This window comes from Desarmillaria tabescens (genome assembly GCF_030435595.1).
Source record: "Desarmillaria tabescens strain CCBAS 213 chromosome Unknown EV420scaffold_93, whole genome shotgun sequence".
NCBI classification, from domain to species: Eukaryota; Fungi; Basidiomycota; class Agaricomycetes; order Agaricales; family Physalacriaceae; genus Desarmillaria; species Desarmillaria tabescens.
Genome location: NW_026848392.1, coordinates 80,301 through 150,592, shown reverse-complemented (window position 1 = coordinate 150,592; position 70,292 = coordinate 80,301). Strand labels below are relative to the sequence as shown.

Here is a 70,292-nt window from a genome sequence, read left to right as displayed (position 1 = left end):
GCAGATAAAGCATGCAATTCAAAAGCGCATGTGCAACTCGTGCGCTTGGGTGAAGCTAATTTTTTTGCGCCTTCGTGGGATGTTCCATGCACAGGATCGAGTTTTGCCTCCAGCTCTTCAGTGCCGTACGGGTTCAAGATCATGCCTGCCATGATGACCGATTGGCAGTCAGAGATTAAACATCAAGAAGCACAGGTGATGGCATCCAGGCTCAACGCAGGTGATGTAAAAGAGCAGACGGATGGTAGCTCGAATTTGCCCATTCGATCTACTACAAATAATTTATCATCCGATGATCTTGACCATGATGAAGGTTCATTGTCTGTGTTTATACCACCTCCTGTCATTGGTGTAAAGGCCACTTTGTCCCATGCTGCTCAGAAGAGGCAAACTGTGCTGGAACTGATGAATGCCATGGTCACAAAATGGAAGTTGAACCCTGAACAGGAGTACGCTTTTCGTTTAATGGCTACCACATATGTGAAGCGAAAGTTTTCGCAGCCCTCTTCGACTCCTTCCGCTGTAGAGCCTTTTCCCTTGAGATTGTTCTTGATGGGTCCAGGCGGGTACGGGGAAAACCTATGTTGTTCAGGCTCTTACTGAAGTTATGGCTGCTTTCGAATCTGCTCACACTATCCGTTTCATGGCTCCCACCGGTTCAGCCGCTTCCAACAATGATGGGATGACCTTGCATAAGGCTTTTGATTTGCGCATATCTAATAAAGCATTCAAACACACCAATAAATCCCTTGGCAGGAAAGACACTTTGTATGTGACAATGACCGTGAAGGGGTGGAATCAGCTCAGAGATCAGCTAAAAGATGTCAATGTTATTGTCATAGATGAAGTCTCTATGCTGCAGCAGGAGCTTTTACCGGAGATCGATGCCGCCTGCCATTATGGCAAGAACCAGCTGAATTGGTGGTTTGGTGGTATGATGGTTATCTTTAGCGGTGATCTGTATCAATATCCTCCCATTGGAGGTTCTCCTGTTTATGCGTGTGCTACTCATAATCAGAAGGTGGACCATGAGAATCTTAACAAACGACTTGGTCGTATGGCATGGAACTTGATCACAGATGCCATATTCTTGCACCGTCAGAAAAGAATGGAAGCGGATGAAGAATATAGTCAGGCCATTTCTCATTTATGTGAAAGAGTATGCACACAAAAGGATGTTGACCTATTCAATGAACGCGTTATATGTTCTAGCTCACATCCACATGGCATAGATATGGGTGCACCTGCACATAGTAAAGCTGTGGCTATCGTTACTACAAACTTCCTTCGTCATGCGATTAATTGTTACAAGGCTATTAGCAAAGTGCCTGAAACTCATCTATTCAATTGCACTGCTTTGGACAAGGTGAACGGTCATATTGTTCCCGAGCAATACCGACGGGCTCTGCTGAACCAAGATGTATCTGCCTTGATGAATCAGGGGGGTTTGCCCAGTATAATACCATTCTATGTTGGTATGCCAGTAATTCTACAGTATCGCAACCTTTCGATGGATCTGAAGATAACAAATGGGGCTCAAGGTTATGTCTGTCATCTTGAATTAGCCAATGACCCATACAATTTCACATATCTTATCGCTATCGTTGTAGAGTTCCCTTCTTCGAAAATCAAACTCTCCAGTCTCCCCACGGGATACTTTCCCATAAAGCCCGTGTCTTGGACATTCAAACACAAGATGGTCAGAGAGTCTGGGAAAGCCGAGTTCGTTATGGTTACACGTGAACAAGTGCCCATACAACCAGGTTTTGCTTGCACTGGTCATGTAGCACAAGGACAAACCATGCCTGATGGCCTTTTGATGTATCCCAGTGAAGGAGGGTATCAAGCTTATGTTGCTATGTCACATGCTACCAACAGAAATGGTCTTTTTATAGCAGATAAGGTGACATTATCCGACTTGAATAAACCATTGCCACTTGACCTCAAACTGGAAATGCACAAGTTTGAGAACATTGCTCACAATACCCTCATCAGAAACGGGTTCAAAGAAGGTCAGATAATAGAAATTGAAGATTTGGCTTCTGTACCCTACGATGTTGAATATGATGAAAAAGCCATGAAGCGTGCTAGAGAAGATGGTGAAAGCCATGGCAGTACTAAAAAACAAAAGAAACACGACATGATGCAGTCATATTCCTTATATGGATGTAAGTGGGATCACGATAACTGGTCCTGCACATACGATTCTCTGTTAACACCTCTGTTCTACTTGTATTGGTCTCAGAGCACCATTTGGCAAGATGCATGGGTAGCTTCCACCGAGGTGACCGGTCTGATTGGTATGATATTCCGATCTATGGGTGTTAATGGAGGGAAAACCACTTCTGCTCTTCTTGACTCTGGTCAGGATCGTATACGTGATCTTTTGTTCACTCGTTATCCTCAAAGTTTCCGCTGATTTGGTAAATCTATGGCAGGTGTCGCTGATTTAGCTGATACGATGCGGGGAGATACTGAGCATAACATACTTCCCTATGTCCACTGTGACAGAGGATGTTACATTATCTATCAGATGCAAAGACGTCTTTTGTCAGCATATGTGGTCCATTGGCATGGATGCAAATGGGACAACCAATGACTGCCGCGGCTGTGGCTTCTATACAGGATTGGTTGACAGTCTTATTACTATTTCATTCATGGAATGGCAGTGGGTTCCAGTCCGCCTTCGAGCATGTTATATCTGCACATAGATGCAGTGGGTATATGCAATACAGTGCAATGTTCGAGTCTCCACCTCCTTTAATGTCTTTTCAGCTCTGGCCTGAGTATGCCGCCCGGACTTCGATTAACCTTCAACTTACAGTTCCTGTACAAGGTGGGACGTGCGCTTATGTATTGGCATTCATTATTTACTTTGGAGCAGAGCATTTTTGTTCCCGTATATTTCTACCGAACACAGCTTACGAGTATGATGGCATGAAGGATAACGGCTTGCTTTGTAGTATATCGTTGAACAAGCTTAATCTGAACAGACTTGGCTCTAAAACCGCACATCTTGTAGTATACATTCTGGTTTAGATCAAAGCAATGTGTTACATTAATTCAGAGGACACCTATTCTTTTGTACCGTTACAATTATGGAATTCTTCAGTTTTGTATTCAATTTTGTCGCCTCCTTTGCTTCTGCCATCTTCATCATGTTCTTCGATTCTACGTCCAGCTCTTCTCCTGTCAGACTATCCAGCATTCCTTTGTTCTGTATCACAACAGCCACACGAAACTTGTGACCCATCACATGTTTGTCAAACCAGTGAGGTCGAACTGTTTTGCTGGCATGTTCCCTGTGTACAATCACGAAGACGTTGGTATCCCGAGGTGTTGGGTGTGAAGGAACTAAAGTTCTTGGCTTTAGCGTCTTTGTCGCACGTCCGATCTTATATAGCAGGATAACCTGGTCACCATCATTTTCCGCCCATATGGTTTTTTCTACCCCATCTGCTTTGACCACGAGTTGCTGGTTCCTGAAGGCTTCTTGGTATATCCAATGGTCCTTCGGTAGTCCTTCCTCGTCACTTGCTCTCGGATTCCATGCCACATCTTCCATAGTAATAATCATCGATGGTGGTGGGTGTTCACCCTCAAGCGGTGGTGTGCATCTGTGGATTGGAGATGCGCTTCTTTCCCTTTGGGGAGGGTTGATTATTGTGCTCGGTAGCATATAACCTTCGAACATATATCGCTCTTGCTTGAGGAATTCAGCTTGTGGGTGATATAACATTTCATTTGGCCAGAGTGGACAGTATGAATATAAAGGCCACCTTGATCTTGAAGTCTGTTAGTGTCAGTGTATCGTAATGTATGTTCAACTGCTGACCTGCGTTCCGTGACTTGCTCATAAGCCACGGTCTCCATTGAGAATGGTCTGTTTGGATCATATGTTGCGTCGTATCGGACCAGAACTTTGACACCGCTGGGGATTTTCAGATCCAAGACGACATCTTCTATGGTTCCATGTGCTTTTCTACACCCTGGTATGGAAACATTTACTTGTATGCCTATCCATGGTACTTTGCATGTCTGCATGTTCAGTTCTTGTTTGCGTGTGTTGTTTTGTTGGAGGAAAGCATATATCTTGTCAGATGGCTCACCTTGTCGCAAGGAATTTGCATGAGTAGTGAAGAACTACCAATGGATCAGTTTTTGCTGCCTTTCTCTCCTTTTTTTTTGGTGACTTTGACCACTTACCTCGACGGATGTTTGTTTCCCATCAGTGTTTCTTTCCAAAACCACCACTTCGATATCAAGATCTGATTCCTGCAATTCAATTACCCATCCCTGGTGTCCTTCAAGCACATCTGTAGTTGCCACCATGAAATCTCCTGGTTGAAAGTCCTTGCGCAGATCCCAGTATGTTGTCTCGACTGTTGTCGATGTCTCTTCGTGCCATACTTGTACACAATCTCGTGTGGATCCAGTTACAATGCCATTTGAGCCCAGCGACTTGATTGATACCCGTTCATCGACGTTGAACAACCACCCATGTGGTGGAGGCATTTTTTGTGACCACTCATGCAAGACCGGTAAATTGCTGGTCAAATATATGCCTGCGACATGCGGTTCGATTCGCTTGGCCTCCTCGACTCCGTAAGAAGATATCTTCTTGAGCATGAGTCCTCCTATAAATTTATGTCCACAAAAAATTGTGACAGTGTCATTGAACGTCCTTTCATGCTTAGTTGCATTTGCACCATCTCGAAACCGTAAAGGATCAAATAGGTGGGATGGAGCTGGGTGTTCCGGTCAGTATCGGCGTTTTCCTTGGATGATAGGCAGTTTGAGGCTCAACCGAGGAATGAGCAATACTATAACGTTTCCCGGTGTAGTCTCGTATATAACACCAATGTCGTCTCAATACAGTCCACATTTAATGCAGACCCATGAGCCAGCTTGAAGATGCTGCTTGTCATCTTTGTGGAGGATAGTTCCCCATTCCGCAATATCTATTGACTCGACTCTGAAATACCATGGCGGAGCATAACCCATCTTCCGTACTCTGGGTGTCATGAGAAGGAATTTTTTTACAACTTCATTGTAAGGTGCTTCCATATATATCCATCCACATCGATTATTGCGGTAGAAAGCAGAGCATATATCATGTCCTTTTGTGTTGGACATTATATGTTGTATAGCCTCATATTCTTGAAAACACTGGATGTACTCAATATGACGCATCAAACATACAAATTGTACTCACCTCACATCATACCCTCCATAACAGATAATCCTGCTTTTCAAATCAACGAATATTACTGGGGTTGCTCCCCAACCGATAGTCCATGTTCGATCGGCACTCATTGGTTTTTTGCGCCTTGGATCTGGTTGATATCCAGCAATTCGCAATATCCTCCATCATCGCGTCAAATTCATCTCCACCTCCTTTGTGTGCAGGTTTAGCGGTGGTCAGCGTTTCGTCGGGAAAATCGGAATCATCGATAAAGTCTAGATTGCATTGGTGTATATCTAGGACATGTCAGAGGTTACGTACCTTCTATGTCCTCGTCACTTTCATTGTCTTCCTGGTCTTCATCATTGACTATAGCTTCAAGGTCAAGGAATGTGTGTTCCATGTTGCGTTGCCATTCTCGGTGTTCATTTTTACTATCTTGCATCATATATTCCTTTTATTATCTACATATAACATTTACAATTGGTATGGGTGCGATAGACATGCTGGGACCACTTACAGTTAGATCGTGATGAAGGGTGGAGGTAAAAAAAGGAGACCATGGGAAATGCGATCTCCAACAGGAAATGGTGTGTTTTGCATTATCTCCAAACGTCCGAATTTTTTTGGGGACTCATCCTGTTCCTGATCATTGGCACCATCATACCTTGCTGCTGCTGGTCCTTGCATCAAATCCTTGATAGGTCAGTGTCATGCTGTACTCAGTCAGACATATGATATATTTACGATTAAATTTGTAGACATCCTGTCCTATTTTCCAGGATGCCATCTATTCCATGCACGATGCCCAAGCGGAATGCGCTATTGGGGCATATGACTGTCCATGCCCATCACTCAACATGGCACAACATGCACATGCCCTCTCTTTAACCTATCATTGGTCAGGGACAGTGAAAGCCTTTGTAAGCATCTATGACACGCATGAAGTTCATGTCTGACTTGCATGATATAGAGACAGTGTATGATAACCACGAATATAGAGACAAAATATAACAACATGGTTGCATCCTGCAACAAGCCGCTGGTGTGCTGATGCTCTCAGCTTTCGCTTGAAGACATGCAGTAAGTGATACTCTCAAGCATCAGGGCAGCGACTCATGTGTCTGATGGAATCAGGTCATCTTGACAACTATTGGCAGCTTTGGGTCTCTGGATGTGAATGTCTGAGAGCGCCGAGGGTCTCTGCATATACTGAATAGAAAACCTTGTAATAATGTGGTGCATGCATGCTTCCAGAAATTTGATTACATTTTGTCATGCACAACTTTGTAGCGCTTTGGTCCCTTCGTTATCGTCAAGGCTTCTCTCAGCGTCCATCAACATGAATGCAACAGACTCATATGCTCCACTCCTGAGCCTAAACAACGAGCACTACCTGCAGAAATGTTGTGGTGCCATTACATGCATATGGTGAGCATTCTTCAAACACAATGGCTATCTTTTGTATTCATGGGCAATGGGTTATAGTGATGTACAAGGCAACAAGGGCGAAGACAGCACGTGCACCCAAAATCCTTCACCATCCGACACCGAGTCGGAGTCTGATGGGTGGTCAGATGCATCCAGTTTAGACCCACTCTTGGACACTACACCTCCCACTATCCCCGCTTATTCTTCCAGTGTACCTGGACCAATCGACTTCATGGTGCTTGACAGCAGCCTTGATGACACTGTGGGTAACATGTCAGCAATTTTCCTCAAGTACATACAAGCTTTCCCCCCATCGACCTCGGCTCATGAGCTGCATGATGCTCTCCAAAACTTATATGACATCTTGCAACAGGTGGAGGAGTTGGCATGATGGATTGACGAGGCAGAGGTGTCAGACTGGAACAAGGCCCAATATGTACATGCCTTGCAGACCGTTTTCTTCAATCAGCATGTAGAGTGGAATTCCGATTCGGAGCTGTCTGAGTAGGGGTTAAAACGGGTACAAGTGTTCAGTCCATGATGTTCTTTCTGTACCCATTGATATGTTATTTCTTTTTTTGGCTACAATGTAAATACTGAGATTACTGCTCTACAATACTATCATCTCATATGAGGCTGAGAGATTTCAGATGCTACAAGCAGAAGGTATGACCTTTGATCTACACAATCTTCATGACATCTTGTCTGCGCTTGCGAGGTAAGGGACGCTGCACTTCATGGTTTCTGCTCGCCATTTCCATGGCTTGCACCAACTGAATTGTTCATGTAAGCTCTTAGTCAATTCAATAGTCAGGGATAAGATTCTTACAGGGGCTCCCACAGTTGACATTAAGGCTATACTGTCCAGGCACTGAACAAATGATAGGCTGGGTCCGCGTTTACATAAACAGAACGATACTCCTACATTTACAACCTGTCCGGGGAGGAAAACACGTGGATCTATGTTGGAGGTATGAATGTATCAGGTTATCTTCCATCAACAGACGACCGAAGATTGTACATATGATGAATGCTTACTGTCCATCAGCTGTCCGGCTGTACTTCTCGAGTGACACGTTAGAGTCTTCAGTGAATGAGAATTTGTTAGGCTGAAGCTCCTTCGATAGCAAGTTATGAGGGTCAACCGCAGCTGGCAAAGCTACAACATCGTCCTTGTTCACCGCATGCAAAGGAGTTAACAGCCGGTTGCGAAAGGTGACCTGGGCGCCGTTACCCGTTCGCGTCTGCGGCAATGCACGAACGTGGTTCATCTCTGACTGGCTCAACAGATCGAGCATGCAGCTGATTGCCGCTAATGCTTCAACGAACTGGCGATCACCTTCCAATCCAATGATAGTTATGGATTGTTGGAGATGATTAACGGAAACCCTGCATACGATCTCAGTACATTACAAACAAACTAAGAATAGCAGAACATCTAGCCTTTGATTGTTTGCATTGCCGTGTACCGGAGGCAGGGCGACTTCGAGAACGATCCCTTGCATTTGAAAGACCATTTCTTCTCTTGTCTCTTGATTCACAATGAATGAGGCATCCGGTCGAGATTCAGAGTCTACCATGGTTTCTGCCAAAAGATGTTGGATATCCCCATACCCAGCAAGTTGAGATGGGTTGTTGTTACAGAACATGATCGCATCTTGATATTCCATCCCTATATCATGCAGTTCAGATGTGGTCTTCACGTGCATCATAAAGACTTACTGAGAGTTTCGTTGCCCATTATCGATGTTAGATTAGAGAGAGTTGCGCTGTATCGAGTGAATGACATGGTACTGCAAGACCAGATGTTATTCTTGAAATCCGGCCTTATATTTATACCTCTACAACAAGTGGTAATATTTCATATAAGTTCATAACATGTGCCGAATTATTTGCCGCCCTTTCCTCTCTCATAGTCCTGCAGTGTTCCGTACATGCATAAAGGGTCTCCTGTCCTCTTTGAGACACCGATACAACCCGTCTCTTTGTCTAGCCTGTTGTGCGCCCCGCAAACTGTTTTCTAGACAGAGTATAGTCCCTTACGCCCTATGGATATTATCGACAAATCCGCGGAGTCTTGTTGTAATACTCGCCTGTTTCATTCCTGTACTATCTTCCACTTTTAGTTTTGAATTTTTTAAAAATTTCCCCTCAATGCGAGGCCGAGTGTATCAGATCTCACTATAAAGAAAGATGACGACGCGGTGGCTTTACATTCGCGATATACGCGTGTTACGCCCATCTTCTATGGAAAATCCTGCTTCAAATTGTGTAGAACATCTATATTCACAAATACCGCGGATAATGCGTACTCCACTACATACTGCTTTCGTGCATGAAATTGAAACTGAATTTACGTTCGATGTGGCTGGTACTATACATTAGCATCACTGTGATATGTGTAATACGACAGACTTACACCTTCAAGGTCTGACTCGTCTTAGCTTCATCTGCTAGAGTCATGTCGACGTATCGGCCCGAACTCATTCTTCACTTTCAAAGTGAGCACATTGCCTCTGAGACCACTTCTTTTTCTGATCATGCCATCGAATAGCCTGTTATGAGGCACAAAGTCATGATCTACCAGGTGTAACACTACCTGATGTTCAGCATCAAGCAGCGCCCATACTTGATACACAGAACCCATATCACTGGGCATCAGCCATAAGTCAACATCAAATGACACCGTGCAATGGGAATAGATTACTTTTCAAACAGATACCATGATAGGCTCCCAGCAATGTGTACCATACAAGATTCCGTTGCACCAGCTGGAAGGATCCTAGAGGGTAGATAAATACGATTAGGGATAGGATAAATATGTAGTATCACTCACGGTTGTGTGAACAACTTCTTCAGTAAGACTAAAAACTGTTCTTTCTGTGGTACATGTGGCAGGCCACATTGCTTCAGTCGTTCTTGAACCTCAGTCACGAATTTATATATTAGATGAAGTCTGCGACCTGATCTTGATATCATGTGATAGATCATCACTAAGCATATGCCGTTTGTCTACCCTGTTCTTGTTGGTTCCTCGGCATTCCCAGCTATCCCGCTCATGCTCGGAGAAGCTAAATCACGGTGGCTTATATCGCACACAATTCTCAGTGTCCTTAACATAATATTATATTCGTTTCGCACACATACAGCATCTCCACTCTGATATGCATTCCACTCCCATAAATCTTTTTTCTCCTGAGATACTGCTGAAAATATTTCAGCACGTCCTTTCGTCCATTGATGATGGGAAACGTCTCTCGCTAGTACAGAAACAGTGGTTGCCCTTTGCTCATGGTTATATGTTCGAAGCACTGAAAGTCCAAGAGGGGGAATGTGACCTACCTGCGTGTTGGTCTCTCCTTGAAAAAAACCAGTCCATTGAGCATTATGCGAAGCATATCACCTTCACCGGCGACATATTCGTCCTCGACAATCACGTCACCTCATCCATGATCCTTCATCATCTCCCATATCTCACGACCATTGTCTGTAACACATTTGAACTCGACTGGACAGTATTAACCACCAGTCCTGTCTCCATGCTCCACCTCCTTCAGCTGCGCTGCTGCCATTTGCCGGATACCATATGGTCCGATGTATCCACAGCATTTCCATCCTTATCTTACCTCCAAATAATTGACTTCGTTGCAACTGTTGGGGCATCAGATATATGCGACATTGACACAACCACTGTCCTTCGATCCTCCCACCAGATGCACTGGCTGGTTATCAAGTCGGCAACACAGGCCACTATGGACTCGTTCCTTCATTTTTGTTCTACATCTTCATTCTTCGCCACGGTCACAGATATTTCGCTGCGAATAAGGAGTGACATTTCAGATGTATTCCATCACGCTTTACCAGACGTGGCTCCAAACATGAAAACATTTTCTATTGTAAGACTTGGTACGTGAGCTCAAAACCGTTCATGGCCAATGTTCATTGCTTCATTAGATCATCTCGGACCTGTTCCCTGTGTTTTCAACATCCACAAGCTATGCGTTCTATCATCGCTATCTGTGGAAAGTTGCACTTGTCTCCACCAAGATCTGTTGCTCTTGGTCAGATCCCTGAAGGATATCAGCACGCTATCATACCTCCATGTCTTGTATGGGGTCGAGGAGAACAGCAGCTTGCTAGATTTTAGATTGCATGCAGCAGCATGGGAATTGATGGTGATAGCATTGTTGGGTAACACCACCTTATCTCATATAAGCATCATTCTTTACGATAAAGATCCGGTTTTACTATACGACTTACAGATCACACTGGATGCGCTTCGTTCCACCTTGAACGGTACTTCCATGATACCAGATACCGAGGTCTCCCTTACCCATCATAGTCACTTCCCCTATTTACCCCTTATGAATTGGTAATTAAGAACACAGTATTCTTATAAACCGAGCGTTGTGCTTTCTTACACTCTACCAATGTACACCCATCATGATACGAATTGACTTCGAAGGTCTAGATCTTACCAGGCTCAATCATCGGTGTGTAGAGCACTATGCACCACTCCCTCCTGGACCAGTCATCAGCTGACACCTCGCCACACTTCTAAGAATATTTGTTGGCATCAATGTCACCTCGACTGATGCTAACGCGCTGCTGTCGGGTCCAGATGATGGGACATCGCAAGCTTCCCACCTCAACATACTGGGTCCCACATGGGTGTTTACCGACAATGCATCCCTGGCCGCCATATTGGCCCAGTTGCCCTTTTTACAATCCGTGCTCATAGACAGAAGCACCATAGATTTGGCAAGGACCATTACCATGTCATCCATGAGGTGCCTCATACTCTGGAATTGCCACCTCACATCTTCCGCATTGCACTATCTATTGACCGGGATGCCGACGCTATCATTGTGTTGCATCGGTGGTCTGTCTATCTCCATGAGATACTTGCATTGCACTGACACCCGTCCACTATCCCTTCCCGTTACCCTCTCTATGTTGCACCTAAACCTCACTTGTTTACTCTGCTGTGACTCTGTCTCCGATGAAGACTTGGAGGGTCCACTCGCTGCGAAGCTACACAGCTATTTCTCAGACTGGATCCTTTGGTGTACAACACCCATCCTACTATCCACTCTGCAGCTCAGTTTGTCTGTGCAGGATGTCCGTCTTGCCCGACACATCATCGGACTAGCAAGCACAACACTACAACATTTAACTCTCAAGTACCTAGGTGATTGGTTTCGCTTGCCTGACTCTCATGATTGGCTCACAGTATCCACTTTACAGACAATGAGAGCGGAGATGCATATCTTGATCTCAGTGCCATGTTTCATCTAGAAACATTTACCGCTGAAGTGCCATACAGGCACCTGGAGAGCTGTGTCAGAAGCTTGATATCCCTGTCATCATCTAAAGCAACTGTCATGGAACTCAGTATCCCAGTTACGGACATGCTCCATTCGTACGAGGCGCTGTGTGCGCTGGATGAACATTTCTATTATCACGGCATGATTCTCTTTCAAAGCTGAACATAGCCTTGCCTGTACTCGATGAAGATTACATCGAGCACGCGGATACCCTTCACTCGCGCATGGAGAGTCAACTCCCCCACCTATCCGCAGGAGTGAAAGTCAGCTTTCGTTGGGGAAGCGACTGGGTAATAGATAGGATGTTTGAAAACTGCCCTCGTACATCACTGCCCTGTGCCCCATCAAACATAAGGCTGATTCAACATGAAGTGTTTAATTGTATGGGCTAATTAGACTGTCTGTTTATGATAGTGAGCAACAAATTCCTTCATATTGATATCATTCCTATAGCAAATGTTATATTCAGTGTAAGCTATGAATATTAGAGTACTGCACCTACCAATTACCCATGTGTGGCATAACTTTTTCCAGCATACCATCTGACAAACAATAAGATTTGAACATCATCTTCCCTTTCATGATGGCAAAATTTATAACGACACCCTTCCGTCGCGGCTCCATATACTTAAGTGTCCATGTGTCCATGTCAACCTCAGCATCATCATCTTCTAAGAACGGTCGTCCCAATGCTTCTACAGATCTCTCTTTTCCCAACACCCATCACAGCGTGTACTGATCGCCGACAAAACGGTCAACATCAGGGAAATCCAATGTACTGTCATGTATTACATCGCTGTCAACGATGAAATGTGGAATGGGCACCCATCCTCTCTGTCTATATTTGACCTGGGCTTCTAGTTCACGCTCGTCAGTGGTAAAGCGTGAAGCGGATGCATGATAGTCCAGTGTCGCCCTCGGATATAAAGAGTATGCACGTGCATGTGTGATAAAGTTCATTGTGCAAGCTACGACATTCAAACTAAATCAATGCAAAAGTTTTTAATGAGTTTATTATAAACACACTGGAATGAAGCCCCAAGATCACTTCGATTTCCTCTCGAACACACATTACGAGTCTCACGACTCTGTCCAATGATGTTGATCGGTATGTTTCTATGCTTTCAATAGATTTAACTGATTTTCCCAATGTCGGAAACCTGAGATTGATAGGCGCATCATCGTGTGCCACCTCCAACAAGGTGCATACAACCATCCTATTATCCAATGCATACCCCATTGAAATCAAGAACCCTCTCATATGGACTGCATTTGCTCGATTAACAAGTAAATCCAAGTCACTGTTGATGTAAGCATCCCGAGTGAAATAGGACAGAGCAATGGATCCAATGATCATGGTACCAGACTTGCACTGCGCCACAACAAACTGAGGAACATCGTTCTCTGAAAAGAAAGGGCATAGCAGTTTTGAGACCGAGTATGTCCTCCTCATAAAATCTCCCACTGCATTGTAATTCCTCGTGTTAGTGTGAGCAACTCACAGTAGGTTTCCTGTTGTCATATCCCAGAAGATGAAGTCGTTCGTCAATCTTGGTCTGCTCACTAAATTCAGCCTACAGCAATAACACATATATGAAGACATACAAGCCAAACCCATTTTCGCCAGTCAGCTCTATCTTTCTGAACGGTGGCATAATGATAACGATGGTGATGCTGGTATATCGAGCGTCTGAAAACCCCATTTCAGACATTGAGAATATGTAAGTATATACATCATGGTCACTCCTGATTATTCTACTTTCCATGTCATTTTTGTGTCTCCATCAGCAGGACATACGTATTCAAACCTAATGACGTTACGGCTCTTTGACCCCTAGGTACATGTGATACAACAGAACATCGTGCCTTCGATGGTTTCGGTATGCAGGGCTATTGTGACCACGGATTAATAATACGAATAGTGAAGTAGACGGATATTTTATCGGCATACTTTAGACCCTTGTCCATCAGTTAGAATTCCCCCTTGACTTTACAAGGCAAAACTATAGCTTCTCGACCAACATTCATATTTTCTAACAAGCTACATAGACCCTTTCTCCTCACTACTGAAATTATGAGCAAGGGTCATACCTGTACAGCATACAGATTTTCTTGCATCCGGCTACAGGAACAGCGAGGAGTAACTGATCTGCCACATCAGGTATGTGATGTAATCTGCGCTCGGCTTCAAATACATGTACATCTGTTTTAGCTTCATGGACCCTTTTAAAATTGAAATCATACATATTGAGACAGAGGACCCTTTATGGCGTACCCAGTCTACTCACATGTAGAATCTCTTCTGACTCCGGTCATCCATAGCGGAACTTCCATCGCATAAATGACATTTTCTTGGATGGATTGAAGAATATGTCCGAGCAGGCTCCTCGGACTACAGTCTGCGATGACAAGATACCAGGTAAACCCATACAGTGAATCGACCCCACATATTTGTGTATGAACAACGTCATAGAGCTATATTTTCTGGTTATAACTGACCAGTGCTTGAGTGCTATTTACTACTGTTCGTTGCTTCAACGCTACCTGATCTCCTCTGCCACAACTGTACTTGCTATGATATCTCCCACCAAGCATAACACTTCCATTAACCCCCTTCCCATGACGAAACCATCTGGCAAGAAAAGAGTAAGATTGACCGTGCCAAAGTAGGCTCTTCTTTTCTGTTCATAATTCATTTCCTTTGATCATCATGGACAGTGCCCTGATCGAACAACGTTCCAATAGTGCTAGTGATGGCATGTCAGTACCTTCATGTGTCTCATGGAATCAAAACAACTGACCTTTTTAATTGTTTAGTACGGTCAACAGTAACTCTTCACCACTTGATGATATTGAAATGGGCATAAACAGCCCTCTGTAAGCTCATACCTGTTGTTCTTATACTGACACCGACTCTGTCTTGATAGGGCAACATCATCGCCTACCCCTGGCGAAGATGAGATGATGCAATACAACACGAACAGGTTCGCGTCCTTTACCATGATTTTTTTCACATTTTGCCTGATACTTCCAAGCATTCCCCTGGTTATGCTGAGTGGGTCTCAAGATACAATGATTATGGCCAACCCGTCCAGTTCTGATCACCATGAAGTCACCACTAAAGAGTGCATGTTATTACTTTTGGTAACATCAGCTTATATTCATGTACACCATTGCAAGCTTGTGCGTGGGGTACAATCCTTGGCTCGGTATCATAGATGCCATCCCCAAATTGCGACATATCAAGACTATTGACACCAACATGGAGTACGGAGAGGACTGGATCCAAATATACGACTGGGTTGATGGTTTTCAAAACAATCTCCCTTTCTTGTTGTGCGTATTTGCTATGATCTGTCGTCGCGTTACTGAGAAGAGATCATAAGGCACCTGATGATGCTGGCTTTCATCCCTTCCATGCCTCGTCTGACCAACTTGACTCTGGGAAAACCATCTGACTTCAAATATGCCAACAAGAGGATCACAGGCACATATACTTACCCTCAAAGTTTTTTTATGATAGGTTCGGTAACATTCTCTAGTCTGTTCAAAGGCGAATTCAATCATGCAATCGTGATTAAACCTTTGAAAAACTTCTGGCCTCGTCAAGCATCTGTTCTGGCTGAAATAATGGAAGTAGACTTTGATCGCAACCTCTTCAGTTTTAAGACAGTTCGAGACGGACTTGTATTCATGACATATCCCAAGCCAAAAGGTATGTCAACCTAACACCTAGAACAGCTTGAGCTAATACCATCACAGATCCATCAGCACCCCCTACACCTAGTAAGGCATGCCTTAACAGCAAAACATTCGGTCCACGTTAGTCTCACTTCCATTGTGTGTCAGCTGACTTACTAAAACACTCCTTAGCCGTCTGACACTGGAATGAAGATGGTAAATATACTACCTACATCATGCCACACACATACACTGATATATTCTGTTCAACAGTACCCTTGTTCAATGTGACGAGGGAGTTCGATCCCACGAAATTTCACAAATGCCCTCCAATCAAATCCGAGCTGGAGGAAGGAACCATTGCGTTGCTGATATTCACCACTATGAAGTACGGTGACGACGTGGGTTCTTTCAACATTCAAATTGTGGCCAAGATACACGATCCACCTGCCGTTACAAGTGGCACTATTCCGGCCAAACCGCTGCCTAAATATCTCACCAACCTTGGAGATATTGGTGTACTCGGCGAGGACTTTCCTGAGCTGACTTCCGAAGACAAAGAGGATCCTCATGACACCACCAGGGTGTATCTTTATGAGCTAACGAAATACAAATATGCATAGCATGTCACTTGTATCTTCCTAAACAATACATAGTATACTGTAATAAATGAACAGCAACTCTCAGTGGCGTTCAGAGGAACTTCACCCTGAAGGGGTATGTCCATCGGCGGAGAAGCTGAGTATGAGGTGACAGATACATATCACCTATATGTGCTGTCACGCTGTCCTTGCCAGCTTCTTCATAATCTAATGAATACATTCTGTCTGCAGCTCGCCAGTACATGGCAGAATCATTTTCCCATTCATATCACTTGAGCCGATAGTCTGACAAAATGTCCGAGACATCGTGAACATTTTCCATCGCAAATTGTAGGAATAATTGTATAGACAAAGACAGTCCTAATGCGCCACACAATGCATGAAGCTGTTGTCAACCTGGAGATAATTTCTGTTCTACATCAATACATTCCTGAGTACCGGGTCGAGACATATATTATCTGTGCTAGAAGCACTACTGCTGAACTAACTGCTAGCCCCCATCACCACATGGAAACTCATGATCTCAGACAGTACGCATATGCCGATACCCTCACATCGTATGCAACACCAGACCTCTTGCACGTAACATCGTCCAACCATTTGGGCTTGTCTACCAATCCTCACAAACCTTATCCCCCCTGTCCCGCTGATGCGTTACCTTACAGAAGGCTAGACATATGAGCAAGCTCGATTTATTTCTCGCCTGACCTTACCCTTCCGCAGATCTTCCTGGAGTCACTGCAACCTGACAACACCTTTAACAACATGGCCGTTAACTTCTCGGTAAGTGTATCTTATTCAAGAGAATCATGCTCACCATCCAACGTTCATCCAGAACATGCATACAAACCGAAATTCTCTACCACCTCCTTCACCTCCCTCAATTGCTCTAGCGTTAGGTGACGCTGAACACAAGAAAGTGCGCTTTATAATCCTTCTGATACCAAGGTCAAATACTGACACCGAGTAGGATATAAGCCAACTTACAAACACACCGAAAGAAATTGTCTGGTCACTGGGACGACCCAAACATTCCAACCAGGCAATTACCTCGACTTTCCGAGTCGCCAATACATCCACATCTCTTGCTGAAGTCCTGTGGCTTTTGGATCACAATGATCTGGAGCCGACTGACATCCGCAAAGCGATTTTCATGCTACAAGCAATCCTCAATAAGATGATAGAAAAGCAAGATGACAAAAAGGCAGATTAATTAGAAAATACATATTCACATATCCCACTATATAGTCTGCATACTGGATGGAACATCCACGACAAAGAGGACATGATGGTATGTGGTAGAAAAGAGAAACGTGAGAAAGTGCCTGAGCGTTATTTCGTACTGCATTTCAACCTTCGACCGATAAAACCAATATTTGAAATAAGGAAAGTATCGGGGACCCGGCTTCCGCCACTACTGGATTGTTTCCCCATCCAATGCTGAGTGCTGACGTGTCATCCTCTCCCTTTACCCAGCACCACCGGATGACAGTGCACATCTGCCATCATCAATTGGACCTGTGAGGACACGACGTCGAGGTTCAAAAGAAGGAGACTTGTGAGTATTTCAGGTACCAGAGAGGCTTGTGCAGTGCTCACTCTCAGCAACAGGGTTGTTACAAGGGCAAAACCTCTCTGTACGGTCCAGCAGCTGAAGGAAGAATGCAAATCTCGGGGGTTAAAGTGTACAGATTTGAAAAAGGAGTTGATAGACCGGCTTGCGCAACATGGCTTTGCTTTGCTGAGGTGTGTAGGCTTTATATCCCCTAGTAGGGTCGCTTTTCTAACACTGCTGTTGTGCAGTAACATGCCCCAGTCATCACAGCAAGTCTCTGGCCCATCGGCACCTACTATTTCACTCTGCACAACGTTCACATCCCCACAAGTCCCTGCATTTCAAGAGGTCGATGATGATTCTGATCTGATCCAGGCTGCCAGATCTCTCAATTCAGACCAGGTGGTTAAGGATGCGGCAGAGCTGATGGAGTCTTTTGAAGAAGGGTTCAGTCTTGGGCATGGCCACGGAGATGAGTGCGATGAAGATGAAGCCGGTGATGTAGAGATAGGCGAGGCTGAGACTAGTGAGGAATGTAGTGACAATGTAGCAAGAGCAAGAGCAACCAGTAGCATTGGCACCACGAGTTTTCAGCCCTCAGCAGCAGCCCAAGCCACAGGATGGGCTGATGAGTACATTCTGCAGACACGACGGAAAAGTGGGCAGGTTACTGAGCAGGCAGTCATTGCTCAGTGGAAGGCATGTATCTTGCTCATCATTTTTTTTTCAGAGGAAGAGAAGAATTAACGGAGAGTCCCTGTAGCAATGGATCCCCCAAGCCATCCATGATGGACTTGTACACAATGATATTGTAGATGCAAATTTAATTATTCATTACCTCAAATACACTGCAACATGACAACTTCTCACGAAGCAGGGAGCACCAAAACAGACTAACAAAAGACTCTCAGCAGTATGTGATCTATATCTGTCTGCTTGTGTGATCCTATGCTAATAGCCATTGTTCCAGTCTTCCCTCAAGAAGATCATGACAATGCTTGGTCGAGTTCATGGTCGACAGGAGGATGACAACCCTGACTTGAAGCATAGTCGTCCGGCTGCAAATTCTCGAACTGTTGAATTCTACAAGGCCATAATGATCCAGGCACAACGACACCATCTTCAGTAAGTGATTTGGCTTTTTCACACTTTCTAGAAAGCATTAATGACCTAACTACCTAGGACCGAAGATTTTGACATCGCAAAGAACACGATTCTAGACCAGGAGCTTCAGCCAGACCAGTTCAGTGAGATTACAGCTGCGATTTTTAGCCAGAATCAAGGTATGTTATCCTATTTTAAATATCCCTGAGAGTTTCTTCCTTACTTACTGTTCGTTGTGAAGTCCCAACCATTATCAAGTCGCATTTTGCATGGACTTGGCAAGCAACAACCCTCAACCGTGGAGACGAGGTGATCAACCTGCCCATGTCATGTCTGCAGCCCTACCATGTCAACATCCCAGACTTCCGATTCTCAAACGGACAGGTATCTGGTCAAGGACGACAATTATTTGGGGTCCTGAGTCTTTTTTATCAAACAAAGGTCGCAAAACCAGGGGTTAGTATCAATTCATTCACCCTTTTCCTCTTCTATTCTGACTATGTTTGATCCCAGAAAACGGCGCCCTCTTACAGCTTCGTTTTACCTAATAGAAATATCTTACGGTGTCTGATTGGTGCCCTCTCTATTCAATTACAGTACATGTTTGATCAAGAGCAGCTCTGTTCTAAGGTCAGTGGATGGGACTGGACAAGGCCATCTACATTCCGCAGTGTCAGTTCATTATACTGAGCTCATTTATCATTTACTCACTGCAAAATAAATTTCATAGCAATTGTTGATGTTCGGGAAAACTGTTGACAAATGCTTTACTGGAGATGCCTTCAGAAAGATGTACCAGAACTTTCTGGATCGAACATCGGTCACAACAAAGAAGAAAACGCATCTTGCATGCTGAACAATGCCCACAATCCTGGAAGATATGGGGTAAGTTTCTTTTGGGTCACTCGTCTCACTATTCTGTGCACTTACAATTACTTTCCAAAGTGTTCCTTCAGATCAGGTTGATGCGACAGGCAACTGGCCCGGTAATGAATGGCGAGAGACTTATACAGCAAAAATTCCAAAGCTTGTATGTAATCCATCTTCATCATTCACGCATGGTGTTTTGACCCGATCCATTTCCAGGCCGTCATTGCTCTTGCAGGTTTTGCAGTTGGTGAGACCTACTCAGTTCCATGGGCTAGTGTAGATGTACCTGTAGAACTGCAGAAAAGGGTCTTTCCATTTGTTGAAGGGGCTTTAGCAAGCTTACAGGAGAGTGGGTGCCCAAATGAAGGAACATATAACTTTCTGTGGCTCCTTGTGGAACTGCGATCTTTCTTCTGGAGGGTAAGGCTGCTTTCTCTTTTTCCACTGTGGTTTCTGACGACCCTTGAATCAATTAATTTAGACAATGGCTGCAATCAGTCTGCAGTTTCCAAACTCAGGGCTTCTTCAACACATCAAGATTATTCAAGATGCCAATGCAAAGGCCTTCTTCAGCAAGTGGCCCTCTGCAGTGAAAGCGCAAGAGGACTTAAGCCTCACTGATAGTGATATCAGTACCTTATTCCATGAGACGTGACATGGCATGCAGTTTCAGCCATGTCACTTCGTCTTCATGGTCTTGAGGATACTGCCCAGGCACAAACTCGCCTGATGGAATGTTTGATTTCTCGCACAGATCCTCTATCTCCATCGAAGCAGCCTTCAGGAGGTAAGGGTGCCATCATCCAATTCCCATGTTCAGCGAGTGCCTCTGTGCAGCACCATGCTGAAGAAAGTACTGTTCCATTGAGAGGTGAGTTGCAGCTGTTGGATTTGAAAGCCCTAGCCCTGATTAATTTCCTTTTGCAGCTTTAGAAAATGATCAAGACGTTCACATGTCCTCACCACCAAGCTCTCCAACCCTGTGTCCTTGTCGGCTCTTTGATTCAAATCTCCCATTTGGCAATCTCATTCCAGTATCGCCATTTTGCAGCCCAACAAGATCAGCAAGCAATGAAGTAACAACTTTCCCTACACTCTCATCTTCTAGACCAACCGATATCTTTATACCGTATGTACTTAACATCAATCAGAAGACTTACTATGTACTCCCTATTCTACCATCGCTACCAGACCAGCCCCAGTCTCATTCATCTCATGATCTCATTATTCCTTCTCTCGCTGCGTACTCTCCACAAGTCCTACCAACATTCAAAAAATCAGAGGCAAATTGGCAGTCTGTATTTTCATGAGTAACGGATCCAGTAAAGCTGTGGGACTGTTATGCCCCCAGGAGTCTCGGAGATTACCCTGATGTGAAGAGTATCTGGCAATCTTGGAGTGAGGGAGCCATCATAGAGGACATCGGAAGACTGCCGCCAATACGGCTGATTGAAAATAAGTGGGGTAGCTTGAAGAATGGCATTACGGGAAAGGGGAGACTTCCATCATGGAGACCCCGTAATGATGCCAAGGTATGGTTCCATGCATGGCATACCAGTTTCTATTTGCACTAACTAACAAATCACATCCATCTCTAGGCCCGAAAAATCTGGGGCAACTACTACTTCTTTGTAAAGTGCATTGAGACAATGCTTGCAGAGGGCCAAAGCTCAGACGATGTGATCCAGGTCCTTGAAGCATGTCGTCAGGAGCTGACAGGAAGCAAGACTGTCAATGCACTTCACTCTGCTTTACAGATCAAGAAGAAGTAAAAATTTAATTGTATTTTACTCTATTTTATATCTTATCTTATTCTATCTTATCGACATGGAGAAGACCTACCTAACAAGTGAGCGAGATGAGAGAAAGAGAGAGAGAGTCCGAGATGGAGATGAGATGGCTTTGAAATCGGGAATGGCAAAGTCTGAGGTGGGAATGCAGACTTCGCCAGCCAAAGAGCGATCGGCCTGCCAAAAGGTGTGAATAATTCTGTGAATTGGGGCCCCAAAAGTGTGAATCGGCCAGCGAAAAATTGTGAATCGGCCGTGACTTCGCCTGGGCCATGAGCCAAAAAGTGTGAATCACCCCAGCCCAGGCGAGGACTTTGCCAGCAGGACCTGCCTAAATGGGGCACGTTCACAGTTCACAGCCACATTCAAGCTCCGACGATTCATGACAGTTTGCTATAGAACTGGGGAGAACGGAGCTTCTGTTTCATTGCTCTTACACTCTCCCCAGATAGAGTGACATGTCTCGAGAGCTTTTCTGTGTACCCGCCCTCCCATACCCTTCTTCAGACATTTGTCCTCTTTTACTTACCACTTTAACTTCTACTCTGACACAGTGGCAACTTTCCAAGGCCGAGCTTGGTTTTAATGTCTCCCTGTCTAGGCCTTTCCTTGAACTCATGTATTTCATTTATGTATTCCATACTCGTACTCATACTCCCATACTCGTGCAATAATCACTCACACCCAGGCCCTGTCGCTGATCTCAGGGCAGGGTTGCATCTCGGCTAACCTTGCGTGAACTGAGACCCTGTACTCACACAGACAAGCAAGGCAATTAGATTACTCGTAACCTTGTAACTGTATTAACTACAGTCGATATCTTGGTCTGAAATCGGACATGAGCAGAATACAGGGATCAGTACTGCGGACTTGGACTAATACATGAGTGACTCTGTATAAGTTAGTTTTAAGAAAATTAACATTAATTTATCATAAACAAGGACAGCCAACTCCAGAAGCCACATCAGAAATGAGAAGAGGTTACTTCAGAAGGTCTCTCAATTCCTGAAGAGAGTGAAATATGGAACCGCAGAACAAAGAATGAATCATGCTCACTTCCCATGAGGATTCGCACATTCTTTCCTGCTAGGGGCTTATCTGGAAAATCTGCAGCATACTCCATTTCCAATTCATCACAGAAGACTTGCAACACTCCTAAATCTGGCCAGATCCCCTTGTAGTAGAGTACAGCCTCTGAATCTTAGAGTAAGGATCCCTGTTGATACTGAACTGCCTCACTTCAAACATGCGTAGACCATCCCTTCATGTCCATTCTATGTAAAAATCCCTATAACTATAGTGGAACCACTTTTGTAATAATCCCTATAACTATAGGCCTGTCAAATTCATGTATCTGCTAGAAAGCAAAGTTATACATAGCCATAAATTTTCACATACAATCCATTTCTTGGTCTCTCCCCACCACATGCCCAACCAATTCCTGCCCGCTCTTGCACTCCCTATTTATGGGTATCAGTAATAAAATATTTAGTATTCACAATTAAAGCATTGTAAAACAAATAAATAAATAAAAAATACTATATAATACAAAAATAAATTAACATATAGGCGGCATGGGCTAGGGATGAGCTAGGGAGCGATTTAGGGATCGATGGCACTAATGAACATCATGGTGGGCTCATGAGAGAAAATGGAGACCACCATTGGATCCCCCATGTCTTGGAGGACATTTGATGCCCAAACGGACGTCAGTGTCACTGCCATCGTTGGACATTGGCAGCCTGATCTCCATCCTGCCCTCTCACTCTCCCCCTTCCTCCCCAGTATGCTGCCCAGTCTCCCTCTACATCCCTAGCCTAAGATCCACCCTAACCCTCATCATGGTCGAAGTCTCCTGGCTTTTCCATCATCGTTGTCATTGTGGTTGTCACTGTTACAGGTGCCATCCTGCTGCATGATGAGGTCTGATATGGAAACCCTAGTGATATCCTGTGTCATCATCGTGCCGCGCTTGCGTGTCCAATGATGATCGAGGTCGATGTGCATGTGGGGGGCATGGGATGGGTTGCGGTAGAATGTAGGTCATATTGGGGCAATGGCAGGGATGCATGGGTCACATCATCAACGTACAGTGTTGTGGTCATATCTGGCAGTGCTGCCTTGGGTGAGGGCTTACACATGTGGTGGGGATGAAATGGTCACTACCCAGGGATCTTGGGGCCGCCAGATACACCAAAAAGACCTAAATTTGACATGTCAGTATAAAAAACAATTCAAACGTACCATATACCCATGACAATGGGCAAAACAGATGAGCGAGAGGGCAGGAAAGGAAGTGGATGTGGTGGAGAGGAACAGAAAATGGTGCTGCACAGCCACTTGATCACAGTATGGTTGTGCGGTCCGGAGTGATCGACTGAGCAGAATGCATCATTGGGATGCTTCCACTGCTCGATGTACACTCTCCAATGCCCCAAAGCATATCAGAATCTTGTATTATAGGTATAAGGATTGTGTATATATAATTTTTAATGCAACAGGATATCCTCATCTCATGATAATCCTCAATTTACATTGGTTGCCCCACATTTTAGGGCACTTGTAAGCAAATACCAGTTCTATATATTTGTGCACCATCTCAATAGGTATGTTTTTCATTGAAAATGCAAGGTTATGTCTAGTATAAGTCAAAATAATGGTCTGATCCACCCCAATCTGCTTATAGTCTCACCATTATACCATTTCATGCATAAGAAGTGAAAACAGAATCAGGCGAAAGTTCACAAGCTCGTTTTGCATACTACGAGTGTTCATAATATATTCACTTCAGGGCAGATCCATATATGCATTTGTATCATTGATAATTCACACAGGAAGTCTTTTTCTCATTTGTTATATCATTATTTAGATGCACATTGTGCTGCATACTTTTGTAAAAGTTGAATTCAACAATTGTCTCACCATTATTCGCATTTATTGGTCGAATAAACATGAATTAAAGGCTAATTTATTGGCATAAAATGTAAAATCATGAAATATAGATATGACTATCATATTTTCGAGGTACAGAAAGCCCTAGGAGTACGGGATTGCAAGGGTATTCTGTCTTATGCCCCTAATTGGGGTGCATCCAGCAAATTCTAACCATGGTGAGAGAGGCATTTTCCTGTTTGCGTATCAGTTGAATGACAGTATTTAAACTCTGTTAAGCATTTATATATCACATAAATGTATTTTAATTAAACCGAGCCTAAATAATCCATGTGCAATGCAGAATTTTACCCAGCTTTCAAAGCTGACAGAGCTGCTACCGCATTGGGAATGATATTTTCCCACAGTTTTATACATCCAAGTATGCACGGGTGCATCCAGCCAAAATAGGCTGCATGTGGATCAGGAGGCAATAGTAAATCATCAAATATTATTTTTCTGGGCTGCGATTTTTTTTTCGGGCCCAAGCAATGAACACCGATCCAGTGCCCGTGGACCCTAACTTGGCAGCCATATGGCAACAGTTTCTGGACCTAGCCAGGGCTGGCAAGACTGCTACAAGGGATACATATAATTAGGAATCAAAAAGTGATGGCATCTCTACAAGATACATATAATTTGACATTACTATAGTTATAGGGATTTTTACAAAAGTCACTCCACTATAGTTATAGGGAATTTTTGTAGCGAATGGACACTATAGCCTCCATAGATGACCTTACCATCCTCTTCCGCAGTTCATGGGGATCGCTGTACTTTAGGCTCATAGGTTCAAGATAATAGAGCTTCTCCTGGCACCATGACCATTGGATAAAGCACAGTATACTCCGAACATATGATGACTGGAGGAGGGGGATATAGCAAAGGGAAGTACAAGACATTCCATCAGTGGTTGATACCTATTTATTACTTGACAAACAGAAAGAGCCATTTTCATCAAGACAAAAGGGCCTCCATGCAGTTTGTAGTTGTCGGGCATCTCAAATCTCGAAGGCCATGAACTGACGTGAGGATGATCATGGTATATTCAAGTATTTGGTCGAGACACGTTTTGTTGCCAATATCCGTCATGGAAAAGAGCAGCTGGTTTCTCGGAGGAGTAAAAGGAACCCCTCCAAAGCTGAACATCATGTGAACTGTTGCCCTCCACAGTTTAAGCACTTAAAAACAAAGTATAGGTCTTCCTATCCAAAACGGCCTGCAAAAGGAGTGAGGATCCGTGCAATGGAATTTATCAATTGGCAAGTTGTGGCATATAAAGGCGGCACCGGAGTTCAGTGGGAAGGTCCTTTGATGAGACAATCAAGGTGCTGTCTGTCAACCTGTGTACTGCTGAAAGTGAATTGCAGAGGTTGCTTGGCTGACCATTTGGTAATGATCCAATAGAAGGGCTAAACCCTCTCGATTCCTCAACACTTCACCATCAACATAAAAAGACGCCAGAAGCTGGGATGGTCTTGGCAGGCAGCGCACCATAATTGGAAAATGTGTGTGTGTTCCGATGTAGTAAACTGCTCCTATGTTGTGACAGAAGATTTCTCTCAGTGGTTCCACAACAATATGTGAAATAAGTGACGAAACTGTAACACAGAGAGCTATGTTCTTCAAAGACTGAGACAGAGGTTGTAAATGTACCTAGGGCCCATGCTGCCGATGGCATAGTTGGAACTGGGTCATCGATATCACCACAAAAAGTGAGAAAAGGTTATGTATATTTATGAACGATCACTTTATATATAATCCAATGTAAATATAAGCCAGCATCATATACCTTAATAAACCTGGTGTAGGGTTAGCCAGGGTTATACAGAGTTGTAATCCCTCCTGCATCATGTTTATAATGTCTTACAGGCCCACAAGATACCAGCAAAGGTTTATTTTGGTTTGTCAAAGCTTCCAATTAGTTTACAACATAGCAAATTCAAAGTCAGGATCTAGGCCTATCTCGTTATCGTCGTCATGGCAGATATCATCTAGTTCACCTTCTGCCTCATCATCCAGATCCATATCATCCTCAGTGTCATCCTCTGAAGGCTCTTCCAAATCTGTCTCCCACTGGTTCTCATCTTCTTTGACCAGCTCTGCATCATCGTCATTGTCACCAGGCTCTTCGTCTGTTTCCCATTTGTCATCATCTGACCTATCCTCAACTTCTGCTTCCTCATCACTGTCTGCATCCACTTCTGACTCGTCCATCATATCAGCCACCATTTCTGAGTCTGACTCGTCTGTGGTTGCTTCCAATTCCGAGTCCGAACCCATGTCTATGTCCTCCCCAAGGTTGAAGACATCTGGTGAGAGATTATAGGCCCTACAAAGGTCCTCTCGAAAGATGTGTGTTGCTTCCCAGGTTGCCTGGTGGCCAACACCAAGTCCACAATACTGAAATGTCATATCATGATCAGCCCACCTTGTAACACATTCAGATAAGCACAAGCTTGGACAAAGAAGAATAGGTACACACATGTCAACTGAATACCATTCATAATCTTCATCATTCTCTTCAGGCCTTTGGGTGATTGACGGCGGTAAGAATTCAGTGGTCTGACCAAGCTTGTAGACAGGAATAAGGTGGATGGCATGGATAATGTCATCTGGATCTAGAAAACCAAAAGCCTCGGGATCGGTTCCATTCACAAACTCAACATGATGAGGACACTTTGCCTGGAAGCCTGAGTGATGTTTACTGTCAAAACCATACCACCGGACCCATGCAAAGTCAACGCAAAAAAACTTTATGGTCTTCTAAGTCTCCTTCAGGGTCGTTGTAATGAACCTCCACATGGAAAAGGCCAATGATCCGGGCATACCAATATGGATGTGTATCATTCAGATCTGAGTTGTTAGTGAGGACAATGACATCTGAGCATGTCCGAGGATTAATCGAGTCCTGGTCTCAATGGACATCATAAGTTGTGTAGTTGATGTGGAGAATTTTATGGCAAAAAATTTGATCATTGACAATATGTAGGTTGCTAAGCTGCTTGGGAGTTATATCATCATCCTGAGCAGTCTCGTTGATGAGAAGATGGCGAAGGATGTGTTCTTTGAGCTTTGGGATGAAATCCTAGAGGTGATATTAGCTTAGATACCAGAGTAAGACCAGGCATTCTTATGACAATAGCAAGATTGCCCTCATTTTCTGCAAGCCAGTGATGAAGGTTCAGGGGATAATTCCTCGACAGGGACATCTGATAATGATCTTCTGGTTGTCCCTGGGGCAATGGATCCTTCTCATTCGGGTTGATTATCACACTTGATGTCTTCTTGGGCCTTGCCTTGATTTTGGATATCCGCTGTGCGAGAATATGATGTAGATGCCTTTGCTGCCACTCGAGTATGGCAATCTGCTTGACATGTCCCTGTTTGTTTGTTCGAGCATAGAACAGCTTGACATGGTGGTGTTCCTGTTCTCCCTGGGTGTTACTGTTAGATCTGGAAATGAGAATACATCCTAAAACTGACTATTTGCGTGCTGTACGAATCAGCTGTACCAAATTTTGGAATGCTCCAGATATAGTCACTGATTGCATGATTTTTGTATGTGTGAAGATTGAATGCCTTGATGGACTTGTAGATACTCCTAGTTGAGGCTTTTCCAGTGGATGCCATCGTCTTCTTGGCAGTGCAAACAAGTCTCCTAACTTGAGCTGCCATTTCGGCGGGTGTCTCTCTTGTATGGAAGTTCAGGCAAACCTTTTGCGAAAATAATCGAAGCTGTCATCCAAGAACTGTCATTACCCCTTGCAGAGCCTCGAGGCTTGAATCTGTATGCATCCATGCCTTTGCAAAAGCATGCCATGTGGCCCATGCAAAGACGGTGTCCATGATGATTTTGTTGTCCTTGGCATCAGGTAAAATTCCATCAAAACATGGGAAGGAACACTAGCAATTGCATGGTCAGCGGAATACAATACACTTCGAAAACAAGGGAAAAACCTGAAGTATGTCTTCATAATCTCGAGCCGCAAACTTCTTTTGGCCTGAGACATCATTACTGAACTTGTGAATTGTGGAACGTCCAAATGTGGGTATTAAACGATATCTGTACAGCAAATCAGCATTATTTGAAAAGGTATAATTGAAACGACACACCGCTTATTCAATTTCTCAATTGCTCCAGGAATTGCATGGCAAATGCGAACAAGATGGGTAAACAGTGATTTCCAACTGCCACTCTCTGACTCATGCATCAAGTCTGGTACAAACATTTGATAAAAATTGAACCCAAGAGGCAATAGAGCTTCAGAGAATGCATTCTAAGAAGATACATTAGCATTAACAAACATAGGAATAGTAGCAATTCAAATCTTACTCGGTTTGGTGTCAATGAAATAGGTCCGATGACTCTCTTGACTCACTTTCCTGCTACAGGATAACCTCGGGTGAAAATCCATTTGCGAACAAGTTCGACATCATGCTGTCATTGTTCAGAATCAATTCTAGCAACACGTTCCCGGTTGGAAATGTCCTGCTTCATTCCCATGTCAGATACCCGTTCCTTGACTATTAAGCAACGTGGACACAGGCAACGACCGAGGTACTTGATGCTGGTGAGAAGAACTCTGTATTGGATGGCAGTCAGTATCTATGTCAAAAATAAAGAATTGCGAATCACTTCTCTGGATAGTCTGCCGAGTATGTAAAAAACCGAGGGTAGATACGATGTAGAATACCATCTGCGCACTCAATAACAATGCCGTGGACATATGCATGCATGAATTCTGGGTCCAGGAGAAGCTTCCAGATCTTTTGCATAAGTTCACACTTCAAGAAAGTAAGTGTTTCCTTCGATGCTGGGGATCCAAAGGTATTCATGTAGACATCTTGAATATTATCTGGTAACTGAATCCTAGGTCAGAATAATTCGTTATAATGGAGGAAACAAATGCAAACCACAGGAAAATACGCAAGGTGATGGCTTTGAAAGAATGATGGTATTGCTCGCACGTACTTCGACATCAGTCTGAATGTGAGATATGCAGGCCAGAGTGAAGCAGTTCCGAAGTTCACAAGACATGTCGAATCTGAGTAAGCCATCATAGGTGCCACCACAGTCTCCAACATACAGCCTGGCTCTGGAATAATTTGATCTTCCATCTCCAAGAAGGCATCTGATGTGTAGGCCTCACTGTAAACACGTTCAGTATGACTGTCTGGTTGTAGCCAATTTTCCTTGAATCCCTTGAGATGGAAACAGAGTGAAGACGCATCCTGAAAGGCAGAACGAACAATATCCAGTAGCGAGCGATGCCAAACATCAGGAATATCAAGGGAAGGTGCATCATCTTCAGATGCATGACATACACCTGACTGGGGAAGCTGAAGCATAACATGATCACGGATCCATCCATCAGCTACAAATGCTGGCAATGAATCAGAGTCCAGTCGTTTTGCTTCACAGTTGGCATTAAAATCCTTCAGATGTGAGGCTGAAAAGTCTGGTGCAAGCAAAACATCGGTAATGAGACGGTTGAGGTCACTCAAAGTCTTTGTAGTGGTAGAGTAGAACCAGTGCATAAGCCGGCACATTGTTGGAGTCATGAAGGATGCAAACCAGCTTGAAGAATCCAATTCAGATATATTCAAGAGATCCTTCAATGAGAGTTGAATATTATCTGTAGCATGTGTGCCATACACACAGAGCGGGGAACATTGCTTGAGGATATCAGGAGGGAGGGAAAATGTAGGGGCATCACAAAGGTCCGCTATAGTCAACGCATCATCAGGATCCACTGATGGTAGTGTCTTGTACTGCTGGTATATCCCAAACATGTTTGGCTCTGTCATAATTAGTGGCTGTGGCTCAGGCATTGGAGATAGAGATGATATTTCACTTGATATGGAGGAAATGGGACTGGGAGATTGTGGTCGAAGTGCGGCATATTGTTGAAGGGGAGCAAAGAAACTTCATGTGGGTAGGTAATCTTGAAAGCGTCGGGGTATTGTACGGTTATGCTGGGATCGCTAGAGGAGTTCAGGTTCAGATTGGGGTTGAGGTGAAGAGTAGGTATCCATTGTTATATCATTATTGAATACAATGGAAGTATCTTCAGACTGCTAAAAAGGGATTAAGCAAACAAAACATAGAAAAAGACACCAATATAGCTCACAATCATAGACTCAGCCTCTACAGGACTGGATGCTCTCTCTCCTCTGTCTCTTGCAACCTTTCTTGCCCTTGACGCCAAGGCTTGTAAACGCTTTCCACCTCCCTTCGATGATGGCACCTTTCCTAATGCTCCAATAGTCTGAAAATGTTCAGCATGTGTTGGGCAGCGTGATTTGTGGCCACTAATAGCATGTGCATTATTTCTGATTTTTTTGCTGCAGTTGCAGTGATACGTGACCATGATAATGAGAAGAAAGATGAAGCTCAGTGGTTGTATACAGTGCATGCTAGATAATGAGGTCACGGTTAACTGTCTTATCAGAAAAGACATTTTTAGAAGAAGAAATACCTTTTCAGTACTCAGTACCCTGATTATTCAAGGAAAAAGTTCAGCTGTGCATATTCCCCATGAGAACGGATGGGTAGGTCGGAAGAGAGGGTGAGATTCCTAACTTGGAATTACTCTGTCACAGTCCTAGCATTATGGACAGACACATCTGTCACACCTGTCACTGACATGTCTGTCCTTCCTTCCTGCCCTCATCTTCGTTCCCCATGCCTCAGTGTGCATCCTCCAAGTCTTCATGGTCTAAACCTCCCAGCACTGCTGCTCAGTCTGTCATCAAGAATTCAAAACCTCCCAGTAAGAATACAAAGCCTCCCAGCAAGAATCCGAAGCCTCCCAGCAGTCGAAGTTCAGTAAAGCCAAAGACGACCACTGAGAGGACGAAGCCTGAAGTCAAGCAATCAGTATCAACTCGAAAGCCTTTAGCACCGAAGGACGCCAACAGATCATTGGCCAAACATTGATTTCTTACACCCCAGACATCCGATACTTTGGAAGAAGACAAGTATGACGAGGCTGCCAATAATGATGAGGAAGAAGCTCTTGAGGAGGTCAAGGTTGATCAGGAGGAGAGAGAAGATAGCTTTGGGGATGATAACGAGGATGCCAACATCAATTCAGATGACAGTGAGGATGGCGATGAGAAGGGTTACAGTGAGACCAAGAAGGGAGGTAAACAGTGCAAGATGAAGCTGAAGGGGAGGATAGAGAAGAAACTGTCTTGCCGCCCCGGTTACACCCAAAAGTAAGTTTATCTAACTGCATATATGTGTGCATATATACTAATTATTGCCTACCAGGCAAACATTCATCCTTGATACATGCCATACCATCAGCAAACTAGTTCCCTGTGCAGTTGCACTCTTTACGCCAGTGGATGACATCATGTGGGCAGGCACTACCCATTCAAACAAGGCCCTTGAGTAAGTGATGTGCACCATTATGAATACCTGACTTGGCTACTAATGAAGTTTCAGGCTTGGTATTGAGATTGCGGATCACCCTCATTCCACCCCTAACGAAAAGTCGTTTGCCATCCTTGAAAAATTCCTGGAGCATGATGTAACTATCTTCAAGGCCCTGCACTGTTTTCCCAAGCACCAAATTGGCATGCAGGCAATGATCAAAGATGTGAGTAGCATCATTTTGCTTGGTTTAAGGTTTGTGCTGCTAATCCAGTGAGTGTTAGCTATGCATAGGCTTCAAGGAATCCTGGGGAAGCGACACAAACAAGGTCCGAAATGACATTCTAACACTCCTTGTTGAAGATCCTGTGAACAAGACAATCATGCTCCCTAAACCCACACACAAGATGGTGCAAGGCTTCAACCATATTGATACCGGATGTTTGCTTTGCCCACAGATATACCTCAAGCGATTTGACGAGAAGTAGTTCCCTCATATTTTATAATAGGCATAAACTAATGAGCCATTTAGTGACCGGTTTATATTTGATCTGGCAAATGGTAAGGTTAAAGTGATGGCATCAGAGTGGCCATCGTTTCTTTATGACCAGACTCTTTATGACCCACTCGACAATGAGGCTGGCTTTATGAAGGGATACCTTCTTTTACGTGTGCGTATTTCTTGCATGCTCACTTTACTGGTCTTACGATCCTTGGACAGGTATTTTTACATATTTTCTGCAGTAATGGTGACCCCATGAAACAAGAAGGGCCAAAGCGTGGAAGCATCGCAAAGATCAATGGTATTTGCCTGGTTACTGGATGTATGATTGCCTATGCTGCATGCCAGGTTAGTATCTATTCATGTTCGGCGACTGTCTGTTCTGATGCATTGATTAGGGGTGTTATGCCTTATCTTCCAAGGATGGGTGGACTGAACAGGATGGAGCCTTCGACATGACTGCATTCTATGACAGCATTGTCGCTCTCTTCGAGAGTCACCCTGATGATGAATGGATGGTGGAGACACTGGCCTGGTGGAATGAGTACGTGTTTTCCCTCGTGTATTTGTTCATTTTATAATTATTTGCTGTATAGACAGATATTTGGCGATGAGAATGGACGTACAGATGTTGACAAGACTCAAGATGCCCACCCCCCTGATAGTACAGTTGCGAAAATGGCAGCTCGTCATGAGGCATGGGCCAAGGCACAGGCAGAAGCTGCTGCTGCTGCGACTTCGGAAGATCTGATGGCAACAGACTAGACACTGGTGCTTGGATATTAGGTTATGTGTTCATGCTTTCCACTTTCAGTTACCTTTACTTCTGCTTTGCTATGATATGACTACTGGGTTGTGGCGACTTTTAAAGAGTCTTGATGTGTTTTCTCGATGTATTACTATTGCTGGATGGTACCGTACGGAATAATGTCTTATAGATGAATTAGAGAATGTATTTGCTTCGCCCTATTGCCTACTGCGAGTGATTCCTGAGCATCTAATGAGTGGGATATGTCCTATACCGAAGTCATTTGTAGTAATGTCTTTGTTAGGCTATATATATGCCTCAAACTCATATATTGGAATATTATTGTCGTTCCATTACAGGTAAGGCTAGCAAGGTATAGTGTCGTTGACTGGGTTTATTTACCATTACATCCGTGCATATAATAGCTATATGATAAAGTTGAGATACGTCAGATATCTCTATAACCAACCTTACCATTAACATTGTTTATAAAGGGTTCTGTCGTTTACCTAGTCTTACGACAGGTGACTTGGGTCTGTACTCGTTCCTAAATCTTGCGCATTTCTTGTGGTGATGATTGATTTGAATCGTCGTGGATTGTTGTCAGGTTCAAGTCTCCGAATTCGAAGTTTCCTGATCACCAAAAATGATCTTCGTTCTGACACAACACAGTCGCACCTTGATTTTGACAAGACATTGTTATGTGAGTCACTGGATGGTGACCACCACTATTTACGTTGGTGGAAAGACGGCCCCGAATAGTCGGTCTCCCACCCTTCATCCTCCTGGAGTAAGGAAGATTTGAATTACAGCGCCTAGCATTGAAGAAGAAACGTCAACATGAGGGAGGTCATTCTGCGCTTCGGGAGGTCTGAAGCTACCAGGCATTCAGGCTCGCATCATCTTAACGATTGTGATACTCACTACTGATATGAACCGAACGACAGGGCCATAGCGCCACCTTCTTCGTTATCTCTCTGCACAGTTCAGCCATCCCCAGGGCTGTCAGAAAATCTTTTTGGGAGTACCACGGTTGATAAGTTACTCACCAGGAGAGCCAGCGCTTCTCTCAAGCGCTGAGACGTCACGATGTAATCTGATTCGAACCTGGGAGAATTTAGAAGAGATATAGGCGCCCTCTGTCACGGAAATCGGAGCCAATTGGTGGCGCTTTCTGGTCTCCCGACTCGGCATTGAGCGTCACTCCTTGATACTTTATTGCACTGCTGCTCTGAGGAATGTGAAGGAGACCGATACCGTCGTATCTGAGAGCGAACCCAGTCTTAGATTTAAGACCAAAAACAGCTTTATCCGTCTCAGATGAGATCGTAGGGCGCTACAACCGGTAGCAGTAAGAACCCGGACGCAGAGAATATCCCATCACAGATCGAAGTCCTTCTTGGTCGCGAGTTTTTAAAATCCGATCCGATTCCCAGCGGCGATAGAATTAGGCCAAGGAACATAGGTTATTTAAAGCATAAGCTCGCTGAATTGTTAAGAAGGAAGTTTTATGAATATTCAGGAGAATCTTTGGCTTGAAACACAAGAGGCAGTAATAAGAGGAAGTATAGCGTGCTGCTGCTTAAGGCGGCGAGAGAAGGCGACATGATGGTTGGGATCAAGTCGGGAGACAAGGCGGAGATAAAATTAGATCATCTACAAATTTCATGTCCATTGTAACCGTGCCTTACGAACCTTAACGGAAACCTTTTCGGACTCTTCATACGTCGCCTTGGCACATGAATTATCTCTTCTCATGAGTACGGTCTTTAGGATTTCATTTTTATTGCGCTTTTGGTTCGATGCGAAGATCACACGTTGACGGTTACCGTGTTGCAGTTTTTTTACGTTCTTGACACCTATATTCTCACTGCAGGCACTACCGTTCTCATGACCTCTTCCGTGGTCAACTACTTCTGCTCTTCAGCGGTCAGTAACCATGTATTTTGCCGTCACAAAACAAGTCAGGCATCATATCATCTTCGTGCTCCAGTCCAACTCTTTTCTTGTCCGGGTCATTTCTTTATCTCGTCGACGCCCTTGGGGTACTTTCTTGCTTCATTAGCATGTGTTGCGATAGGCGCTTGCTACGATAACCGGAGTTTAAAGATGTCCTAATGCTCCGTTGGGGTCTGATGGTCACCGCAAGATCATCGGTGGAGCAGGGGAAAAAAGCGCCCCTTCACTGGCTGCGACGGATCTTTGCCATGGCTAATTTTCTCTGCGATGAGGTACTTCAATCAGCTCGGTCACAAGTAAATAAGCTTCTTCTCGACTTTTTCGACCAGACTGTCTGAAAGGACTTACAACTATCTGATTCGTATACTCGGGCGGCATTCGGGCGGTTGACTGACCAATTTTGCTTCCGAACACGACATTTTGGGGTCGTGCTGGACGAACAACATCTGAAGGAGCCAAAGTAGATAAGCATCTATTTTTCACGGAGAAGACCTGGAAGCCCTTGTTCACAGTTTGCTTTCCAAAAGCTCAGGCGCGCAGTGGGGTTACTTTGGCAAGTTTTATCTATGGCCCAGAATTTGCTCTCACAATTTGATATTCCAGTGATATTAGCATTGCTAAAGGGGTTCCGAAGACTATTGTTAGCCCAGACTTAGTAACTTCAGGACGTTCATGAACATTTCGTCCGTTGGAGATAATCAAGACAACACCGGGATTCCTCAAACTCCGACAACTTATATTATTAGGTGAGTGCCAAACGATCTTCCTTTAACCTCGGTCCTTTATCCCTCTTTTCTCTCCCTCATGTCATCAGTAAAGGGAGTCGCAGTCGTTACTGGTGCTGCTCAGGGTATCGGGAAAGCAATCGCCCTTCGATTAGCAGACGATGGTTTCGACGTCGCCGTGAACGATCTCCCATTGCCTGACAAGATTGCAAAGTTGAAGGACGTTCAAGAGGAGATTATTAGGAAAGGTCGCAGATCAGCTATCTTCCCTGGAGATGTATCAAGTGACATGGACGTCAAAGGTATGGTGGAAGGTACCGTGAATGCGCTGGGTGGACTGGATGTGGTATGTTATTTTATATTCATTTCCTACTATGTCTACTGACGGCCATCTTTGCCATATAGATGGTTGCGAATGCTGCTATCTGTCGTAATGCTAATATACTAGACTGTGCGTACAACCCCCCTCTACCCAGTTTCACCGTCACACATACCTTTTCACGCAGACACGGTAGAACAGTGGGATCAAAGCTTCGCCGTTAATGCACGAGGTTGCTTTCTCTGTTATCAATATGCGGCGAAGCAGATGGTGAAACAAGGACGGGGAGGACGGATCATTGGATGCTCATCTTCTGCTGGAAAGCAAGGTCGGTCGTAAAACTTCATTCAGAACATCATGCATCATGTTGGACGATGCCAGGTTTACCGATGATGTCGCTGTATGGTGCGACTAAGTCGGCCATTCGGGGACTAACGCAGGGAGCCGGTATGCACCCATTATTGTCTTCTAACTCTTTTTTGATGGCTTCTTGGATATAGCACTTGATCTTGGCAAGCATGGGATCACCGTCAATGCGTACGCGCCAGGTGATTGATGTTCTCCTGATCTGCGACGCGCTCGGATCACTCACCAATTTGCAGGCGCTGTTGATACTGAAATGTGTACGTATCACACGTTGCAAATTGGCGAGTCGTCATAGCTCATCCTGTTCTAGGCAGAGATGCTGCACTTCAGCAGGGAGACTTGGATGAGTTAATCAAGACGGTACGGTACCGTTCTCTTGTGGATAAACCGACTGACATCGAGTAAAGAATGTGACCCGTTCGGCACTGGATTATATTGCCCAACCTGAAGATATAGCAGGACTTGTATCTTATCTCGCTTCCAAGGAGTCGCATTATATGACCGGTGCGTATCTTGCATTACTTTTATGTTCATCGATTAACCCTCATAAATGGATATCTAAGGCCAAACCGTACGTCTTGTCATCGAATAATCGTAGCCACGATCTGCTGACTTCTGTCTTCATTAGCTGGGAATAAACGGAGGATGGTGTTTTGATTAACTGAAATTGTTTAATCGTAATTTAGTTTCCAATTACTGATCCCCTATCGGACACTGCTTCGATGTATTGCGGCCAGAGATGCCTTCCAGGATCAAAATCGTCGATCTACTACCAGAGTCCTCATTCTCTAGGTACTGGCAACCATCGAACGCGTTCCAGGGGTTAATGCAGGGGGTTAAGAACTCTTTGATCTTCGTTTAGGGAACGTCTAACGGCTCAGTTCCGTTCTGATACCACTCCGCAGTTTGACTAAGGATGTCTTCGATGGATCGTCCTCGTCTGTGGCCGAGATGTACTACACACCTGTCCAGGCTCACTTACTAACAGAAAACTAGCCCTCACGGATGTGTAGGCCCTGTTCAAGCTGTCATAGCGACCACCTCTGTGCAGACTTGGATTGGCAAACTTTTGTTCCCTGCTGGCACGAGGCACTCTGAGATGGATTCTTCGTATCTTTCGGGGATCTTTGCACTGTGGATTAGCTGTTCGAATGCCCTCGTCCTACTGTTTGGGTTGACTTACTAAACGAGATTTTTACGCCCATTTTCTACCGTTATCGATATCGGAACCGCGTTGTCGGCACAAACCTTCGGTTCTATATCGGAAGATCATTTTGTACAACTGCACTCGACCAAAGGAGCTACTTGTCGCGGGTATATGGAACAGGCTGAGAGATACTGCTTGGACCGTACCGCTCATTATTTTCCGCCTGAGTCCGCGTGCAAGAAAATGGGGGCAACCTGATTCCGATCCATCATCGAATTGATCAATGACTGATGCCATGACTTATTCATTGATCTGCAGTTTTTTTGATCTCGGCTTCAGTACCGGTGCAAGCCAACGTATCGTATCGCCCTTGAAAAGCATTCACCAGACGCATATTACGAAGCTGGATCTCCTCGACAAACCTTAGAAATTGGAAGGCCGTTCTTCGATGAATGTACCGCCAGATATGGGTGTGGGAGCCCTTGGTCTTGTAGAGGCCTCCCATGTGGAGATCCTTCGGATAAACTGGAATAGTGCTATTTACAACTATATTTCCACTCGTACGAATTTTCTTGAGGCGAGCCTCATACCGGCTTCACTGCACAGCGTGGAGTGTTGATTAAACGATCCAGATTCACCCCTGCTAAAGGCATGTCTCTTCGCATTTTATCAAAGGGTATAAGGTACCTCTGCATCAGAGGCCGGTGTCACAAATCGATGTCTGCTGTCCAGGTCTTGATCTCTCTGGACTGTGCCTCTTTTGGGGTCCAGATTTCATTTTTTCCTGCAGTGACATGGGGCGAGAATCTATATACAACCGGCTTCATGGTGTCCCTGGACAAAAGATATCTGTCTTTGGAGTTAAACGCGTCTTACTCCGAGTCACGAGACCTATCGAACGGTCACTTTTCACTTCGTGACAGGAGCGGGATATATTAGATCCCTTCAGAAAAGGCCTAAGAATTGGGTCATTGAAGGGTGGTGGCGACATCAAGACTTAAGGGGAAGATGGGCTTCTGGACGGGGAGCTCAAGAGGTAGGGCATTATTCTCTTTTGGCTCACTTTTTTCACTTTTAATATGGCACAGCATCGACAGCTTTATTACCACTGTGCTCCCTCTTTCTGGTTCGACTTCCGTAGCTTGAAGCGTGACACATACACGACCTTTCCAATGCTTTGCCCCACAAGGACGACGGATTCGAGAGCATGGGCCCCAGAAGAATTGAAGCTACAGCCAATGACTTTTTGGGCGCGGTCCGATCACTCCGCGACCACGTGTACTTGAAGCGTGCCATTTACCGGACTTGTCCGTATTCGTAGCGGTTTGTCCCGCGACTATCATCAGCTATAGTGCATTCTCCCTCTTAGACCTACTTATCGAAACGGTTCCGACACCTTGTCACAGCCAATGGATCTTTATTCTGGAAGAAGCTTATTGAACCCTTAAAGCATGGCTTCCAGCGCAGAGTTGAAACACATGGTATCAATCGGAACTCATGTTTTCCAGTATTTCTCGGTATCGATAATAAGCTAAAATATTTTAGGGACGCAAGACTAAATAGAAATATCTCTTTCTGTATAATTCTTGACCTGTCGCCCAACTACGTATTATTTGTGAATTGTGAGACATCCGCTTTTTGTTTGAAACCAGCCTTTCTTATCCAACCATCAAGGGATTACCTCGCACAAAACGTTCTTCAGTTTGAATCCCCCATATATTGCTCGTAGCTCAGCATGCCATCCTCTCAAGAACCTGAACATCCAGTACTTGCCTACGTGGATCTCAATAAACACATCAAAAACCGAGCCGTACAGCGTCAAGGCGTAGTTCACGATTCACCCGTTATCGAGGCTCTGAACAATCTTTCCTCTCATCCTTTTGTCTCTTTTACTCTCGAACCATACTATAGTGAATGCGAGGTCACGGGTCCGGGGGAAACTTCCTTTGGTACTCTCGGCTGCCCAGACATCGATGCTATCGGCTCAAAAAGCACACCCTCGTCTTTCGGGAAAGGAGACCAGACAGTCTTCGACCCGACATATCGCGATGGCCACGAGATCAATGCAGGTGACATCATATATCCTCCGTACAGGTGCCCATCACTCGACGACATCGCTTCCCACCTGAAGGTCGCCCTGGGGGGAACTCTATTCCTGCGTAAAGAGGTAGAAGTCAGGCTCTACAAGCTTGCACTGTACGATAAGGGTGGACATTTTGACTGGCACCGCGACTCGACGCACGGAGATGACCACCACGCTACTGTTTTGGTTGCCCTCAACACGACCTGGAAAGGCGGTGCGCTTCATCTCAGACATGGTGGAGAGGAAGTGGTCATCGACATGCAGCCCAAAGTTAAAAAGGCTGACGAGGAATCTCAGCCGGAAATACATCTCAAGGCAGCCGCTTTCTACACCGACGTCGAGCATAAAGTCGAACCAGTGACAGAGGGAGTACGAATTATACTCCAATACGATGTTTTTGTTTCAGAATTGTCACTACCGTCGACGCCCAACTCCGACACGGAGGACTCTAAACTGGATATGGTGGCATTCCATTCGAGCATAAGGTGCGATGATCACGGCAACGAACTTCAAGCTACCTCTCGCTTCGCAAGCGAGGACTCCATCTCAGCCCTCGTTGACGCCATCCAAGAGATCATTTCTAGTGGTACGGAGGAAGTAGGCATACCTCTCCGTTACCTCTATCGTCAAGCCAGCATTCGCGAGGAATACCTCAAAGGCCTTGACGCCATTATCTACGCCAGACTTAGCGAAGTATTCGACGTGGAGCTCGCTCCGGTCATCCTGGAAGAAAATTCCATCGAAGGTAAATGGACGGGGGAGGAGTTCTCGGTGTACAAAGCTTCGTCAGGCAACAAACACGAAGAGGGTGAGAGTCCAAGGAAGAGGGCGAGACGCCCCACCGAGTTTCATCTGAGTGCTGTTTCGGAAATCGTTGAGATCAGTAGGACGGACTATATTGAACACACGGGTAATGAATCGCAGGAAGCTGACTGCAGATATTTTGGAGGTGGGATGTTTCTCCGGGCGAAAAATTCTGAGGCGTAATAATTCGTCTATATCGCCAGGCCATTGCTGTTATCTTTGTATTTTCTCTTCATTTCGTTCCTCCAAAAACATGTATCTTTACAGCGTCTGTATTGAGATCGAAGATATTTAACTATACATCCATGATGATAGACTTTCCAATTTGGTTCCTGCCTTGGGTCTTGTCAAGAACCTCTTTCTCGACTGCTGGTCATTCAACGTCTCGAGAGCCGCTTACCAATGGGAAAGGGATTACTATTCCAATTCTCATCGCTCGGAAAACGCCGATCACTGAGGTTGAACCGTCGAGGCGACTGAATTATCTGGTTATTTCCAGGATCGTGATGGGCGCTTACGATATCAGCGTCGCTGCATTATCGGACATTCCATAAATGAGATCAAAGGCTTCTTAACCCTGAATTGACTCTTGGAACGTACTCGATGGTCTCCAACACCTAGATGGTTCGGCTATTCTTGTGGTACAAGGGACGAGTTTGGCCCTTGGATACATTTCTGGCCGCAATACTTCAATGTATCGTCTGATAGATGACCTATGCGATTGGATAATAGATTACAAATGAACAACTTCTGCTAATCAAAACACCATCCTCCGTTGATTCCCAACTAAGCAAGTAGGAGTCAGCAGATTGTGGTTACAATGATTTAATAAAGACGTACTGTTTGGCCTTAGGTACTCATTTATTACGACAAAGGAGATAAATAAACCAATGTACGTACCGGTCATATAACGCGACTCCTTGGACGCGAGGTAAGATACAAGTCCTGTTATATCCTCAGGTTGCCCAATGTAGTCCAGTGCCGAGCGCGCCACATTCTTTCCTCGTTGTCAGTCAGGCTATCCACATGCGAATGAAATCATACCGTCGTAATCAGTTCGTTCGTGTCTCCCTATTGGAGTACAGCATCTCTGCCTAGAACAAGATGAGTCGCCAAGGGGCTATTGCGAATTCGTGTAATACGCACACATTTCGGTATCTACCGCGCCTGCACATTGAAATCAATGAGTGATCAGCGCGTCGGAAATCTCAAGAACCATTAATTGGCACCTGGCGCATACGCATTGACGGTGATTCCATACTTGCCGAGATCAAGTGCTATCTCCGAGAAGCCATCAAAAAAGAGGTAGAAGACAATAATGGGCGCATACTGGCTCCCTGCGTTAGTCCCCGAATGGCCGACTTAGTCGCACCATACAGCGACATCATCGGTAAACCTGGCATCGTCCAACATGATGCATGATGTTCCGAATGAAGCTTTGTGACCGACCTTGCTTTCCAGCAGAAGACGAGCATCCAATGATCCGTCCTCCCCGTCCTTGTTTCACCATCTCCTTCGCTGCGTACTGATAGCAGAGAAAGCAACCCCGTGCATTAATGGCGAAGCTTTGATCCCACTGTTCTACCGTGTCTGCGTGAAAAGGTATGTGTGACGGTGAAACTGGGTAGAGGGGGGTTGTACGCACAGTCTAGTATATTAGCATTACGACAGATAGCAGCATTCGCAACCATCTATTAAGATGGTTGTCAGGAGACATAGTTTGAAATGAATATAAAATGACGTACCACATCCAGTCCACCCAGCGCATTCACGGTACCTTCCACCATACGTTTTACATCGATTTCACTTGATACATCTCCTGGGAAGATAGCTGATCTGCGACCTTTCCTAATAATCTCCTCTTGAACGTCCTTCAACTTTGCAATCTTGTCAGGCAATGGGAGATCGTTCACGGCGACGTCGAAACCATCGTCTGCTAATCGAAGAGCGATTGCTTTCCCGATACCTTGAGCAGCACCAGTAACGACTGCGACGCTCTTTGCTGATGACATGAAGGAGAGAAAAGAGGGATAACGGACTGAAGTTGAAGGAAGATCGCACGATGCCGGCCTGATTATAAGGTGTCGGAGTTTGAGAATCTGGGGACCTAAAGTCCACGAATGGCTTGAAGTTGCTTCTCGGGCCAAGTCTGGGCTAACATTAGTCTTCAAAACCCTTTTAGCTAATAGCGATGTCGATATCACTGAAATATCAAATTGTGAGAATGAATTCCAATCTTTCGATCTAACCTACGGAAGTAACCAAAACCAGGATGCACGCCCGAACCTTTCGAAATGACAATCTGTGAGCAGAGCCTTTTGGCATCGCCTCTATGCAATGAACTTGTCCTCATCGACTTTAGCTACGTCGGATTTTTTAATTCAGAATACGTCCGCAAAACATCGGGAGCAAAATCAGTTGGTCAACCGCCCGGATGCCGCCCGAGCATATGATTCAGATAGCTTCAAGTCCCTGCGAACAGCGTAAATCAAATGACATCGAGAAGAAGCATCCCTATGTGAGACTGAGTTGATTGGAGCACCACGTCGTAGAGCAAAAAAGAAAAGGCCAAGTTCCGTTGCAGCTAGTGAACGGGCGCTTTGTTCTGCTCAACCGATGATCTCAGGACGACCATCAAACCACAACGGCGGTGACTGGGCCATCTTTAAACTCCGGCTGTCACAGAGAGTTGCCGTCGTACCACATGCTCACCCAGTAAGAAAGCGCCTCCATGAATGCCCTAAGATAAGAAATAAGGTTGACAAGAAAGGCGTTGGACTGGAGCCTACTGGAGCACAAAGATAATGGCTCGCCCGACTGGCTATACCCTTCGGTGATAGAAACCGTCGATACTACCTGATAAAGAATGGATGCACTTAACCACAGAAGACGCCATGAGAACGGTGGTACTTGCGGTGAGAATGGGCCTCAAGAACGTAAAAAGACAGCAATACAGTAACAGGGGACATGTGATCTTTGGTGATCCTTGTATCGAACCAGAAGGGCCATAAAAAAGGAATACTTCATTATTAGAAACTGCACTCATGAAAAATGATGTTCGTGTGAAACGACGACATGAAAAACCAGAAAATGTGTCGGTTAAGGTGTAAGGGTACGGATACAACAGGTATGAAATTCGTAGATGATGCGGTGATCTCCGACTTGGGCCGCGTCCCGACCATGTCATCTTCTCTCGCCGTCTTCTCAGCGTGCTACTCTCCTGCTTATTGTTGCCTTCTGTGTTAAGCCGAGGATTCTACTGCAGGCCCTATGTCCAAAGAAAGCGTCTCTCTTGATTCTTCAGCAAGGATACAAATGATGCCATCAGGGATCGATGCATAAACAATGGAAGATCCCGATCGTGGGACGGTTTACACAGCTGAAGCTTCGGATAGACTCGGCTTCGCCCAGTAGGAGCTGGCCCGCGTTGAGAACCAAATTTAGCCTACGTCCAATTTTTTTAGGACAGAATCTATCCCAATCAATTTGGCCTGAGGCCGGCCCGACGTCTTCAACGCATCCTATGTTCGGCGACAGATACCCCCAGCACAAACCAGCCGCAGCTGAGCACGCCATCCACATGTTAAATTTGGGAGTTTGCCATTGTTTTGCCCATGTTGAACTTTGAACTTCAACCACCACCATCGTTTCGGTGACAGCTTGAAGTTCCCTCCCTTTTTGTATCTCCCTATGCATGGCGCCTGTGCCATTTCATCAAGCGTGGAGGCCGATGAACCTTCCTGGACATTGTATAGGCGGGTTTGTCGCCTGTCCGGTAGAAGGGAGCACTGTGTTCACACATCGCGCTAGATTCTTGTCTGCCTCCGTCTTGTATTGTCTCCCCTCCTTTCGAAATTTCAGCAGCAAACTGGCATGATATGTGTCTGCTGCGTCTTCAAACACTCTAGGTCATCTTGACGGCGATGTTCAACACCCTCGGTGAGTCAAAATATGTTCTGCTAGTGTCTACCATTCTGATTCCCTGTCTTTCAGTCTTTGCCGCACAACTACATATGGCACCATGACCAACGGTTGACTGTAGGCTCAGCCATAGCTTACTTATTATACGTAGTCTATGGTATGTACAGTAGTGCATTAGAGAGCTGCTAATAAAATCATAATATTGTCTATTGCTATATGAAGTCACAATGCGAGCCGGTGTGAGCTGGGGGAGCGGAACGGGAAAGGAGGTTGCTTCAGATTTCAAAATAGCATATAGACTGGGGCCAAGACAGTTTATCCTGGGGTTGGCCCAGTTGTCATATAGCCTGCGGCTGCTAGGCTTATTTCCACCGGAATGCAGCCGGCGGGTGGCTTTGTTCTATCCACGCTCTGGCTAGCCCATGGTTCGACAAGTGCACCACCTGTGTACTTATACTGTTGGGATTTGGCAATCCGGCATCATGCCGAGTTCGCTTATTAAGGAAGAAGGAAGAGGAAAAGTGTGGAAAGTTCTAGTAAAAGTACATTTAGTATAAAAGTAGGTACTTTAGAGTAGATCCTCATGCGTTTGCAGAGCTCAGCCAAGCACAATACTATTGGCTTGCTACTGTGCACATGATACTGGGAATAAGCTGTTACCCTGTTTTCCGACATATACTTTAATCTGTGATTTTTGGCTTAATTCTAACATGGGGGTATGGTAGAATTATGTGGAAAGGATGGTGAAGATGATGCATTGGCCTGATCGTCCGATCCATGTCTGCGGTAACTGTCATAATATAGTATGATGTGAGTCTGAATAGTTGGTGGCTTCAGATCTCCTCAAACTCCTCAAACGCCACTGGAACGGATCAACTAGTAGCCCTCCTCTTCATCAAGAAATGGAAATCTTGCGTGGAATCTGCCTTCATCATTTCCGTGTTTGTTACTCAATGTTAGAGACAGTGGAATTCAAATCTTCTGGACCCAAGGAGGATTGAGGGTGGGAGATCGATTGTTCCGAGCTGTCTTTCTCACAAGGAAAACAATGGTTATTGCTATCCGTAGGTTCGAATGACATTCTCTTGTCAGAATCCTAATGCCGCCTCATCGCACTAAAACTAAAATCATATTTTGTAAACAGGAAAACATGCATATCATTAGTGGAGGACTTCAACCTGACAACAATCCACGACGTTCCGAATCGATAACATTGACGACCGTCATCCAACTATGTCATTGACAGTATCCCTAAACACGTTTGATACCTCTGCCTCCATGTTTGAAGGCCACCGCTCACTGGATCCCAGTTCCGTCGCCTATTTCACGTATTCCTATGTAACTACTAAAAGCAATCTTCTCTCACAACATAGGAGCAATTCACTATCTCGGAACACGAAAACGTACGTCTTCCTCCTTTCGGATGTTTGCCGGCTATGGCGCGCTGTCTTCTAAGACCATCCAAGCCCCTCTGGTAGCCTTTTCATGTCGATCACAGGTCGTCAAAGGATCCAGGGCTTGGCCCTTCTATTGGACCTGTCATCAAATGGACAGCTGAATGATATCTGCTGTTCACATTCACCAGGAACAGGGTCGACGCGGATGAACAGGGCCTTGGTCACCTCATGAAAGTTTTTCTTCGCTGACTGTTAGGTACTATCTTCATATGTCGCAGTTTTCAATATCTATGGCATCCCCAAAATTTGTTGCACGGATCCTCGCTCCGCGCATTGACACAGGATAGTTGGATATTTTGGAGGACTTATACTTTACGTTTAGGCGCCGAAACTCCAGAGGGCGACAGTTAACACAACGTACAACCCTGAATGCAGTTTCGCCTCACTCGTGGCTATTGGTGATGTGGCACGCGATATGTCCAGGACATTCGTCAGCCGTTCTATATATCGTCCATTTACATAATCGCTGAAAACCAACGCAATGGAATCCCAGACATTTACATCAAGGAAGCGACAGATTAAGGACTTCTAGACTCCGTTCAGCCAAGGATGCGGCAATAACTGAGCAGCGGTTGGACGCATCCTGGGATCCCAAATTAGACATGCTCGCAGGAACTGGCCCAAGCCACGCAAATCCAAATGTTTGGCACCCGAGACCCCCTCGACCGTCGTTTCAATGCTATCCTCATCTAATCTTTAACTTTCAGGAGCTCCCTTCAGAAAACGTCAGACATCGTCGAGAATGTAATGAGCCTGAAACGTACCATCACGATTGAAGTAATTGTATTCCCAAGGGCATTCACTCAGAAAGGTGGGTGGTTTACCAAGGAGCTCTATGATCTTGGATCTTTTGAATATGTGTTGCTTTATCGAAATGATCCTGCATAAAGACGTGATAGTTCGCGACCAGCTCAAACGCCTGGTTAACAGTGAAAATTTAATTATCAATGCATGAACATAAACGTGCCTGCATCCCACTGCCCATATATTGGATGGTGTCGACGACGGGAACCGCAGAAGAGAGTCGGGTGGGCGGAACACAGTGGGCTGCGAGAGCGTCGTGAGTCGCTTTCATACAGGTTCGGCTAGGCGATGGGTAAGAATTCATGAAACGGTGGGAATAAGGATGAAAAAAATGCCTTCGCCTAAGTCAATAAGCTTGATGTTCAGATTACTCAAATTAGGAAGCAGGCCCACGTCCGGGAGTAGCCGCAATTTGACAGTAATTATGGGCTCAGGAACAAGCTGGGGAAGAGTGAGAGATTCATAGGTTTCGGCGGGATGCGTTTCGATACATGTCTGTATATCCTTAACGAGGGATTCTCTGTTGTGGCTTCGAGGCAGGACCGCCATAACATTGTTCGTTTTGATGTCTGGAAAAGATATTCACAACCAATCACAAACGAGAATTAGCAATAAACGTACCATTATGGACGTAGCTACAGTCATGGAGAAGCTGGAGTGCCGCAAGTGTCTGCCTAATTTATACGCTTTGTCACCGGAAACAAGAAAAATTCATTCGGTTGTCTGATTCTGAGATCGAGTACAGAGGATCCTAGGACTGAAGTCGAAGAAGAGGTGTGGAGCCCGATTCGGCTTTGCGTGTTAGATATTTGGTGGAGATGCAGCACATAGGGATATCCGGGGTGATGACAAGAATCCTGACGCGCTTGGAGGATTTTCGACTCATGAGAGGTTTGGCGAGAGATATTATTTGTAGCAGGACCTTGACAGCAACAAAATGCGTCAGAGATTTATGGTTTTCCCTATAGTGATCGTATCCAGTGGGAGCGGATGATTCTTAGGCAACGACGTACTCACAAAGCTACACAGCAGTTGGCAGATGCGGAAGATCGCACCTTGCGCACGACTCGGAAATTCGGCAACAGAGAATATTGTAAGAATTGGCCAAGAGCCACCGGATGATAACCAAATCCAAAGAGTGATTTTACAGAAAGTCGTTCCTCAGAGAATATGGAAAGCTGTTTGAACGAGAACATTGAATTAATTACCGAGAAGTAATCCTTTAAGTGAGAACAGACAGGACTTGTATTTACCTGCAAATAAGTTGTTGTGCAGAGTATAGCCCTCCGTATATACGTATGATCTTCCTATCAGCGACTGGTCTTGAGGATGACAGCTCGCTGAGCGCTCGCGGCTCGTGCCGTTGAAAAATCAGCCTAAACCCGGCCCTAAAGAAGGATTTAGGCTCCGAAACATGCCGCATAGAGCCGGGAATGGCGCATCGAACCAAAAGACTTGCGGAGATCTAATATTCTCCTCGCTCTAGGAAAAGACCTACTTGTCCTCGCCAACGTTGAATGCTAGTACCGGTGATTAGAGCCGATCATTTCTTCCTCCGTTGTGTCACCGTGTAACGTGTAACCCATGTCCAACCCTAGGGTTAAAAAGTGAAACCTGGAAAGCGCTTGAATCTGGAACACGCCCCTTTCGTAGTATCCTCCTGATTCTGTACCACCACCACCACCCTATCCCGACATAACTGCATCTCGCACCAGAATGTCAACGTCTCTAGAACCAGAGCACCCTATCGTCACCTACCTTAGTATCCAGGAACGCCTCGGAAAACTAACAAGACAGCACAGAAGTCTACAGGTGGAGCGCGATACTCCTGTTACAGAAGCTCTAAACAATGTCGTCTCCTATCCATTTATTTCTTTCAATCTGAAATCCTACTTGAGCAAATACTTGTTTATGGGTCCAAACGAGACGTCCTTTGGCAGTCTTGATTCCCCAAACATCGAGGCCATCCACTCCCGGAGTCAGCCTTCCTCTTTTGGAAAGGGCGACCAGACAATTACAGACCCGACGTATCGTGATGGTCGCGAGGTCCGCGGAGAAGATCTCAAGTGGTCCAGCCCTGGCCAATGGACCCACTACAAAGATACGTTTTACCACCTCACTTCAGATCTGCAGAATGTCCTCGAAAAAACTCTGTTTGTCCGAAAAACTGTCGAGGTCAAGCTGCACAAGCTGGCGATGTACAACAAGGGTGGGCACTTTGACTGGCACCGTGACTCGACGCACGGGGAGAACCATCATGCCACCGTCCTCGTCGCATTGAACACGTCTTGGGAGGGCGGCTCGCTTCTCCTACGCCACAATGGACAAGAGATGACGGTCGACATGCACCCCAAGGTCACTTCCATTACAGATCAAGAGACTTCCGAATCCAGCAATACGTCCGGATCTGAAGACGAACCCGACACTGAGATTAGTCTCAGAGCAGCGGCTTTCTACACCGATGTTGAGCATAAAGTCGAGCCAGTAACGGATGGGGTGCGATTGATACTCCAGTACGACGTCTTCGTCTCTCCTGAGAAAAGTGAGGAAGACGACGACTTCGACAACTCCTTTTCGAATCTTGACAATGTTAGCGGTAAATCGCGTCTGGGCTATGACGAAAAGCCTTATGACAACGAAATTCAAGTCCCATCTGGCTTCTCAAACGAGACTTCCCTCTCGAACCTTGTCGACGCCATCCAGGAGATTCTCGTTAGCGGGACAGAAGAAGTAGGCATTCCGCTCCGCTACCTCTATCGCCAAGCAAGCATTCGGAAGGAATATCTCAAAGGCGTCGACGCCATCATCTACGCGAAGTTCAGCCAGATATTTAATGTCTTCCTCGTTCCGGTGATCCTCGAGGAGAGTTCTCTGGAAGGTGAATGGACGGGGGAGGAAATGGCGGCCTACAAGGTTTTGGATGATGAGGAGAAAGCTGGGCGCTCCAGCAAGAAGGCAAAAACCTCCACCGAGTTTCATTTGAACAACGTTTCAGATATCTTGGAGATTAGCAGCACTGAATATATCGAGCACACGGGTAATGAGGCGCAGGAGGCTGATTGCAGATACTTTGGAGGAGGAATGTTCCTTCGCGCGAAGAGTTCGCAGACTTAGGTGATCCGCGACCTTGTTTACATATTTTTCTGACAGATTTAATTCAAAGACATGATGTATTATTACTTGAAATGTAGTCTTTCGATTCTCCTCTACCTTGCGCTTGTGTAAGGTTTACAGCATACGCGAGAACATCGCGTTCCATGATACAAGATTGCACCCTGCCTCGCCGATATATGACACTCTGAATTCTTTAAACTCACCAGCGCAAAACCTGAATGCAGGTACCGCGTAAACGAAGGAAATCTCCCATTCAATCTACTATAATACAGAAATTCAATTCTATGAATCCGTCACGCCAATCCACTACTAGAACCCGAAACATACGAAGGCGGAGGCTCGTCCGTATACCCGAGAGCCCACGCCGACCCCTGCTGCTCCGTCAAATACCTAATCTGTCTCTCCAAACTCAAAATCAGCCGCCTCTGGCGCTCATTCTCTTCCATCAATCGGCCTTCAACATTGTTCTGCTGCAAAGTCGCAACCTGCGCTCGTAGTCCCTCTGCTCGGTCACGTAGTAACGCTTGTCGTATTGTCAGCGCTTTACCGGGAGACCTTGATGAGGTTGTTGTGGACTGCACTATTGCCGGTGTCAGTGTAGATGCGGTCGTATATGGGCGTGGTGTGGTGGTGTAGTAATCTCCCTCTCCTGAGGACGGGATGCCGTCTCTGTTCCTTCGATATATCCAAATGCTGACGCCCGCGATGATCGCAACTAGTCCGAGAGCCCCACATACGCTTCCAGCAATGACAGCGGTATTGTTAGATGCAATAGCCGATGGTGAGGATCTGTTCGACATCAAATACTTGTTTCTGGAATAAAATGAAAAGCACTTGCGATGGTGTTAAAGTGGCGCTTGGGACTGGTACGCTGAAAATAATGATAAGACTCTTGTTCTATTTTGCGGACAAGAATACTTACATGCTTCTTGTGGTAGGAATTCTAAGTGTCGTAGATGGAGCGGATGTCGTCGTCGATGTTCTGGAGATCGTTAGGACCCCGATGAAACATAGATCTGATTGTGACCGACGTTTGGGGGTTTGATCTGCAGGAAAGAATACATCAGCTCTGGGTTCCGCAGCTTTCAGGGAAAGATCTTCACACTTGTACGGCTTTAGCAGCGACGAAATTCAGAGTAAGGACATCTCTGGAACGGTATCTGGGTTTCAGGATAACTGCCGAGTCCAAAGTGAGCACTTACTGAGCAGTTGGCGCTGGTGAGTCAGGGGTTTGAACGCTGATTATATCGCTAGTACCGAGGATATCGCTTGACGAGTTCGTCCTGTCGAAAGAGTCAAGGAAGGCAAAATAAAACGGTCTTCAAAACGAACGTTTGGAGTGCTTGGATTTTCATCGCTTCAGCAATGTACGATCTTTGAGTTGTTAGATCTCATATAAGGATCATACTAGTCTACGCACCCTTCGGTGAAAAACTGCACGAAAAAAGTCCCCTTAGTCTCCTCGATACCTCCAAATTGACACCAATATGGGATAGTCGTCGTCGAAGGAAGCACGTCAGGTCGTCTCAATCGGAAGGCAAAACCAACTGTGGTGCTATCGTCTGCGTCCCTCGTCCATGTCACGCTGGCAGAGGCGTTAGCCACTGCGGTGCCATTGAACTGAAATTGCCATGATGCTGCATGAGGTACGAAAAGGATGCTTCAGGTGCTTGATTCAGAGATGATTAGAAGAATGAGAAATGGAGCTCACAAGAGTAATAGAACGGCCAGCATTGATAGTATAGAGAGGAAGTCTAAGGTACAGCAACGCTGCCCACAACGCCGATAGATATCAATCGCGATGAGCGACGATCATTTCGCAAATTGTGCCCAAACTTAGGCTGAAGAGGCGGGGATCAGATACAGATTGATATGAGGAATTGAAACGGCGTACAGAAAGAAGGTATCCATCTCCAGACAACACATACCTGCACTGCCATGAAAAACTGAGCCAACCTATCCCTCTAACATTCCTTCATCTACAACCGAGTTTCTTGCCCAGAATCGCCTAGCAGAGCCCTAAGTACCTGAGGCCGTTTTTTCGTTAGCGTTGAGGTGGTGCTACGTGGACCGCTCCTGTTATCGGAGAGACACATCCCGGGAGATACGACCGAAATTTTGGTGGATATATAACTTCAGGATCGAAGGAGATGGTTACCAAGACCGGTGACACCTTGGTTGATAAGTCTTTTGAACGATCATCAGCCCAAAGGATATTCAATGTCATTCCGGCCGGTAGACAGAAGTGCTTCAGACTGAGTCTAGTGAAGTCGAAGAGGAGTATTAAGGGCGTGCTGAGAGAAGCAAGAGAAGTTACGCTCAGGGTTGTGACGGATCACGAATTCGCGGGAAAAGCCGCTGCGGCGCCAGAATCTTTACCGGCGGCCCTTTCGGTCCTTGCTCCGACTCTCAAAACTTTGCTCGTTCAAGATCATTATGAACGAATGAATTTCTAATTTTTTTGGGGGAAGTTTAAGTCTGCTAGTGACTCTGCTGAGCTCATATAAAAGATAAACAGCTGTCTGCATATGCCCTATGGCTGAGTTGGTTACAGCGTCCGACTGTTATTATTCATATAGTTGCAATATCGGAAGGTCGAGAGTTCGAGCCTCTCTGGGGCAGTGCGCAGAACACATATATATTGTGTAATATTTTGTTTCTTATCCCCTTAGGTGTTAAATTAGATCATTCACGACCATTGATAATAATAATAATCAAAGAGTTCATCTTCGGTACTGCCACAGTGCAGCAAAATTCCCGCTGTGAGGGTTTATTCCAATTTTCCCAGACCCTTTCCATCAGCAACTTCCCGATTAATATTTCTGATTTTACACCTTATCCGGCAAGAGCGGGGTATGGTCACCTTAGAGCAATGAATTCCTTACGTTTCTGAGACTCAGCGTAAGCAGCCATGCCGGTTGCCTTCTTCGAAAAGTGGGCCCTTATGCGCCAGTCGGGTCCCTAAATGTTGCCAAAACGGTAACAAGAAGGTCAGCGCAGAACCTTCAATTTGTAAGATACGGAGAATTCTATATGTGACATCGTATCTTGTGAGTCCGTACATGTTGCAAACGCGAAGGAGGTGAAGACGCGTCTGTGGCGTGAGAACTGTTATCTCGTGATGACAGCCTTTCCATTTTAGTAACCATCTTCCGTTTCTGACCACCACCACGTTCTCGAAAATATTGAAGGCTGCTCATTTATCAGCCAAGAGAGACATCCGTCCTCATTTACAAGCCCAGAATGAGTAGGTACAACATATTGTGCAATGGCGCCAGATGGTATTGATCTCTCACACAGGCCGCCGACTCGCGCTGTCCCAAAATCCTCATTAGACGTCTTCGCAATGGCTTTCTACTAAACTTTCTTCTGAGAAAAAATGACCTACTCAAGCTACACATTGTTTAGTGAAATGCGAACGAACGAACCGGAATCCCTCTTCGTAGGTTTCCTCTTCGGCTGTTCGTGCTTTACAGTAACTTTTTCTCCCATCTCAGAATCTCTACGTCCGTCTGAACGTGTGAATACTATGTAATCAATGTGTGATCATCCGTTAGTTCTGCGAGAGTTGGACCGCGGGTACGCCCTGTATTTCTTTCCTCAAAGAGGACATCAATAAGAACCATGTCTATACGCCTAGTACGTATCTCTGTCGTACAGATCCTTCTGCAACTTCTCCTTATCAAATAACAGATGACGACGCCCTCGTTTCTCGAGCAAATTTTGTCGCCTACGTATTGTATGTCCGTAAATCACCAGGTATACGTTCGTCTACCTCTTCAAACATTCTCTTCTCTGACGGAGAAGCTCAGCTCCATCGCTCAGAACATCAAAAAAGAACAATGCCAAAGGATAATCCAGTCCCACGGAATATGTTCGTCTCGAGGAGGACTCAGGGCTAACAAATTCTAGATGCATGATCACGAATTCCGTTCCTTTGATCAGCAACTCGCATCAGCCCGGTCTCGTTCGCCCTCCCTGTTGCATCTCGTGACTGCTGCGCCTCTCCTTGGACTGCCAGCAGTCAGAGCCACCCTCCGTCATCATAGTAAGACTCCCTTGTTAACCTCCAGACGCAGCTCACCCCCTTTGCTGAAGCTGTCCAAACCGATTCGTCCTCTGTCCAAGCGAAAGTTGCCCGGCGGTTCCTGACGTCGAGCGCCGCCGCACTTTGAACGACGTTTTAAAAAGATCAGCTGCCCCCCCCCCTTATTTTTGTCCATTACATCGTCTTGAGAAGGACAACATTCTGCCGCGGGTCGCATATCAGAGGCCAGCCGATATGCCCTGCACACGCTGAGCGGCCATGAAGACATCAGCTTGATAGATACCGCGACAGCACGAAAAATTTCTCGGCGATCTGGTCAGCTGGGAGGAAGTAAAGGTACTCTTATTCTTTCCCAGCCTTGCCTTCGGTGATGGATTTGCAGACTGTTACGTCCAGAAGACCTAGCAGGGAACTTCGATGCTTTCCTGGAGCCTTCACCGATGATTCTCCTTTGAGCTTTACTCGTGAAGGCGCTATTTTTACTCGTAGGATGATATTCCCACCGACGGCGGTTGTGGAGGCCGTGAGCCATGCGGAGAATCCTTGTCCTAGAATTGACGGTATGCGAAAACGATATACTCATTGGTCAAACGAGAGCGAAGCATGGGCCAGAGGAGCGTCCACTGTGCACTGGCTTTTCTCTCATCATGTGCAGTCCTCAAATGCTCCCAGCGCTTCGTATCCTGCTATGACGCTTTCATTATGTTCCGTAACTTCGGCTGTCGCTTAAAACTTCATTTTCCTGTGACGACACCAGCATTCCAAATTCTAACTTTGTTGAACTCAGGCCCTCCACTTCTTGGGCCTCGGCAAAGCGGTTTTCGTCATCGTTAAACGGCACAGTATCGCTTGGGTTCGAGCGTAATAGTTGCCTTATCATCGGGAATCATTCCTACTCCACAAGGGCGTTGACTCTCCGCGCCAAGGCCAGGCCTCAGTGCCGTTTGAAATTGGCGCCCGGAAAGTGACCGACGCGCTCACAGTCATCATCAGCACATGCCCTCCTCAGACTACCCGCTCTTTACCTCACTACCGCCGTCCATAACGATTTGCACAGTCGACAAGAGCCATACTCATAATGCACTGCTGGTTATCAAAATGAACGGTAAACTTGACGGACCATTACCGAGCATCCGTTAATTCACCGACTTTCCGATTTTTTTCACTTCGAGCACATGTGTATGCATGTGGCATGACTGAATGAGAGGGACGAAGTAGCTTGGGACTGCGGTACCGGGTCGTCTTAGCGATGCGCATTTGGAAGTCGAAGCCTTCGAGCGAGGGGGTGGCGGATCGGGTGCCTGGCGTCGAAGCATTATTCCTCGATACTCCTTAACCCCATTTCAGCTCCCTCCGCTTACGGGCTCTTCCTCGAAATGGTTTCCCTCTCGGCCGGTAGTCGAACATCCACCGGAACTCAATTTTTAATAATTGAAAACCGTAACACGAAGCTCGCTTCCCTATACGAGAATGCCTTCTTTCATGGCTCAACAACACGTAACCGGAACCTAACGCGAACGTGTGGGAACAGGAAGAACGGTTTTATCCTTACGGAGTGGTTTTTTTATAGTTTTTCATCCTTCATGCAGTGCCGTGCTCTCGTCCTCTGATGGTCACATTTTCACATTTTAGGCGCGGACCACGATGATCTCATCGGGTCTCCAGCTCAGGGCACGTCTCGAAACACGAGGATTTCTCCTTCGGCCAAGAATCTCAGGCCCTGGGCTATGAAATGCATGAACCGAGTTGGTATTTTTATGGTAGCCACTGCGCGGGTCAGAGGAGAATCCTTTAAATTCGAGCGTTCGCTGACGATAGAGCTCATTGAAGCGCACCCATGTTGCTCTCGACCTTCTTTATACTCTCTTCACTCATTTATACCGCCCTTGCTCAGCAGAGCAATGAGAATCCTACCGTTGGCGGTAACCAAGATGACGGCTGGCAGAGCTTCCCTGACGTCGTCGATGCTACCGGGTATCCTAAATGGGTTGTCGATGAGGACCTCGGTGCATATATGGTGCGCCTTTCCCTCTCTCTTCTTCCACAGGAGGCTGAATCTCTGTATAGCCTGTATACCAATCTTCGGGTCTGAATGCGACAGAAGTTACGAGGGCAGTCATCGTCCTACACGGCAAGGTGCGCTAGAATCTAATTCGGTCTCCATTTTCTGATTCATTGACGCTGTCAACAGCCCCGGGACTGTTGGTATTGTAAGTCTCGCTCATTACTTCCCGCATTGGCCCGCGGCGCTGACGATTGCCCCTTAGATTGGAATGCAATGAACAACGCCCTTTACAATGCCACTTATGATGACCCTACCATCGTGCGCGAGCATATATCAATCATGGGCCCGTGCTTCTTCGACGAAGATGACGTAACCGCGGGCGCGGCGGAAGAAGGCCAGCTCCTTTGGGGAAGGACGACGTGGATCAGTGGACATTTGAATGTCGGGCCCGACTCTATCTCCGGTTACAGCAGCTTCGATGTACTCGACTCCCTCATTGCGTATTATATGGACAAGAGTGTCTATCCTAACCTAGAGGTGATCATTTTTCTCCGTGTTCAACGATGCCTTTCTTACTCTTTGATGAAGGTTGTCGTCGTTGGAGGACACTCAGCTGGTGCCCAGATGGCTCAGCGCTACGCCGCCCTGAGAAGCACAACAGACGACGATGATCGGTTACATTTCTGGATCGGTGAGCTCTATTGATGTTATTCGCGGTGATAGTACCTCATTTCTCACAACGCTTAAGCGAATCCGGGATCTCTCCTCTGGCTAACGTCAGACCGTCCGGTCTCGGTCGAAGATTGCGATGGTGTAGACGACTACAAGTACGGCTTGGAGTCCAACTTCCCTGCATACGCAACTGCGGATGCCCGCAAACTGGGAAGGTCTGGAATCGTTGAGAGGTACAATGGCCGCAACATGAATTACGCCTGGGGACTGGTGAGTGATAAAGATCTTTTTCCCCGACTGGCTGCTTACCTGTCATCCCAGACGGATTACGCCAACGGAGACCACAGATGTCAGGCATCCGTGAGTTCTCCCGAATCATGTCCTGAAAATTTCGACTGACGACGCTATGTCTCGCAGGCTCAAGGAAAGAACCATATCAGGAGAGGAAAGAACTTTGTCAAGATGTTGAAAGCTATGGGCGGTCTCCCTAATCTTACCACCGTCGACTACGCGGAAAACATTGGTCACTCTAACGAGGGAATGATGACAAGTGAGGGCGGGATTGATAAGGTGAGTCCAATTTCCTCTCATGGACGCTCTCGTAACTCAGGGCTGGATAGTTATTCCGATATGTGTCGAACAGCACAACCACCTAACGCGACAACGTAAGGTTCCATTTGGACAGCTATTTTGAATTATTCAGGTTTTTATGGACTCGTATATATCATTTATCTATTCATTGCTCTCGTCGGTCTATTACAAGCTAGACATCTTTTCATATTCTTGAATGATGACAATTTTAAATCAGATTCAGGTTGCTACGCAGCAGCGTTCGCTCCCGTCGACGAAAAATCTGCTGAGATTTCCCGGATCTGATGCGACGAAATCGCACTGGGTTACCAGATCTAGGCCGCTCGGTACGCCGGCATTTCATTATTTTCTCCGGCTTTCTATCGAGGTTTCGGTATATTTTGCTACATTTTGTCATCGGATATTGCGACGCCATGTGTATTGGAATCAATGTGTTTATGCTGTTTCCACAGCCTTTGGGCTTCAGGAAACACGTGAAGAGAAGCGGACTCCAAAAGGATGTTGATTGTCGGTCCTTGTTGGCTATGGGACTGGCCGTTGCCAGAGAATATATGCTACCTGCGTCAGACCAGAACATGATGACGGTTCTGAGCCAATCAAGGTTTTTCACGAGAACAGCTGTTAGAGTGACGGCAGGAGAAAAGAGAATGTGGTTGTATGCCGTGCGTCAATGATACAACAGTGAAAACCTAAGTTCCTCCAGTTTCGACATGGTGATATATTTTTTTATGTGATTAAAAGGTGCCAGGTTCTGGAGCCATACCAATTTCTTGCTTTTGGCATCTACTTTCCCAGAGCTTAAAATGATTGTAGAGGGGTTTATCCATGAGTAAGCTCAGAACTGCGAGTCGGCATATGTTAACTTTCATGATATATTTTATTTTTAATACAAAAGGGCTAAGTGCAAACATCATGGAAGAATAGAAGGCGGTAGGTTGTAATGGAATTTTCGAGGATGGCGGATGGAAAGGTGTCAAATTTCAAATTCATGTCTATAAGCGGATCTCCCCGGCACTTGCCGCCATGTTGGATTGCAACCACCATCACCCAAACGCGACTTTGCGACTTTGCTTCATCAGTACGTGCTTTCAAGATAAAATTTTAATGCTTTCAAGTTTAATCATGATAATAGTTACATTTCAACTACAATTCTTCCTCCCGAGCGAGTAGCCAACCGTCCGTCGCCTTTTGGGCTTCGAATCAATACAGACCTTCTTTCGTTGCCGGTTGTGCAACGATCCCTTTACCGATGCGATGTCTCAATCAGATATATCTGCCATCACAGAACGAAGAGCAGCTCCCATCGACCGACTTTTCGTTGAAATTCTCACTTACATTTTTCATATGTGTGTTCTTGAACGCGGTTGCCTCTTCCCGCGTCTTGACGTCAATGATCGCAAGATAGGCCCATGGAAGCTTGGGCGTGTATGCTCATTGTGGAGGCAAATCGCCAATAAAACGCCGACTTTGTGGACACGTCTCTCATTTTCCTTTTCCCTCGTTAAGGATCCCGTGTCAAGGTTCAAAGTTGCATTAGAGGGCTCTTCTTGCCTTTCCCTGGACCTGGAGTTATCTCCTGATGATCAGTATCCGATCGATGTGCAGAGAGAGATTTACCAGCTCGCTATTTCTCACTCTTGGCGGTGGGAGCGTTTAACAATTACCCCCAATCACGCAGTTCTTCCCTTCTTATCCGATATCCGTGCGCGTCAGCTTGATAGACTCTCTCACCTTGTAGTCCATTGTCCTGAGTTATGGACACCCCTTCCTATCGACGCGTTCCAGGACGCCCCCGCTCTGCAACCCATTAAGCCCCATCACAACTACGGGGGCGTGCGGTTCGAGCTGCCTTGGAATAACATCATTGAATTCTATGATTACACGTCTTCGGTGGAATCTGTATCGATGCACCATGTAATCGACATGATTCAGCGATTCCCAAACATAGAGACGTTATATGCGCCAATGATGTGCTCTCCATTCTCCACAGCGGTCAGCATAGCCACTCCGTTCGTTCGAACAAGTTTGCGTGACCTCACAGCGTGTGAGGGTCCCATTCTTCGGAGTCTAGTATTGCCCTAATTAAAGAAAATCTGCCTTGCCCCTGGCGAGGACTCACTGGAGTATTGTCCCGATGACGCGCTTCCAACTCTTCTATGCCTCATTCAGTGCTCGCAATGTTCGCTTACATCGGTCGAGCTCTCCGACGTCATTTTCACTGACGTTCTTTTGGAAATTCTCCATTGTACTCCACACCTCGAAAATCTCAAAATCTACACGGAAGGCTGGGAATCCGATTATAACCGTATATTCAAATCCCTCATTGGTCGATTAGCTCTCTATCCAGTTCCTCAGCGGAGCTTTCTCCCTCTCCTCAGCAATCTTAACATCACTGTCGCTGACCTGACCACGGAAGAGCCCTGTCGTTTCGTTGATCATGTTTTCTTTGACATGGTTTGTTTGAGATGGAACGTTGGGGTCCTAGCAGCCATCAGGCTGGATGTATCGGAGTCAGGAGAGGACTTGACGTGGGGGTTGACTCAGGAACATATCAACGAGTTTCGCAAGTTCAAAGAAGACGGATTAGATATCAAACTAGGAATTTTGCGTCGCGATGATGCGGCTAGAGTCCTATCCTCTATACGAACGAGATATATATAGAAATTGCCTTCTCAGACATTGAATATAGATCGCTGCTACTCCATCCACTATTTTAGGCTTCCTCCTACACCAGCTCGTTCAATTGTCATTCACGACCACCGAAGCCTGCTCACTTTGCCGTGCTGTTGGCACTAGAATATAGGGACTTCGGGTGCGTGTCTCCAACAGCCTTGCTAGACCTGCAAACTTATCGCTGCTTCCTCTTCCAGCGGAAAACGTTGTTATACATGTTTTCTGCCGCTATCCCGACAATTGTAGGACAAACACGAGCCCCCATCCAAGACCTTTTTGTGGAGATCCTCACAGAAATATTCCATCTTTGCGTTTATGGGAGCCAGAGCTGTCATTTCGACGTGTTTGACAACTTGCATGGTCCTTGGGTCCTTCGACAAGTCTCCTCGTCATGGAGATCCGTTGCCAATAATACCCCTTCTTTATGGATGAAATTTACCACATACTCCAATCGTTCTCGGCGTATCGTTACTCGGGAACCGGCATCCATGATTAGCACGGCACTGCAGCGCTCATAAAGCCTTCGTTTGGACCTACAGCTCTCTCCACATGGGCAATATCGCATTGAAGTCACCGAAAGGATTTTCCAGGCCATCATTGCTCATTCACGACGCTGGGGACGACTACAGCTGGAATTGAACCTACTATTCTTCCTATTCTCTCTCAGATCCAGTACATTCCGCTCGACAATCTTACCCATATCAAGATTTATGGCTTTGAACTGGTAAAAGGACACTAAATCGATGTGTTTCAATGTGCTCCCACGTTGCAGACCGTTGACATAGACGGTAGCTTCGAAGGTGCACAGTTCAAATTGCTTTGGGGCAATATTGTCATGTACTTTGATTGTATGACGGGTGGACCCACAGCGGCGATGCACGATCTATTTGAAGTGATTAATCGCTGCACTGTTATTACCAATGCACGGACAGTACATGGCTCCTACCCTTATTCGTCGGCCGAGCCTAGAACCAGCCGTTCTTCGTAACTTGATATCACCACGGCTGGAAGTTATGTGCCTTTCCCCAGAGGGGTGCCCAGACAGTACTTGCCCTAATGATGTGCTTCCTGCTCTGCTGGGCCTCACTGAACGTTCCGAATGTAAGCTCACCTCGTTGACGTTGAATAGTGCTCTTTTCGCCGACATCCTATTGGACATCCTCGAACTTAGCCCGGCCATCAATCTCAGTCTATCGATATATTGCTAGCCGTTGTACTATAACTCAATCTTTAAATTGCTTATCGCTCGATTAGCGTCCCATAAGGGCGAGGACTCGCCGGAATTTGATTTCCTTCCTCTCCTCGGTGATATCAGCATGCACGTCCGTGACATCAGAATGGAAGAAAGGCCATGTCGATTTATTGACCATTCTTTCTTTGGCATGGTGTCTTTGAGGTGGAAGAGCATATCCTTGAATGCCGTTCACATGACTATATCGGGGCCAGGGGACGGCCTTAGCTGGAGTTTGACTTCGGAGCACATTCGCCAGCTCCGCGAGTTAGAAAATGATGGTTTGCATATGAAACTTCATGTGCAACGCTGTGTCTCTGGCGTGTATGTTTATACAAAGTTGAACGATTTGTTTAATTGACCTAGACGAACGAGCTGTCACTTGTATCCTTGATAAGGGCGAAGTCGGAGAATGGGCCCTTAGAGCGAACTTGATATTCCGTGGCGCTGTCTTCTTTCTTTCTATCACCTCGTTGCAGGCCATCTATTGGTATGTTGTATTTGAACCTGTGTCCCCTATTCTAGTTTAGATGTGTTAAATTAACACTATCTATGGCCCCTGAGCTCGAAAAAAAAAACACTTGAAAAGAATGTTCATGCAGAGATACATTAAGCAATGCACATCAAACCATATCCCCCTGCTTCGCTTCCCAGTCTTCCGACTCGGAGAGTCTTTGGGTACCCATAGGTCTCATCTCATGACGTTCCACCTGCACGAAGACCTCGGTGTTGGTAGTGGTCAATCGAACCACGTCATCCTTCTGCGAGCGAAAAGGTAAGGATATCATCCTCGCGTTAAACAAGTGGAAAGAGGCGTACCTTCCTAGACGTGTCCAAGTTTGTTTTCGATGATACAGAGTACGACCATCCAGAGCGAGCATTTAGGCTGCTCATAAGCGCGTTGGTATAGAGCTTTCCGAGCATGCCAGTGAATATTATGTGGACGCTTGGAGAGGCCTGAAGATCAAGGTTACGACGTACAAGGCAAAGACGATTACTGCAGCTTACGATGGCAAGAAACGTTATGAGATCCATCATCGCGCAAAGGGACGTGATCAATCCCGTTTGAACAGTAACTGAAGGTGGATGTAATTAACGAGAAGACAAGAATTCTAGCTGAAGGAAAGACATACGCCGGATAATCCTATCCATCAGCTCATCGGACTGCTCGAATCCGGTTTTGTGACCGCGCTGTGGGAACCTTATTAGGAGAACAACCTCTCATCGATATATCGTCGAAGTTACTCACCCTGCAAGGAGAAGAGTTAGCAAGCACCTAGTCGTTGAAGGACAAAATATGACGTACAGATACCATACTAAAGCCCCGGTGATCAAGAAGTCACAAACGCAACTGGATACGAGCCAGATGATCACTGTGACCTTGAATTTTTGAAAATCTGTTACTGCCTCTTGAGCGTTGGCTTCAGCGGCTGTGGCTATACCACCGGCTAGTAAAAGCGTTATAGTTAGGCCGAAGAAGATTCGAAGAGGGGCAGAACTCACCAACTGCTAGAAGAGCTGTGAAACATACGCCCAATGTGGACACCCAGGTAGACGTGAGAACCTTAACGCGCCATGCGAAGAAGAGTTGTACTGCGCCAGCCATGATAGCCTAAGATGTCTAGTAAGCACGGCAATGTGAGGGTGAAGAAAGGTGCTAACCGTTAATGCCGAGTCTTCGAGGAGAGGAAGAAATATTATTAGCAGGGACCGCCTGGGGAATCGATGTACACAACTTACTGGCGGCACCAACTGCAAATAATTATAAGTCAGATCATGCAATGCAAAACGAATCGCGACTCACGCCATGTTGAGTGGGTGTAAGATTTCGCGTTTCCTAGGGTACGCGATCAGATACATCCCATAATGTGGCCGCGACGGTGCTTACCAAAGTTTAGTATCAGCGCAATGTACATATCAATCATGTACATAACCGTTCCAGCCACATTGACGAGCAAAAGGACGTAGACCTACTTCTGATGTAAGCCAACGCGCCGCTGAGCACAAGAACACGACTTGCAAATACACGGATCCAGAGATGATCACGGCTGAGAGCCAGGGCCAATATCAGGAAAGGAATCACAAAGGGAAGGGGGAATACATACCGTTGGTACTTGATGAAATACATGTAGTATTGCACGAATATCATGCCCAGCAAGAGTAGATTGAACATCAGGCCCAGTAGCAAAGGTCCCAATCTAAAAAAGCTCTGGTTAGACAAATAAAAGCTGAAGGAGGAAGCCATACGTTGCGGCAGCCGGATTCATGATGGCCAATTGGTTGAAATGGGACTTTTGGTTTCTTGTTTAAATACCGACGCCTTCCAAAGGGACCAGGTTCCATCTGTGCGATATCCTTTGTTATCCAAAACAAGACGCAGAATAATCTCAGACAACCCATCGTCGATGTGAAAAGGAGGAGAATTTCAGCACAGCCTCAGGCCGCCGCAGTCGCATACCGGCGGCAGCCGCGGACCTGAATTTCAAATTGTTCGCTTGCACCCGATAACTTGCGAGATCTAAGCAAAAAATAAAAGCTACCAGAAATGACAAAGATTTGAGACTCATGTTGAAGAAGAACGAGTGGATTCTTTTCTTTTCATACTATTTTTCCCTTTTAAATAATACTTTTCCGTGAGATAATTTCATCTCCACGGGTTGCTTTTTTTAGATACCTCCACGCTGCGCCAAGCATGCGACGGTAAATACTCCTATCCTTGATGGCATGATAAATTTCAAGTCCCAGGTCGAGGCTTGACTGTACGAAATTTCTTTCAGACATCTTTTGTTGTCTAATCAAAGGAGACGCGTCCAAGTTATTACCTCTCGCTAAGGTACAGGACCACAGGCGCGTCCCGCTCATATTCTTAAGCGTATCTGACAGTGACACATATTGACAGTCTCTCATGTACTTGAAGTTCTCATACAACAATAGCGCCTTCCTCTCCTAAGTACTCCCCCTTCACCCTTCAGTCTCAATAGGATGACACTTTTGATAACTTCAATCGTCCTGGATCATGGATGCATTAGCATCCGATCCGCTGGTATGGATTCTGATTAGAACTCGGCATCAACCATGCCTGCTTGCTGTAAATTACGTTACACTCCCCGCAGACCCAGGAATTTATTAATATCACCTACGCTTAATGCTATTTTCCGAGATGACTATCTTGGTTCTCGAGAACAGTATGGAACTCACGGTGCGGTACTTAAAGCTATCGAAACTTCAATTCCTCTTGCCAAGGTCATGCGTCGGACGCTATTGCTTCTTCGAACCAAATTTACAGACACGGATCGACTAGACATAATGAAATCGAAGCCATTACCTTAGCTCATCTCCGTCAACCGACATCTTTCACGTATTCTAAACCCCAGTTTTGTCCGTTCCGTTCCCATCCACGTGTAGTTGGTACAAAGTCGACCCGGTCTATACGGACTTGCCTCAGCGGAAGCTTTAATCATGTCACGAATGACAAGGATCACCTTATGAACTCATGTCTCCAGCGTGCGTCCCATTGAAGTGGTACGAACATCATCACTGGTGTGACTTGTTACGAAAGATCAGCATTGAGGTTCCTAGCTTCTGCGTCCACATTGAAGATAACGGTAGCTCTCGATAAATAGTATTACACCTTGTTACATATCCCATAAGGTAGCCATCGAAAAGTGAAAGTTAGAACATAGTATACAGACTATCGAGATAATCAAACGCTGCAGTCGTCTGCTTTGACGCGAGGTAAGGTGTGAAGCTCCAACGAATGCGTCGATTTATTATTCTGCTTCTGAAGAATGGGAACCATGAGGAATGAAGCATCTTTAGAAAAGGGAGGGATAGATACTTACAATCTCTGAAGAAGCATCGTCTGTAATGTGGGGCTGGTAATCGACCTGGATTGCCATATCACCCGGCTTAATGGGGGAAGTCAGCTTGAAGAGCTCCCCTTGAACGGCTAACACTCACTCTAGCTACCTGTAGCCTTGTTCCAGCAGAAAACGATTCGGAAGTCAACCTGTGTACGCCGCTAAGAGATCTGAACCGCTTCCGAGAGTTCAGGGTCGCCTGTATCGACGGTTAGTCGTACTCAGTCCCTGAATTGAAATAAGAGAATCATACAAGGACGGAAACGCTATACACTATGCAAGGATGTTAGACGGAGCATATCTCTAGAAACAAACTCGACGTACTTCGACACAGAACTGCGTACAAACCGACAAATATCAAATTGTCACTCCAGACAGTCTGTTTGAAACCCGTCAGTTGCAAAGTCTAGTAGTTAGATAAAGACTCACCGCAGTGACAAAGCAAAGAATAGCAAAAATGCTAGATACTCATCATTGATGCCATGTTACAGCCGAATATTCTACGTTACTCACCTATTAAGAAAACCTGTATTCAAAGAGTAAAGGACTAGTCTATTGATAATGTGGTTTGTTCTGCGAACATCGTTCATTTGAATAGCATCATGATTGACGGAAGACGGTACATACTGAGCATTTTGTGTCTTGCTCCTCAAGAGCATATAAATCAAGGAGCCGGTTATCAGCTTTGGATGAATTAGAACAACGCTCTGATAGCAGAGCCAACTACGCACGATATCGGCGCTGTATCCAAAAACCAATAGCTTGGCAATATTCTTTAGTTCTCCAAGTTGGGTAGTTGATGTAAGGGATTGGCTACAAGTTAATCGGCGTCAACATAGGAAGGCCCATGGCATTTTTGAACATACCATCGCGCGTAATAGTCTACGAAGGAACTCTTAGCCAAATATCGGGTACAATCGGGTCAGCTACTCACATAGCGTAACTACAAAATTGCCGATGACCAAGCTTGCCTGAGCGATGTTAGCTATGGGGTTTCGATAGACCAGTGAGGGACGTACGATGAAGGGGGCAAGAAAGCGGTTTCTCTGGCTTACTAGAATACGGATGAGATAAAGATGCTAAGGAAACAGGTGGTAAACAAGGCTCACCGACGTATACTCTCCATGTGAAGAAGCTAATGCGAATGGTCAGCTGAACTGTTTTTGTTCCTGTTGTTGACGGCCACGAGTACGAACCCCTGACAGACTAGCCCTTGACACGCCTGCAGGGAAGCATTCAGCATAAGGAAAAGCGAGAAAGAGAAGTGATCCGAACCGTTATAACCAGTTGTATTAAGAAGGTCCTGGAGATTTGTGCAGATGAAGCCAGTAAACCAGTACACACAGAAGACCGACGTACCATAACAGCTTAGTCAATATCAACGGATTGGCGAATCCTTTGATCAAGTAGATGTACAGAGCGTGGGTGATAAAAATTTGATGCGAGGTGTCGAGGAGACTGGTATGCAAGGTGAGGATTGGGTCAATAAGAAGTAGCGATGACTACTTACGACACAATTGCAACAACACATTTCATACCGATATGGTCATTCGGATAGTCCTGTCACAGCAGTTGGTATTCAATATGCCCTTGAAATGATGGAGGGATGGCGCACCGAGTAATACTCATAAGTATGCAATACTGAGCTCCCCCATATGCTGCGTCATCGGATAAGCAACGCCTACTCATACTTCCCAGTGACTGTATCGCCCACCTTGCTGCGATTCTGTGCATGTAATTAGGCCTTGTGAATGCAGGGGAATGCGACAAAGGAAACCTACATTGTCCCGATGAGAAGGGCTCCCATCTGGAGCAAAATAATCAGCCGAAGAATCAGGAAGCGAAATAGAGGGCTTGCCGTATTGTCAAGAGCTGGAAGGGCCATCGTAGTACTCATGCTGGAGGAGTTGATTCATCCACCCCACCAAGGAAGTGCTATTATATATAGCGGATACCCGCTCCAAGACAGAGTCCGAAGCAAAGAACGAGGTTTAATTGTACCTTGCTCATTTTTTTGATGTGGTTCGCTGTGATGTCATTTGTTCACATCTATGCGGTCTGGAAGTTTCCGGCAATCCGCACAATCGTCGCAGACGGCTTCCACCTTCAGGGTTATATGATGTGGGCCAGAGTTTCAACAAGGTCTCAAGCAAAGGGATGGATGGAAGTGTTTACCAAGTCGACGCGTTTGACGGTGATGAAATCGAGAAGTGGGAAGAAAGGCTCGAAGGAAGAAGTTTCTTGCGAAGAAATCGCGGGGGAAAAGTCATGTGGGAATGTCGAAGGTGGGTGTTGTCGTCTGATCATGATCGAAGTCCCGGCATCCGGCCTGCGTGACGCATAAAGTGTTCTCGACCGAACGCAAAATTCCGAACACATACAGAAAGAATTCCGAATATACACAATCTTCCATGCGGTATCTGCGAATCAACGACAGAACTAGGTGATTTTTAGGATAGGGTTACTGATGGGGAAGATTTGCGGGTCTGCCATCTTATGCATCCTGTGAATAGGAACATCATACATGGACATTGAGATACAAAATTTGAAAAAAAGCGATCAACATTGCTTTGCACAGAACATCTGCATCTCGTTGCTATGTTGAGCAAAGGTGGTTTTTCGTCCTGCTGTCCATAAAAAGATCAGTGATGCTTCTGCCGATAGGAAAGAATCCATACCGTTAACACCAATATCAGTGGCTTCGTCAACGGTCAGACCAAGGATTCGCCGGCCATCGCGGTTCTTGCTGAAGCGATGAGCTAAGGTCAGTCAGAAATATTTTCCCTCGGTATGCAAGATGCGAATGTTTAGGTAGCCGATACCGGTGTCTTTGTCTGCAAGTGGACCAGCATGTGAGAAAGTCGCCGAATAGGTCTCCCCATTTAAATCAAAATTTGGGGCTAGCACCACGATGAATTCGTGCCTGGACAGCTAATAAGGGAGAACCAAAGATAACGTAAAAATCAATTCCCACCCAAAAACGGGAACACCCTCATCACGCTGATATCGATGGTGGATCCATTTCTTTCGCAGACATGGCGCAGCTACTACGCACCAATCACCTTTGGCTTATAGACACAGAAGACTTACGAGGTTCCAAGTGCCACTTCGCATGACTGATTGAAAATTGAATGACTCCAAGCTCCGATCAGCGTGTTTAACTTTAAAAAGAACGTAAGCATCCTTAGCACCACAGCAGACTTAAAATCCTCGGTTCTGCATGCGCTCCGATATTTTCCTGTCTTTTCGATAAAGGTTGAGAAAAAGGAAACCTGGAACCCGCAAATTGTCGTCGAAGTTGATTGGAGGGAACTTCCGTCGAATGCTCCAAAGACTTGGCGTCATATTCTACGCAAACGGAGTGTTATGAAAGAAACAACAGAAGTGTACGAAGTAAGACGTACCGGCAGAAATCGAAATGCATTCATCGTGATACTTCAGCGCTTCCAGGCCTCTGTGGTCGAAGCGGTTGCAAGTAAAAGCTGATTGGTTTCCTTGGTGGCCACCACATATGGCATCGAACTTTAACGTCCGGGACCGGGCGGTCGTGATAGAGAATCCGAATATCTTTTTTTCAACTAATGGCTAAGTCGGTCTCCTCATGACGTCCTAAACGGGATCATCGAAAGGCGACGAGACTAGAACCAATCCATAACCACTAAGGGCTTTGCCAACTGTAGACGCACATTGAATTGTCGGGACTCGGAAATCCAGGGATGCTGGACATTTTCGACAAAATATCTGCGAGAGACGGTGATTGCGGCTGCAGCGTAGGGGAGGTGAGTAATGACGGCAATTCATGGAGGACAGCACGTCAGGGCTAACTTATATATGTCAACCACCGCAGAATAAAATATGCCGCCGAGCTTTTCGGTCTGTCGTGACACGAACAGAAGGCAGCAGGTTATGGCATTGCTCCAGAGAGCTACGATGAATGAGATGTAGTTTACGACCACCTAAAGATATCGTTCAGGAACTGCTGAACGCCGGAGACGTCGAAGGGACTCACTTTTAACAATTGTCATGGCAACCTCAAAAAAATGACTCTAGCACGGCTGAACCTATCCCTAAGGACTCGACGTATCTTTTACCTGCGTGATATCTGCGAGCTAAATCAAATCCAAGGAAAAAAATTCTGTCTGGTTGTAAGCAAGACTCCAGAATGGCTACAATTGATACGAACCTGCAGACGAAAGATTATTCTTCTGGGGATTTCGAACCACCGACAAACTAAATCTTCTCCCGCTGTCCATCATCGTTCACATTGTCGGAAGAACAGTTTTTCAGAGCCAATTACCACCCTCGGCGACTACCAACCAGGCGTGCGGGGGTTAAAAAAATCGCAGTCAAAAATATCTGTTGAAATGGTAAGACCGAGGTGAAAGCCCTCGTATTAATTTCAGAATCGCAGATGCCGGTACTTGGAAGGGTCCAAAAGATGGCATTCTTTCTATTCCTGCAAGATTCTGGATAACGATATCCAGTCTTCCATCTCCACCTCGATACGCCATCATCGGCAAGGAAACGTCCTGCTCAAAGGACCAGCACGCTTCACAACCGATGGAGCTGGCCAAACCTTTGGTAAAACACACTCTGACATGAACCCGCGAGTTTACTAACATCTTCAAGTTCTCTCGCACATGGGCATGGCTCTCCGTTACTGAAACCACTTGGAAAATGAACACAGCACCTAAGAAAGGCAACGGGGATCAGGGAGACAATGAGAGTCCGATGGGGGTTGGTCAGGTCGATCAAGCGCTCTGGCAAGATGTCTTCCGCTCCACTCCGGGCCGAGATCCGCCGCGAAATCGTCAGATTCTCATCTCGTAGTATACAACAAACGATAGATATGGATCCAGAGAACTTTCAAGTATGAGGAAGTTCCTGAATACGTGCGTGAAACAAGGGTGGGGGGTAAGGATAAAGGACAAGAGTCATTTTTGACGTGTGAACGGCCGAAAGGCGCCTCCATGTGCTTCGCTTCATTGTTGAAGCAAGGGATTGCCCCTGGCACAGTGTTTTTCTACATGGCTTGCGTCTGAATATCGAGCGTACTTCCATCTAGCGCTTAGCTTGAATAATCTATCTGGCAGTATGATGGAACTACATCAGTTCTGGTCAAGATTACTCGGATTCGGTATGTACCTCTGCAAGAGAAGACTCGCCACCACTCAGTCCAAGAGTGTACAGACCTCACCCTTCGGCTTCGATACGAGCTCCTTCCGGAAATATTATCTCGATTTGGGTTAACCGGGGGTACGCGTCTCGTAGGTGGCAAAGTGGCAAATCACAATTCCTGTGCTGAGCTACCTCAGACTCCTACATAGAACAGGATCAGAAGTCAATTATCCATCAGAGAAGGCTAATACTTACGAGACATACGAAGATACGGAGCAACACCAA

The 70,292-nt window shown here is 45.6% G+C and overlaps 12 protein-coding genes and 1 non-coding gene across 13 annotated transcripts; 9 read left to right on the top strand and 4 right to left on the bottom strand.

Moving 5' to 3' along the window:
- Positions 1–3,074: 3,074 nt before the first annotated feature.
- Positions 3,075–5,588, bottom strand: EV420DRAFT_1486586 (uncharacterized protein; the record flags this gene model as incomplete). The annotated part of the gene is made up of 9 exons (XM_060470417.1): positions 3,075–3,197; positions 3,311–3,785; positions 3,836–3,989; positions 4,110–4,143; positions 4,207–4,748; positions 4,884–5,014; positions 5,216–5,336; positions 5,395–5,460; positions 5,507–5,588. The coding sequence occupies 9 exons, from the start codon at positions 5,586–5,588 to the stop codon at positions 3,075–3,077; spliced, it is 1,728 nt and encodes a 575-aa protein (XP_060323055.1).
- Positions 5,589–6,045: 457 nt separating this feature from the next.
- Positions 6,046–7,007, top strand: EV420DRAFT_1486585 (uncharacterized protein; the record flags this gene model as incomplete). The annotated part of the gene is made up of 4 exons (XM_060470416.1): positions 6,046–6,108; positions 6,249–6,268; positions 6,479–6,616; positions 6,674–7,007. 4 exons carry the CDS (start codon positions 6,046–6,048, stop codon positions 7,005–7,007), a joined length of 555 nt encoding a protein of 184 aa, XP_060323054.1.
- Positions 7,008–7,307: 300 nt separating this feature from the next.
- Positions 7,308–8,405, bottom strand: EV420DRAFT_1486584 (uncharacterized protein; the record flags this gene model as incomplete). The annotated part of the gene is made up of 4 exons (XM_060470415.1): positions 7,308–7,389; positions 7,655–8,005; positions 8,030–8,288; positions 8,339–8,405. The coding sequence occupies 4 exons, from the start codon at positions 8,403–8,405 to the stop codon at positions 7,308–7,310; spliced, it is 759 nt and encodes a 252-aa protein (XP_060323053.1).
- Positions 8,406–11,059: 2,654 nt separating this feature from the next.
- Positions 11,060–12,105, top strand: EV420DRAFT_1651275 (uncharacterized protein; the record flags this gene model as incomplete). The annotated part of the gene is made up of 3 exons (XM_060478532.1): positions 11,060–11,109; positions 11,179–11,807; positions 11,864–12,105. 3 exons carry the CDS (start codon positions 11,060–11,062, stop codon positions 12,103–12,105), a joined length of 921 nt encoding a protein of 306 aa, XP_060323052.1.
- Positions 12,106–12,666: 561 nt separating this feature from the next.
- Positions 12,667–13,417, bottom strand: EV420DRAFT_1279893 (uncharacterized protein; the record flags this gene model as incomplete). Its single annotated transcript, XM_060468172.1, has 2 exons — positions 12,667–12,911; positions 12,970–13,417. Coding segments are annotated over 2 exons (693 nt in total), but the record flags the coding sequence as incomplete, so codon positions are not given.
- Positions 13,418–14,653: 1,236 nt separating this feature from the next.
- Positions 14,654–17,439, top strand: EV420DRAFT_1651273 (uncharacterized protein; the record flags this gene model as incomplete). The annotated part of the gene is made up of 11 exons (XM_060478531.1): positions 14,654–14,703; positions 14,761–14,820; positions 14,871–14,927; positions 14,979–15,068; positions 15,124–15,279; positions 15,330–15,658; positions 15,706–15,729; positions 15,898–16,208; positions 16,950–17,009; positions 17,062–17,145; positions 17,197–17,439. The coding sequence occupies 11 exons, from the start codon at positions 14,654–14,656 to the stop codon at positions 17,437–17,439; spliced, it is 1,464 nt and encodes a 487-aa protein (XP_060323050.1).
- A 263-nt stretch (positions 17,440–17,702) lies between these two features.
- On the top strand, positions 17,703–19,433 carry EV420DRAFT_1585393 (uncharacterized protein; the record flags this gene model as incomplete). Its single annotated transcript, XM_060474781.1, has 9 exons — positions 17,703–17,784; positions 17,838–17,972; positions 18,030–18,480; positions 18,545–18,592; positions 18,656–18,694; positions 18,752–18,906; positions 18,964–19,064; positions 19,127–19,276; positions 19,399–19,433. The coding sequence occupies exons 3-9, from the start codon at positions 18,034–18,036 to the stop codon at positions 19,431–19,433; spliced, it is 975 nt and encodes a 324-aa protein (XP_060323049.1). The 5' UTR covers positions 17,703–17,784; positions 17,838–17,972; positions 18,030–18,033.
- A 1,632-nt stretch (positions 19,434–21,065) lies between these two features.
- EV420DRAFT_1279869 (uncharacterized protein) lies at positions 21,066–21,527 on the top strand (the record flags this gene model as incomplete). The annotated part of the gene is made up of 2 exons (XM_060468170.1): positions 21,066–21,287; positions 21,354–21,527. Coding segments are annotated over 2 exons (396 nt in total), but the record flags the coding sequence as incomplete, so codon positions are not given.
- Positions 21,528–26,101: 4,574 nt separating this feature from the next.
- Positions 26,102–30,311, bottom strand: EV420DRAFT_1651271 (uncharacterized protein; the record flags this gene model as incomplete). The annotated part of the gene is made up of 13 exons (XM_060478530.1): positions 26,102–26,165; positions 26,407–26,907; positions 26,962–27,161; positions 27,232–27,387; positions 27,460–27,564; positions 27,617–27,913; positions 27,963–28,193; positions 28,239–28,382; positions 28,437–28,542; positions 28,593–28,756; positions 28,993–29,062; positions 29,116–29,342; positions 29,394–30,311. 13 exons carry the CDS (start codon positions 30,309–30,311, stop codon positions 26,102–26,104), a joined length of 3,183 nt encoding a protein of 1,060 aa, XP_060323047.1.
- An 853-nt stretch (positions 30,312–31,164) lies between these two features.
- On the top strand, positions 31,165–33,127 carry EV420DRAFT_1651270 (uncharacterized protein; the record flags this gene model as incomplete). Its single annotated transcript, XM_060478529.1, has 9 exons — positions 31,165–31,359; positions 31,435–31,700; positions 31,756–31,878; positions 31,933–32,086; positions 32,145–32,344; positions 32,393–32,531; positions 32,582–32,710; positions 32,761–32,906; positions 32,959–33,127. 9 exons carry the CDS (start codon positions 31,165–31,167, stop codon positions 33,125–33,127), a joined length of 1,521 nt encoding a protein of 506 aa, XP_060323046.1.
- A 2,746-nt stretch (positions 33,128–35,873) lies between these two features.
- Positions 35,874–37,071, top strand: EV420DRAFT_1486576 (uncharacterized protein; the record flags this gene model as incomplete). The annotated part of the gene is made up of 9 exons (XM_060470414.1): positions 35,874–36,140; positions 36,200–36,245; positions 36,301–36,441; positions 36,495–36,560; positions 36,614–36,661; positions 36,716–36,736; positions 36,790–36,839; positions 36,887–36,983; positions 37,043–37,071. The coding sequence occupies 9 exons, from the start codon at positions 35,874–35,876 to the stop codon at positions 37,069–37,071; spliced, it is 765 nt and encodes a 254-aa protein (XP_060323045.1).
- Positions 37,072–38,946: 1,875 nt separating this feature from the next.
- On the top strand, positions 38,947–40,826 carry EV420DRAFT_1207547 (uncharacterized protein). The gene is made up of 2 exons (XM_060466354.1): positions 38,947–39,248; positions 39,301–40,826. The coding sequence occupies exon 2, from the start codon at positions 39,362–39,364 to the stop codon at positions 40,694–40,696; it is 1,335 nt and encodes a 444-aa protein (XP_060323044.1). The 5' UTR covers positions 38,947–39,248; positions 39,301–39,361; the 3' UTR covers positions 40,697–40,826.
- An 11,512-nt stretch (positions 40,827–52,338) lies between these two features.
- On the top strand, positions 52,339–52,431 carry EV420DRAFT_t283. Its single transcript has one exon. It is a non-coding gene; the product is annotated as a tRNA-Asn (tRNA).
- Positions 52,432–70,292: the final 17,861 nt, after the last annotated feature.

Bases quoted from the DNA above. Each gene is read 5' to 3' on its own strand.
- EV420DRAFT_1207547 (XM_060466354.1), top strand. From the start codon at position 39,362: ATGCCATCCTCTCAAGAACCTGAACATCCAGTACTTGCCTACGTGGAT.